This window comes from Myripristis murdjan, chromosome 8 (assembly GCF_902150065.1).
Source record: "Myripristis murdjan chromosome 8, fMyrMur1.1, whole genome shotgun sequence".
Lineage (NCBI taxonomy): Eukaryota > Metazoa > Chordata > Actinopteri > Holocentriformes > Holocentridae > Myripristis > Myripristis murdjan.
The window spans coordinates 11,136,896-11,207,363 of record NC_043987.1 but is presented as its reverse complement, the minus strand read 5'-3'; the positions used below and the strand labels follow the sequence as shown (position 1 = coordinate 11,207,363).

The window sequence follows — 70,468 nt, the reverse complement described above, 5'->3', positions numbered from 1 at the left end:
GAAGAGATGAATCAGCCCGTCATTTGCCAGAGCACCTGGGACTGTCCACAGGTCCTCAGCCAGGTGAGACTGGTAAATAGCCAGCACCAAGACAAAATCCTCCTCCCGAACCACTGTCCAGCTCTCTGGAACTGGCTGGTCCAGGCCGGGAAGCAGGGAGTCGGGAGGCCCTCTGGTGTTGCTGTTGCTCTGCGACTCAGGTCTCTTGGTGGTGATGGCGTTGTTAGAGGAGTTGGTGATGGTGTTGTGGTTGGAGTTTGTGCTGCTGCGGTTGTGCAGAGAGTTCTGATTTGGGGACGTGTTGGGAACGGGCCGACAGGGAAGAGAGGTGCAGAACGAGTGGTGCTGAGGTGTGGAGGGTGGAGGGCTGGTCTTGATGCTGTTTCGAGGAGGTTTTGGTGCCTCCTTAATAGGCAGGTATGCCAACCTGCCCTGGTACACCCTGAGGGAAGCCAGGCGCACCAGGGTGCCCATCAGAAAGCGGATTGCACCAATGTGCCGGTACTTCTCGCTTTCAATGTCGACATCGGCCACAAAGCCCCAGGCCAGGGAGAGGAAGGAGAAGACGCGCTGTTTAGATGCCAGGTGGACAGACACCAGGTCCAGAGAGACAACCAGACCTTTACACAGCATGAAGCCACAGCTCAATAGTAGCTCTTCATTCCATGCTGGAGGTGACCTGTGGGAAGGTCACACAGGACACAGTCAGAGACAGCCATAGCGTAGTATCACATTACATGACAGTGTAATGAATTACTGTAGCTGTGTAATATCACAGGGAGACAAGAATCTCCAGTCTATGAAGTGATACAATCCAAACCAATAACACTGGCTGTGCCATAATTTTTGTTGCTCTTGGTTCTTTTTTGTATATAGAAATGAGCATTTGCCGAGTAAAATATTTTAGTCAGTGGTGCAAAAGTTATGTTGGGGGTTCTGGAGGGCTTTCCAAGGGGTCCTCAGTAATGTATAAAATAAGGAAAAGACATTATGTCATTGTGTACTGCGTGAGCTAAAATTGGTGCCAAGTGTGGAAAAAACTGGTGCAGTTGACACCAAACTCACATTTGATGTATCCGTTTATGCAAATCGCCTTAGAGTAGATACTTTGAAACCAATAACAAGGACAAATAATAAACATTGCGCAGAAAACCACCGGTCTGCTTAATGTAAAGGGTATTTTGTTACACATTCAAATCTCCTCCCTATCAAAGTTCAGTCATGTTTGCAGTTTATGGTGGGGTATTCCATGACTGCCCCACTGACTTAAATTTTAGTAGCACCACAGAAAATTTGGTAAGCTGTGGCGTATAATATACCTTATCTGCCTCATTTTTTATGTTCCTTGCCACAATTCCAGTCAAATTTCACCGGAATTGAATTCACGAGAAATTATTCGGATGCAAAAAAGACTTTTAACATTATGTTTTAATCTTGCCACTTGGAATCTATTTGTAAGTGTCAGTTAAATTAATTTTTAACTGAAAACAAATCTTTTCAGAATAGGGTCATCCAGGGGGTGCGTGACTAACTCGACGGTCTGGAACATGAAAAAGTCCGGAAACCCTCGGCTTAAGTGGCTATTAAATCCCTGTTGTTTTCTTTTGCTGCCCTGTTATCATCCAACCAGCAGGGGGAGGTAATGCCTACCGACCAGGAGAGTGGGTCAACTGGTTCCACAGCTGCATCCTGGACTATAATCACTCATAATGTGCTGAGTTTCTAAACCCATTACATCATTCCTGTGAGAATTATCAGCTGCCTGAAATGACCTGCTTCCGTACAGTGAGGCAGTCAGACCTTGCTCCACTATCTCTGCTCCCTCCTGAGGAATAAGTCTACTCTGTGCCCAGTCAGCCGTTAGCATAATTACAGCCTCACACAGGAGATAAATCACCTTTTTAGTCTGTGGAAGTTTTTGCCTCCTCTATGCTTTTGTGCTATGGTCCATGCATTTAAATGACTCATTAGTGGATTGACTCACTGTGAGTAATTGTGGATGGAGGCAGCGAGGGCGTTGCCCGAGCCACCTGGTAGAATGCCCAGCGGAGTCTGGATGGCCTCTTCCCAGTCCTCTCTCTCCATCAGACCATTTATCACCTGGGCGAACATGAACAAGCACGGAAACAGAATCAGACCGTGGTCTTAAATAGAACATGTTGCCTTACAATCTGGTATCACCTGCTTGTTTCTTAGATAGACACAGCGGTCCTGGAAAGAGCACAGCACTGATGTTGCAAGGCGTGTGAGTCTCACTTCAGCCACCCATGCTAAAGATGTATACATTCATGCTACTGGAAAAAGTCCACTGATTGGCTTATGCCTGTTTTGATTTCGTCTGTCGTCATTTAAAATACTCTAAAAACTGCAGCATCCAGTGAAATCTGTGTGAAGGACACAGAGATGGCAACGAATCCCTAACCACCCAGATTTTACACACTTGACTGCCAAGGCTCTTTGACTGATTAAAATCAAATTCTTGCTTCTAAGGACAATTAAATTTTCACAGGGCTATTCTGAAAAGGGGCTATGAATAGAAACATGGGCTAGAGGGTGGGTATCATTACCATCCATGATTGACTGACTTAGATATTTTTCACCCTCTCTCTTTTTTTCGCACGGCTCATCCTGCCACCCACATATCATGCTGCTATCCTGCCTAAGGAGACTAGTCACCTCGAATAGCAGCCCATCTCCAGACATGATAACCAGGGCATCCCACTGCGACAGGTCAGCCTTCCTCACCAGCTCCCGTGCATGGTTCTGGTGCTCTGGAGGGGACAGGGACACAAGTGAGAGGTGCAAGCAGCTGATAACAGGAGGAAAAATGGGAGGGAGGATAGTGACAAAGCGATGAAAGGGATCTAAAACACAAAGGTGAAAACAGAAAATTATGATAAAGCACAAACAAAACAAAACAAGGGCAGAGAAAGAGAGACGAGCCCTCTTTATCACCAACCTCCCGGGTAGGATCAGGGAGATTAGGGAGCAAAGAGATTCAATTTCCCCTTATCAGGCCAGACATATCACATTAGCCCGTCCAGTGGCTACTCAACAGCTCCAAGGCAGCTTAGGAAGCCAAACATCTGCGGCCGAATTACGTCTGCATGTGTGTGTGTGTGTGTGTGTGTGTGTGTGTGCACGTGTAAGCACTGACACTCTATACATGTGCGTGCATGTGTGCATGTGTTGGTTAATGCGCTGGCTGACGACGGGGCTATTTGCTCAGCCTAGTTTTATTGGCAGTGTCCTTGAGTGTCTGCTGGGGGGGCTCTGTGGGCTCGTCCCACCAGCACAGTTTCCAGCTCTGCCAGCTGAGACTCCCCAGTGTGAGAGAGAGAGAGGAGAGAGAGAGAGAGAGAGCAAAGAACGTATTGATTGTTGATGCCTTGCAGTAACAAGGGCAATAGTTTTCCACCTCGCCTGAGGTACATATCAAATAAAATAAAACAACAGTGGAAACTCTAAATGCCTCCCTCTCCTGCCCCTGACTTAGCTCAACCTCTACCTGTCCCCTAGCTCCCAGTGTTGTTGTTGTTTGGTATGTACCAGGGAGGCTGAGGGCAGAGTGATGCAGTGCTGTGCTGTCAGATGGAGGCGGAGAGGGAGTCAGCCTCCCTCTCTGTACAGCTGACTCAGCACTTTGAGCCCTAGTGGGGCTCGGCCTGATGCTGTGCTTCCCAGCCATTTCCTTATTCATGGGGTCACTGCCTAAACACAAACTCACACACGCCAAGCTAAGCTGCACTTCTGGGCGGCCGAGACGAGGACAACTTATGGTTTTCGTGTCATGCCTCCTTTATGTTCAGTGACAGTCAATTCCGCTCTTCACTGAGCTGCACAGACGCCGGCTGATCTTACAGCTCTGCTGAGGGCTGGCAATACATAAAAACACACTTAGAACTCTTGGGGTGAATTTAATTCACTTCAAACGCAGCTGTTTCCTACTACAGCAGTGTGACAGTTTACCCTCCTGTTCATTTCATTGTGTTACATACTCATAATGATAAACTTTCAAAGCTCATACAGCATGTAAAACACACGCTGACACGTACGGCACTGCTGTCTGTAGTTGTACTTAGGCTTAGGCTCTGTGACATGCTCATCACAGCGCTGTATACTGGGTAAATGGAGGCAGGGAGGCGAGCTGGTGCTGGTTAATCCACTCAGACGGTCTCTTCTGCCTGGTTACCACAGACAGCCACTCAGGCCCTCTGTGACCCATATTCTCCCTCGTCCTTTCTGCTCCGCTTCACTCCTCTGCCGGCTGGGCCGACGCAACCACGCCGAGCATCAGTAATTACACCGTCTTTTTTCATCACCACCCAGCTGCTAACCTTCCTTAAGTCCCAAGGGCCGGCACAAAGAGCCTGCGCATCAGCACTCCTCCTCAAACAAACACACGTGCGCACACAGGCACACACACATGCATACAGAGAGGGAATGAGAGATTTGCTCTTCTCGTCCCTCCTCTCCACTCTCATATTCTGTGTTACTTTGTTGCTTCACAGATTCAGACAGTGCCAAACAACTGCGCTGTGCCTTGCTGACGCTGGCAGAGACAACTATTGTACCTGTCAAACTCTTGTTCCTGTCAAACAGGGGGGTGGGGAGTGGTGGGAGAGGGAGTTGGGGGGCATCACTGGTGAATCTATTTCAGATCTTTTGGCATTAAAGCCTCTCTCTGTTCTCTGGCGGGTCCTCAATATTCAGACAGAGGTGTCCCGGAGTTCAGAGTCTCTGCTGACAGCAAGCAGCAGATGACACTGTGTGGGCTCCCAAAAAGCCATCAGCAACTCATGCACAGCGCGTACCGGCTGGAGTGACAAGTGATGAGATGTGCATGAGTGTGTATTGGTGTGCGTGCACTCGAGTGTTTCTATGCGTATGCCTGCACATATATTTTTTGAGCTTGCGCTGTGCCTGTTGCTGTCATATTCCTGTTGACACAAATAATGCATAAGAACTGCAGAGTGGTGTAGATGGTGCTGTGTTTAAAAGTTTTGAGTGTGAGACAGAGTGTGTGTGCGTCTGTGCTTATCTGTGCAGATACACACGTCAGTTTGTGTGACATGCAGGGTCACATAAACTGTTGGTTAAACTACCTCGTCATATATGTCATATATGCCCCTGTACCAAATAAATGTTGTCGTGTGTTTGTAGCAGAAATGTTTTTATAATAGGAGGAAATGCTACAACACTGCAAACCTCGACAAGGCAAGACTGCTGTTAGTGAGATTGATATGGAGGTTTTTTTTTGTTTCTTTATTGTGCAAACAGATAGAAAAGGTTTGCAATCCAAAAATTATATCTGAGAGCAAAACTATTAACAATGCAATCAAGAAATGGTTTATTGTAACTAAAATAAATTAAAATGCAAGTCAAAGACTTTTGCTTGCGGATCCAAGAGTTTTGTTTGTGAATTGAAAAGAATTGTTTGTGAATCCAAACGTTTTGCTTGCGGTTGATCTTAATTTTGTGGGTGAGACCTACACTGAAAGAGGTAAGACACATCTCTACTGGCCGGTCTTGACAGCTTGGCAACACTCACAGTTATGATGTAATGTAATGTTATGATGTGGACAGGAGCGTGGATCAGAACAGCTACTATAGCCCGCTATTAAACTGTAATTGTTGATGTTGCCAACAAAACTGTGGGTTTGCCAAGAAAATAGTTGGATTCCTAAATAAAACTTTTGGATTTGCAAAGAAAACCTTTGGATTCCCAATTTATTTTCCTTGCAATAAACCATTTTTGACTGCGGCGTTTATTGTTTTGCTATCAAATCCAATTTGATCGTAAACCTACTCTGTGTGATTGCATAATAAAGAAACAAAACACACTTGACACCACAGAATTGACAGGTAAAAACTGACAGCTATGTGTTTGGCTCAGCTAATTGCCTGGCATGACTGTTGCAGAGCAGAATATTGTTTCTCTGTGGCACTAATTTCCCTCAGAGCAAAGTGTATGACGGATGGCTGTATACAATCTGACAGTGACCCTAAATTTGAAATGCAAACAATAATAACATGTGAGTGAGAACATTAGATAAGGAGATGCTGCCCTTTCAAAGAGATAGGGCTCTTGTGTTATTGGCCATCTCTTTTTACAAAAAAGTCTCTGATCATATATGAACCTAACATAGACTATATAGCCCCCGTCTGGATGTAGTGATATATATGTAGCCCATATATGTATATATGAACTTACATGTGTAACATATATATGTGCATAGATGAAAACATCATATTATTTGTATATACACTCAACTGCTCAACATGCAGTGGTGGACAGAGGTGGCTGATGACTCAAAAAAAAAAAAAAAAAAAAAAGAGGGACGACACATGTATTTGTAATATATATTAGAGATGTACAGTATGTCCATATAGGAAAATGTACCAGATGTGAGGTATTTACATAGGACATACATATGGATTTAATAAGGACATATTATATATATGCCATATATTAATATACCCTATTTGTATATATGATATGTCCATATGCATGAATTATAAGTCTGTGTGTGTGTGTGTGTGTTAAGGGGGTGACTGACCTGTGATGACCAGTGTGTAGGGGACAGCAGCCTCCGTGAGCATGCCCTGTACGTGGCCAGTGAAGAGCTGGAGCGCCTGGCCACGCCCACTGTGAGGGTTCACCAGCACCATGACCCTGCAAGGCCGACGCACCTCCGTGTACACCACACCTGAGAGTGAGCGAGAGAGAGAGAGAGAGAGAGAGAGAGAGAGAGAAGCGCAAGTAGAGACAGGATTAAAAATGAAGAGAAAAGAAAAGGGCTGCCTTTCAAAAACTCTCAGCAGTCTCAGACACTCTGTTTACAGCAAAGACAGGAGCATCAAACTCTGTTATTTTGCCTCTCAAATATTTGTTACATATTATAGCGCTAAGACTTTCAGATGTTTCACAGAGGTTGGATGGAGTGCCTCAGGCTCTCTGTGACAACACGGAACACTAATGCCAGAGGCTGTCACGCCATTCAGACAGGTAACACTTCATAGTAACATAATATGCTTCTTTATTCACAGAATGAAGATGACTCTGACCCAGTCATAGGAAGTCAGAAATTACTGACTGTTATAATATTTTTCCCATAAGGAACTTTTCCTGTTGCTTCTGTCTTTTAAGGACGTCCAGATTGCAATAACCACCACTCTGATGATCTGTCATGTCTTGCTCAAGGGCACTTTTCCCACAGATGATTCTTGCCAGCCTGGGGACTTGAAGGAGTCTTTCAACCTTCAAGGCCACCTGGCTGTCAAATTTCTGCCTTGGGTGTCCTCGGAAATGTTTACAAAGACACCAACCTGAGAGAACCCCTCCCTTCTGAAGGTGGATTTAGTAGCAGATGCCCTTGTCTTCTATCTAGCGGACACAGAAGCACCAGAGACCGTATCAAATGAATCACAGAAGACAAAATAAATAAATCTCTTTTTTCGGCTAAAAAGATGTCAAGTCACACCAGCTTGGTTTGGCTGAAGGTAGTGCTGATTTTCTACACTCTTAACAAGTGGGTATGACAGCTGGGTATTCCACCGCATTTTGCATATAATGTGTTGTTATCTAGAGAGATGCATTGAAAAATTAATCTAAGAAAAGGAGGGGGTGGGGATGGGGTCTGCTTAAAACCTGCTTTCCAGCTTCGAGGCAATCATCCCAGTGCAAATATTTGCCACAGCAGAAGAACATCGCCTCATGCCAGCGGGATGAGCTGCTTGCTTTGTCTCACAAAGCCTGTATCTGCTTCAGCCTGCTTTCTGAGTGGTCCTCCTCTCCTTGACATTTCAAAACCTCAGATTCTGCTGCTATGACCTAAAATGACACTGCTGCTGTCACTGCTTCCCTCTTGTTCGCTTGGCTCATGATCCGGACCGGTGGAGGGACCAAAATATCTCAGAGAAAGAGGTGTGAACCCATCAGGAAGAGCGAGGAGAGAGTGTGAAAACACACAGGCACATGGCAAACTCTCTTTCCCTCTATTCATACACATTGGGTTACTATTGTTGTTTATTTGGGACAGAGTACAATGTGGCTTTCAGACACAAAAGGCCCTCTCTACAATTCCAGAATATGAGCGACAACAGTGGAAGCCGGCTTTTGTCAATAGAAGAGCTTTAGAGTCTGGTTTTGCACTCAAGGGTGGACAAATGGGCTCAATAAATTGTCCTGGATGAGCTGAGCTGAAAAACACACCCTTATTAAAGCCACTGAAGCCCTTGAAGAGGTCAAACACAAAGCCGAAATCCCCCTTCTGCAAAAACAAAGACAAAACAACATATGACTTTGGCAACTTTGGACTTGGAAATAAAATTCAGCAATGGCTCGAACACAGAAGCAAATATTGTGGTGTTGCATTGAAGAAATGTCCTGTGCTGCTTCTGTACTCCTCTGAACGGTTGCAAGGAAGGCAATTAAAAAGGAATGTAGACAACTTGCCATGCAAGATAGTTTACTCATTAGCTGAGTGATATGCACTAGCTACTTGAGGTGGGGAACTTGCTGTTGGCATGATTTCAGGTAAAGTAATGCAACGTAATCTAACATCTTATCCGTCAGAATGAGTATAGAAATTGAACTGAGTAGAATTGGCTTTGCATGGTGTTTCCAGAGAACCTACATTGAGTAGCCCTTTTAGAGCAGAATTTTAGACTCTAACCATAACCTGACCCTAACTTTAACCAAACTCAGACCCTAAATAATTCTTAAACTAGACTGAGACCAACTTAACCCCTTAACCATTTCGAAATAAGATTACAATAACACACTCTCAACATAACCTGACCCTAACCTTAACCTGGTGCAGTGAGCATGAGGGAGAACAGCTCCTTCGTATTCATTCCACTAATAATAAATTACTAATAATACTAATAATTACTAAATAACTAACCATCACCACAGGCCCTGTCCTCCTAACAACCCCATTGTAACTACCGACAATACATGCAGCTTGTCTGACAGGACTTTGGGCCATTATTTGCTGCAGCAGGTAAAGACTAAGGGGATGAGGTGATTCCATAAAGCTGAACCAAGGCTGACAGCTCCTGCTACCTGGTCCCGGGCATCAGGGGCTGCCACATGGTTTCACGTTAACTCCGAACCAGTGTCAAGGCGTGTTGTTCTTCAGGGTTGTGGCAGATAAGTCACGGATGTGGACCTGTGCCTTCTCTCTTGAAAACTCACCTCGCAAACCGCCCATACTATTGAAATTGTAGGTGAAGGGGTAGGTGAGAGATATGGAGTGTGATCTAAGCGTTGTAATAAATCATCTATTTCTTTCCGACCATTTAATAAATTTGTCGAATTTGGTGATTCTTTATTCATGATTTCTTGTTTAGTTTATCACAGGAAATGACTTTTACACGATGCTAGTGCAGTGCCCGTTCAAAACGTGTCTGTTCGGAACGGGTGGATTGCTTTGCATCTGGTGTTGCTGCTTGCAGGCTTCTGGAGAACCACTCAACCAAACAACTTCACACTCAAAGCTGAATTTCCATTGGGTCCTCAGCAATACAGCCGCCAAGTGTGAAGCTGATTGGATGAACAGTTGTCGAGATAATCAAAGGACAGACAGCCAGAGTGTGCCTGTGTGTGTGTATGTGTGTGTGTGTGTGTGTGTGTGTGTGTGTGTGTGTGTGTGTGTGTGTGCACGTGTACACTCAACACTGCACTTCCTTGGGTGCTCAGCAATACACCCGCCAAGTGTGAAGTCAATCGGATGAATGGTTATCGAGAAAATCGAAGGACAGACACACACTCATACAGAGATTCCTCCAACAATCGTGCATCCATGTCATGTTTTAAGAAAATTTTTATGTGTAAGATAATTTTTATGTCTTTCAGGCTGTCTATCAGGATGTTTATGTTTTGCATGAAAGGACTGCAAGCACAGAGAATTTGTTTCCATCATAATTTGCATGTTAAAAATACTGACAGGCCATAATTCAAAGTATCTCTAAACCTCTCAGACAGGCTTCTTTTAATGGCGGCAGTTAAAGTTGTTTAAACTGGGCTATAAAAATTCCAAATGATAAGGCAGCGCAGTGTTACTTTGAACCTCTGATGGTCTGATGCCCGCTCCCTGAGCCACTGTTTTCTAACGCCCTGCCTCCGAGTTATGTTTCTGACAACAACCTCTTCAAGTGGATATTGCTCTAGGGGCGCGATGTGTGTGTGTGTGTGTGTTTAAGTGTGTGACTGAGAAACAACGAGTGTGAAATCTGTCTGTATTTTTTGATGTGAAGTTGATACCTATGGGCAGACGTAGCTCTGTGCCATAGTGAAAAGCTGTTTGACAAGCAAACTCTGAACTCCTCTGTGTGCATTTCACAGTTACAAGTAGGTGAACAGCCAAAGGCAGAGAGGTGACAGCCAGACTCAAAGTGATGATGCGATGGCGCCAACAAGCTCATGAGAAAATCTATGAGGCAAAAAAAAAAAAAAAAAAAAAAAAAGAGTTCCTCTACTATCCAGGTGACAGCATGCTTATTACTATGCAGATTTCTAAATATAGTTTCACCAACAAGTAGCCGATCTTACAGCACAGATTTGTTTACCATTTAAGGAAACTCTTCCAAAAATGTACACAAGTGAAGATGTCTTCCAGTGAAAGCTGTCTTGTCTCAGGTGCACTGGGGTGTAACTACGTGTCAAAAGTGATTCAGACTGGACTGAGATATTTGCAAACAAGCTGGATTCCAAGGTCGAGCTGGGGACGGGAGCATGGGCAGGAGGGGGTTCAGAGGGGTAGAGTAAACACCGCAGCCCCCTTGGCCTCAGGAGGCCCTGACAGCCCATCACGGCACTGTGTCACAGAGCAGGAGACGAGGGGTCCGGAGGGACCCAGACGAGAGGCCTGGTGGGGTGAGAGGTCAGCTGGCTGTGGCTGTGCTCAGCTCTTGTCTCCTTCCCTGGTGGAAAAGCAGCAGCGGTGACTTTAGCCCAGCCGCAGGGAGGAGAGATCACACACTGACAGATACAAGCCTGCCCTGCGGCTGCTGGAAAACACAGCCGTTTATGTGTGAATGGGACAGACCACAGCTCGTTTTTAGCTTTTACTCTTTCATCCCTACTTCTCCCAAGCTTATATCGAACCTCTCTACACACACACACACACACACGCACACACACACACACGCATGCACACATACACACACACAATGCACAACCTACACAAGAATCACATTTAGCCCTGAAACAGCTTCCAGGATCTTACAAATCTGAAGGGGTATTTGGGGTCAGCTACAGGAGGACCATGAAATGATTCAGATGATTTTACAAATCGTTAAATACAGCCTGTGTGTGAATGTAAAATCTATATTTGGCCCCCATATGAGCTGCTGGAAGAGCAGAAAAGGCTACAGCCAGGAGGGAATACAAAAGTCTTACACTCATGCTGGGACCAGTCAAAGCAAGTAACCATCATCTCATTCCCTCGCATGCAGTCTTATTGTGGTGCGTCTATGCATGGGATATAGGAGACCATTAACTTGTGCAGGACTGTATTATAGTGTATTGACTTCATTATTTATGGCTCAATCACTTCAAGGACCTTGCTCTGGGAATAAAAACCCAGTTCGACAATGGATACTATAGATTCCACAACACAAACCCAAATTACAATTAGAACAAATTAGAATTCGGTTTAGAGTAAATTAGAAATATAACCTCGCCATAAACACCTTCAAAGGGGCTTACTCCAGCATAGCTGCACCTATTGAATTTCATGTTTACTCATTTTTCACTTTGGTTAAAACTACGTGACAGCGATAGCTTTCTCACTAAATACAAATCTTGCAGTGCAACTGCACTTTTAATCCAACCTTTCCATCTGCAATGCCAGATGAGATGACATGTAATTAACTTTGGGGTAAATACACTATGAGAGATTAGTGAATCACTCTGACTTTCATAAACCCTCTACAACAAGGCTTTATCAAAGCAACAGCACATTCCACTGCGTCTAACATTATTCATTTAAAACACACACTATATTCTGTTAAATACTGTATTATTGGCTGTCCCAGATCTGGGATGCTAAAACAACCTTATAAATTAATAATGTCATTGCATCATCACTGAGGCACTGTATTACAAAGAGGGAGTAAAACAATCTGGAGTGAGGGACTGAGCAACAAAGTCTCTGTTTGCATTTCAATGGCGTATCGCTTGCGGCTATTGATGGCTGATTCATTTATATGTGTGAAGTGACATTTAAACACATCCATCTCCGGAGTCTTTTCACGAGTCAAGTGAGTTGGCAGTGAGATGGGCTGCCCAGTTACCTCTCAGGTTACCATCTGCCTGCCTGGCATAGGGTGGCAACTGAAACTCCTGCTGCCCCGGGAGCAGAGAGAAGCTGGATGTTCATCGCACAAAGAGCCCAGTCTTACTCTCTCTTTCCCTTTGCAACCTGGGGGCGACCTCATTCCTCATCCCACTACTAACACTTGACTCCATCCTGGGCAACCAACATTCCAAATTAGTCACTGCCAAGTCAAATATCCTTTTCCTCCTCTGAACTGCGCTGGCTGCCTGGGGGTGCTTGCCTGTGGGCACAGAGCTCTGTTTTATATTTTAAACCAATAAACACATGTGTATTACAAGATAGTACCGACTCAGTATGAGTAGGTTTAGCAGAGCTGCCTTTGATGCAAAGAGAGGCACTTCATCATCTGTACCCAAAGGATGAACAGAGAGTCACTTTGTTAGTTTGGGAGTAATGAAGGCAAACAACTTCTCATCAAGTGTCCTCATTTCCCCCCAAGTGAGTGATAGGGGTAATTAGCCAGATAAGCACCATCCATATTCATCTAAATAACCGACTTGTATAACAGCACGGAGAAGAGAGAGGTTGATGAGATAGGAAGATGGTTACTTTGCTTAAAGGAGAGCAGCAATTCAAACAAAGGGAGACATGATGAGACCTAATTAGATACAGCAGCGGCAGCAGCACAAGATGATAAACAAGTTTTGTTTTGTTTTGATGTGAAATTCCACCCATCAACAATAGATTCACTGTGGGAGTTTACCGAGCAGAAATAATAAGGAGGACCAGGCAGCTACCCTCTGTTGTCAGCAGATCAGATTAAAAAACCCCTTTTGTGAATACGCATAAACAAGCAGGATCAAGTGTCTGTTGTGGCACAAAATGACACTTTGTCGTGTCACTAGCAGCCAAATGGATCGTACAAATTGGTGAGTACATGGAGAACATGAGCCAGGTGTAATTGCTGCCAGGGGAAAAAAGTGGGAGGTGGCACTCCTTTCACAGCAGGTAGAGCCAGTTCCTTTGGGCAGGTGGAATGTCACAGTGCATTCCTCCTTCTCTCACATTACCAAGAGCACAAAATGATTTTGTTGTGGGGGGAGGTAAAACTGAGGTATGGTTGAGTGGGCTTTAACAGACACTGAGAAGTTATTTACCTGTTACTTGCATTTCAATCATGTGCCCTTCAAAAGAATTAGTTGCTATCAAATAAAACTAGACAAACCGTATGAATGACCACCAGGCAAATTTCTAGAATATCCAACCTGGGACTTAAAACATGATTGTGGTGCTCAGTAGAGGCAGCAATTTTCTGACCCTATTGTACTTCAGTAGCATTTGTTGTATTCTTTACACTCCTGTACAACCCAATATAATTCCTATGACATTCCTTTGGAGATTTAGACCTAGTTTGTTGGAAATTGTGGTATTGCTGTGGGAATACTGTGTTATTCTCTTTCCACAAGGGAGGTTACCATAGGTTCCCAAATTAAAGTCACGCAGAGCACATAGGTTAATAAATGAATTTCTCTGATGATGGTGACTGATGATTTGACCAGTGTTTCCTGTAGTGCTCACCATCTCGCCGCGGTATCTGCTGCACGGAGGCATCTCTGATGGCATGAGCCCATCTCTCAGCCTCCTGGAGGTTGGCGACCGGGTCCTGGACCAGTGCGACCCGAAAGCACTGCTCCACTCTCTGACGGGCCACGCCGGAGCTCATCCACCGCCTCTTGAACGGGTAGAAATAGGCTGAAAAGTAAGCGCCGATGTCCGTGCTGTCCCGGCCCCTGTACGCCCGGCAGCCGATACAGTCAGTCAAGTTAAAAACCACCTTAGTCCGTCCAGGTGACGAGGAGATCTTCTGGATGGCCAGGGCGCTCTCCGTCAGGCTAACCGAGTACCTGACCCTGTCGTTCAGCGTATCAGTGAACTCTCCGTACAGCACACCCACGACCCCATTTCGCTGACGGGACGGGTCCGGTTCAGAGGCATCTTCTTTCTCCATGCCGGACGGAGAGGACGACGCGTCCCGCGGGCCGGTGTGCGGATGGCGGTGCGGTGCGGACTCTGCGGCTGCCTGTCCGACTGCTGTGGGACCCCGAGTCCAGCACAGCAGCTTTCCTAGTTTAGAGTCTCTCCCTAGTGACTGAGAGGGGAATGGCACAGGGATGGGCTGCTCCAACCTGGATGCGAGCGCATCACTCCATCACTTGTGGTGGCCTGCACACCTCAGTGTAAGGAAGCCCCCAGCTTGGACAGTGAAAAAAACAAACAAACAAAAAAAAAAAAAAAACATGGTGTTATTTAGTGAAATCAACTCATCTCTAACCATCAACACAACACATAGCTCAGTTCAGTTTGCAAATACAAGCCGCCATAATGAGGTTATGTCACGCCACTGAAATGAGTGGAAAGAACATCTTACCAAGCATTATGAATTTTAATAAGAAACATTGTTGGATAATTAACATACCCCCAGCATATATTACATTGCAGTTACCCCTCAGAAACCCTCTGTTCTCTTTAATGATAGGAATTTTGCTGTATAGCAGAGGTGCCTGAACATTTTTGAAGTGTACAATCTTCTCTGATCCGCCAGTAAGCTTATGCTGGCCAAACTATTAGCTTATTTTAGATTAAAAAAATAAAATAAAATAATTGATAGGTTAGATGCTCTTACCCTGCCCTACCCTTCAAGGCCACAAGAAAAGGCTTGTGGCACTGACTGCAAAATGGGATAGGCCTATTATTTGGAATAAAATAAAATAAAATAAAATAAAATAAAATAAAAGACACCGTCGAAATTAATCATGGGCTGAAACCAAAACTCACTAGTGACAATCAGTGGATATTATTTTACAATTAATTTAGAAAATGTAATCATCTGTGTTTTTATTGAGCATTGACCATCATACAGCAGTTGATGTAAAAATGGGCATAAAGTTTCAGAATGAATTCCCGCTCGAGTCACATAACACTGCATTCTGAGAGTTAATAGCGACGTGATTGTACTTTCTGATACTTTTTTTTTTTTTTTTTTTAAATATATATATATATTTTTTTTATATAAAATTATTTTATATATTTTTTTATATAATATATATATATATACATATATATAAGCCAGGCCTATTCTCCATCAATCGTATGGTATAATTTTTGACATGGACAATAGTAATTGGTTATATTAAGTATTGTTGAAATATTTATATATAGTGTTCTCATAGTTTTTGTAACTTATCATTAAAATCATCAACATTGTAGTTCGTTGTCTTAACAACACTACAGGTGATGATGATGACGACGATGATGAAGATGATGATGATAATAGCAGTTCGTGAATCTTTATCACCGCGATATAAAGGCAAATGCATTATTAAAGCCAGAGATGATAAATTGATAATGAGTTGAACTTTTTCTCACACCCTGTGCGTGCCACTACTCGGGGTTCCATCATTGGTGAAGAATTAATCACATGGGACGTGACGTTTACACTGTATAAAAACCTCATCGCGCGAGATTTACGCTCCTGTTGGCGAGCTTGCTGAAAGCGGAGGGAGTTAGAAGAAGGTTGTGAACATTTTTAAAGCATTTGTGCCGGCAACAGTTAGTTTTCATATTCCATAATGACGTTGTGTCGAAACATGAACTTGAATGCAGATCGTCCGCCATGAAAGAAGACTGCTGATGTGAGTATTACTGCACGAGAGGGTGCTTAGGTCTCTGGAGCTAACTGGCTAGCTGTTAGCCTGCGAGCTTGATTTCAAACAGACACGTGCAAGAAGTGATATTGGACAGAAGTAGCCGTCCTGCTTCACAAGTTACACGACATGACTGATAAACTATATCACCTTATTATTTGGCATTTCCGTAAGTTATATTCAGTTGTAGTTTAAATCTCTGAACAGTAATGTTATAAATGTCGCGACAGAGGAGCGCGGCCTCTTCAACCCCACAGCTCACATGGACGCTTGTCCTGACTTTTGGGTAACCTTACAGACCCCAAAGTAATCCAGCTGTTGTCCCATTTCACAGAAAACCTGGACCAACGTGGGGTGAACAAGGCTATCCTGCCTGCGATGAGATCATGTAACAGCAATGATTTGATGTCCAAGGTAAAGTTTATTGGAAACCCATTATTATGGCTTACGTTTGACGCCCTGCAATGCAGTGATGAATTTTGTTATCCCTGTCTGAATCTCAAATGTGGAAACTGATGGTATCTGATGACTTGCTGCACACAGATAGGTGACGTGACATAACGAAGAGCTTTTATTAATACTTTCATATCATCACACAGGTTGCCGAAGCTTCATTTCCGCTTTCACTGCGCAAGCCTGCGAAGAGGTGTCGTGTTAAAGGTATGTATGAAAGAGTTTGTTTTAATCATGGTTGCTGTGGATTCAGTGACGAAATTGCTTTATAGGAAGTGCCGTCTGATGCGATAACTGACGATGGCAAAAGCTGTTCTGAGAAATGCCACAATATCTGTGATACAGGCCGGAGTAATCGTGCATAAATGACCTCACTGTAGTTCACTCTTTCTCTACAGGTGTGACACAGTTGCCTGCACATCTGAGATGGCCGATGGGTCCTGAAGTGGGGAAAAAAAGCAGGTAAATGCTTCACAAGTCAAATTTGAGAAATGATTTTGAGCAGTCAAGCTGGTGATGATAAAAGTTATCCCTGTCTGAACATGTCTGTGGAGTCATGGTAACCTGAGGCTTGATGTGAGACACTGGACCAGAATGAGATTGATGGAGAACGTGGAAGTTTGGGTTATAGTAGCTGTAAAATCTTAATGTGTTTTTTTAATTTACAGGTTGAATTAAAGAAGAGGCAGATGCATCACCACCTTGTGCTCAGTGAAGTTACCGGACAAGATTAATGGATCACTCCTTGCAAATGGAATATTTTAACCTTGACTGTGAATGTTAATCAGTCTGGTCTCCTGGTCAAATAAAACCATGACTAATTCATGACCCTTTTGTATTCATGTAAGAGCCAAGAAAGATTGCTGTAAAGTGTTTAATAAACTTTAAAGCATGATATATCAAATTCAAGTGTCGTGGCACATTCAAGTATTCAAAAGGTGAAAAGTAACAAAACCCTGTCCTCTTCATCCCTCCCTGTCATCATTCTCCTTGTTCTGCCTGTTGAGGCGGCTGTGTAGCTGCTGCTTGTCTAGGCTCATGCCCCCCTAGTGCCTCTGTCATATCATCTGCAAGCATTTTTTTTTTTTATTAAAACAATTTAATTTGCTCACTGGGTTGGCACCTATTGGGCACCTGTGTGGCCAGGAAGGGGTTTCCCTCACTGTGGTCCTTCAAGATTTCTTCCCTTTTTTTTTTTTTTTTTTTCCCCTGTTATGATCGTCCTGTTTGTTATAAACTTGGGCATGTGAAGTCCTTGGGGATTATCAGTGATGTTGGGCTTTAAACTTGAACAAAGGCTACTACATCTTGTTCAATCTGTGTGGAAACTGTAAGATGATTTCTTCAATGTATCTAGGAAGAACTGCTCATCCTGGAGGTAGTCCCGGTCCTGTGAAGAAATCATGGCATGAAATGTAAGATTTTGAATGAAGTCAGTCAAGTTATTAAATTAAGTAGTTATACTGTGATTCTAGAGCTAAGGCTTTTGTCATCCACACAAAACGTCTTCTCAGTCACCTTCTCTGCCGTGTGCTTGAGCCGAGCCAGCCTGGCCTGGAGCTCGATGGACTGAGGGCTGGCGACTGAAGTCAGGGGAGTAATATTCAAAGTAGATGTCAGCTCAGCGTTTGGCAACATTGAACTATAGTCTGGAAATAAAAATGGCAAACAATAGTTTAATTGTTTGCACATAAAAACAGTTTCCTGTTAAATACATCACATTCGGAAAAAGCTTTCAGGTACCTCACCTGTAAAAACTGGTGGCATCATTTGTGGTAAATGGGTGATGGGAAGGCCCTGTCTCAGCCTCTCCATTTCCCTACGTAGAGCAGTCATCCTCATCCGCTCCTGTTAGCAAAACTGTGTTTAGATCCATGCTGTGTGAATATTCTTGGTAGAAGCCTAATCCATAGGTTACAGTTGCCCATCATGTTGGCACACACACCTGAAGGAGCTGCTGTTCCTGCTGCCTCAGCCTCTCAGTTTGGGAATGGATACTTGTGAGCCTTGCCTTGTGTTCAGTCTCTATATGTGTTGCCCTCTGCAATGCCTGCTCTCCTTCCTCATACTTGTCGGTAGCCAGCTATAAAGAAATGACAAAATTCCTATTACGCTCTGTTAACATGTAGCACAACACCGTAGCATAATGATGTGTAGAAAGGTTAGTATTTTGTTAATGTACAACTCCATAATCAATGTACGGCTAATGTACCTTGCTGAAGGTCTCCACTTCCTGGGCTCGTGTCTTCAGTCGTACAGCTGTGATGCTTAGCCTTTCTTTCTCCCGGCCAAGTTCCTCTCTTTGTCTCTCCAGGGCCTCCCTGTCTTGTAGCACAGCCGCCTCCTTCTGTTTTAGCTCTCCAGCACGTAGCTTCAGGTCTGCTTGTTCCTACAACAGAGAAACCAGGACGCAAAAGCAATTAAGTGTATTTTTTATGATTAGGAAGATTTGAGGCAGGGGTCAGCAAATCTTTTGACCTGTGGCCCTTACTTTAGCTATTTTTTAAGTGTCAGGTGTTGTGATGAAGTTCTTGGTGTTTTCATTATCCTTATACATTAAAGGTAATATGCCTACAAAATATGCCAAACTGAGTCAAAATCAACCAAAATAAGTCCCTTTCAAAGCAGCTCTCTCCGCTCACCTGTGCCAGGCTGATGATGGAGCCCTCCCTCTGGGCATCCCTCTCCAGAGCCTTGCTGGCCTCCCGTTCAGCTCTTTCCTGCCTCTGCTTCTCCTGGGTGTGAAACTGGGCCCACTCAGCCGCCAGCTTCCTCCTCTCCTCAGTGCAGTGCTGCATCACCGACTGCTGCTCCTCCAGCAAGGCAGTCTGACCAAAACAGCAGGGAAGAGCCATGCATGGGTGTAGAGTTATGAAAACTGGGAGAAACACATTAAGCTGGGGGGTCTGGAGGTCCTCCCTCAAGAAATTTTGAGCGTCAAAACACTTCATTCCCTGCATTCTGGTGAATTTTTATGCACCAATTTGTTCCTTTTCTGCATCATTTTAACTCAGGCATTATGTATTGCTTTCAAATATTTATTCTCCTGTAGCTTGGCTTCATTCAGCATTATTCCTGTTGAGTGAACCCACATATAGGCATGGTTTACTCTTCTGTCCTCTTTTGTGTCTTTTGTTTGGGGAAGTACATGTTGATGTGCTACCTACTCACATCAATTATAACTTAATTCATTTTAATTAATTTATAAACGCCTGGCTTTTAATAGCTCATAAGTGTTTCAGCAAGATCTCTGCTCATGTTCAAAACTTTCTGAACATTCAAAACATATGTTATGGAAGGTGACTGATAACAAGAATACAACACATGCCTATAGTGGATCAAAATATTGACCGAGCAAGTTTTTATGGCCAGGTGAATGATCTTAAGATTATTTAGCAAACTTTCTAGTAATTTCACAACCATGGTAATCCTGACTGTACTATATTAACTCTCACCCATTTGTTTGTCTGTGCCTCTCTCTCTCTCTCCCTCTCTCTACCTCAATGACTGGTACTTCCTGTAAGAAGTTCACATTTTAGCAAAACACCATTATTCATGGAAACTACAACTAAATATTAAGGAAGACGTATCCCATATCCAACCCCAAGAAACCTACACCAATGGAGGCATGGCAGCAAGGGAAGGCTCTGTCCTGTTCGCTGTGCTGGTGCAGATACCTGGGGAAGTAAGAAAGCCTGTAGACCTTACCTTGGCTCTTTCCAGCTCTTCCCTTTCCATGTTGATATGCATGGTGAGGGAGCGCTTCTCCTCCTCCAGGCCCCTCTGGATAGACTCTGCCTTGGCCTGCTCTGCTGTCACCTTCCAACGCTCCTGGGACATTAAACACAGAAAAAATGAGATATATTTACTCCAACTGGGAAATAACCAGTGTGAATAGTTAAAGCTATGTCTGCATGGGCACAGCTATGTTATACCATACCAGAATTTCAAGGCAAACATGTATAAGCTTAAAAAAGGATATTCTGTGCAATTTATTTGAAGCATTAACAACCATCCAAGGCCTCCTTTGTTTTCACTTTAAAAAGCCTGTCCATTTACAATTAACTGCAGTGTAGGTGTTAATAAATGTGTCATGGAAGCAATACACAGTATGTGGACTTAACTGTTTCAATTTACTTCAGTTTTCTTTGTGTAGCAGCTGTGAGGTCTGGGATGTGTGTGTGTTTCTGTATTTATGTCCCCTTATAGATTTTCACCCCCTGACCTTCTCAAGCTGTCTCTGCTGCTCGGCAAGCTGAGTGTTCATCCGAGCAATGACTTCTTTAAGCTGAGCTCTTTCCTCTGCCATGGCTCTCTGCTGCTGGCCCAGACGCTCCTGCAGCACTGAAACACACGTGATGCAAAAATGTGCTTAGAGAACCACATAGAGGCAAAGCATATCTTCTCTGATCCTATTTTTATGTCTAGCTCAAAAGTGTATATACAGTGAGTATGTGTGTGTGTGTCTGTGTGTGTGCGTGTAGGTGTATTAGCTACTTCGGAGCTGTTCATCTCTCTGCCGTGCGCCCTGTTCCAGGCCCTGTGCCGTGTGTTCATGGGTGCTCTCCACCCGAGAGGAGAGATCTCCCAGCCGGACAGAGAACTGCTCCATCTGCTCAATCACCACTGTAAGAGACCTGCAGGAAAACAGTACACCTGTTTGTAGAGAATGCAATAAATTCAGAGACCTACACCAAGGTGGTTTTGGCCAATGTTGAAAATCTGTTTCCACCACCACCACCATGACCGAAGGGAGGCTGCATGGCTTCAGCTATCAGAAGCCATAAATGAGCCCACCTGATCTGTAGGAGAGGAGTGGCATATGCCAACCCCAAGCCTATTTTAAAAATATAAAAAATTGTAAAGGCATTATCATAAAACTGATTTGGGCTTAATCTCCCTTATCTTTCTGAGGTCCTCCATCCACTCCATTTTGATAATTTGAACGTTAAAACACTTCCAACAGTTTAGCATGAACCACTGATCAAACTTTAAAGTGTTGGAGCAACCCAACAATTGATCTGGGCTTTAAGTAAAAACTAAACTGAGATTTTAAAGAAGGCTTTAATTTAAATTCAATTTTAATTCAGTTTTAAATTAGGTACAAACAAATGTACAACAACGATGACCTTTCTTCACTATACTGAAAAAGATACTAGCAATACACCTTGCATTTTGTTGTTGTAGAATTTCCCTTAAATAAACAAAGATTTAATCTAGTTTAAGGATTAATCCCTTAAAAGATAATACCAGTACATTTTTTTTAAAAATTTTTACACAGTTTTCATACGTTGATGCAGACTCACTAATAGTAAAATCTGACATATAACAGAATGATGCAGTCCTGCAGTAACTTGGTCTTGACAAATACTGAGTCTCCACTGATGTATGAAAATTGCTGGAACTTATTTACAACTGTTTAATGCTTTATATAGTGTTCACAACCTAAATAATAACCTAATTAGAAACTTTTGATGAACCATTTATCAGGGTAGTCTTATTGCAAGTACCAGAATATCTGTTTACATATAGCATGCATTACCAAATGATTAGGGGAATGTAACATAGACGCAGACAGCAGTAAATGGGCTGTATCTGTGAATGATGTTGGTATTGTCCTTTAATGATTTCTAACCTGGTCTGAGATGTTGCACTTGTGACTGCATCTATCTCCTCATCCTTTAGCCTCTTCAACCTCTGGACCTGGTCCTCATGGTCCTTCTTCATTTCCAAGATAGATTTCCTGAAGGACAAAGTAGGACAAATATGGAAAAAAACGTGAAATAATGACATCACTTATTTATGTAATGTATGCATATGTTCTCCAGCATAAACTGCATTATATAACAGCAAGACTCAGACACATTATCAGACATGTTCTAGCTGATGTTCAGGCCAACTCATGTTGTACCCAAGGAACAAATATTGATTTTATTTATTTTCCCTATCTTTTATTCTTATGTGTGAATACTTCGAAGACATTTTTAAGTGAGTACACAGGTTGGTAACCCCAGTTCTGTTAAGAGTGCTCATTACTTATTGCTTTATTATTGTACCCATACTAAAAGTAACGCCTTGTTGGGTTCTAGTGTATGAAAATGAACTATGGGAAAGATTGGTTCCCTTGCTGTACCTCTGCAGGTCTCTGAGTCTCTCCACCTCACGGTCTCTGTCCTGCTGGCTTTGGGCAAGTCTGCGCTGATGCTGAGCCTGCAGTTCTGAGCGCTCCTGGTCAGCCAGCCGGGTAACTGTGGCCAGGCGCTCCATTAGGTCCTCGCACTCCTGCTGTGCCCGTGCTTCCCTCTGGGCTGCGGATTCCTCGAGCAGCTTCACACGTGCCCTGGAAGTGCAAGGAAATATTTATATGTCAAGTATAAATACACATAAGCTGCTTTAAGTGCAGGAAATATGCATAATATATTTTAGACATGTACACAAGTGCTGCAGATATCTAGTGAACACACACACACACACACACACACACACACACGAATTTCAGGAACACTGATTAAAACCTACTTGTGTGTGTTCTCCAGGAGTTCCACATCCTGCTTATGCCGTTGCTGAACATTTTCCAACAACATCTGGCTTTGGTCTCGCTCCAGCTGCAGGGTTCTTATCTGAACAAAAACATGCAGGAGTGTTAGACAAGACATTCAGGTAACAAGGGAAGGAGAGTTTGGACAGCAGGGTGATTATTTTTTTGATTATTAGACAAAAATAAAGGTTTAAAATGTAAATAATGAAATCACCACTACGATTGTTAGCTCTTGCATTGGTATGTATATGTCTTTATTCATTCCTACAAATAATAGGCAGTAATAGTAGCATTGTCCTCATCATGGTCCCAATGGCTTCCACATACCTGTCCTTCCAGCTGGATGATGCGAGCCTGTAGAGCTTGATGTTCTCCAGACTGTTGCTCTTTCACTCTCAGTGGATGCAGAGACCCTGCATCCACAACACCAGCTAGACTCAGCAGCTGAGACTGCATCATCTTCAGGGGAAGAGTAGCCAAATCACAAATAAACAATGATGAATATGCTCTTTTTTTTAGTAAATGAACTACTAAACAGATGCGCTTCTTGCCTGCTGTTGTAGTAACAGTTGTTGCACACTGTCTGCTGAAAGTGTCATCTGTTGAGAAAATGGTCTTAGAAACATCAAAAAATCATAAACATGAATAAAGACATCCTCAATTTTGGCAAAGCTAGAATACCTGTTGTTGGACAGCAGTGGCTGTATTCTGCATTTGGCTTTGTTGAGGTATTGCTGAAAAGAAAAAGACCATGGTTGATCATTGGGACTCTATCAACACTGCCACTGTGAAATGACATCATTAGAGGAACATGCTACTTTATCTAATCTAGCTATCTAATGGTCTCCAATATCATGTTTCCCTAAGATTACCTACACCATGTAGAGCTGGGCAGTGTAGCTGCCTTTGGGTTGGATAATTGCTGCCACTGCAGGGGCTCAGCAGCCTGACTGGGCCATCCTTGTGCCCTGGAGTCCTGATGGGGTGTGAAGTGGTGGGGTTGGGACTGAGACTGAGGCTGAGGTTGGGGGTGGCTTACGCGAGAAGCTGGGGCTGATAAGGGACCAGTAATTTCAGGAGGGGAGTTTGAGGGATGAAACAAAGCAAAAGTTTGTTCATGGTTGATCTTTGCGGGGAAAGTGGCTGGTGAAGGGGACATTACAGTGGGTAAGAAAGTGTCTGGATGTGGGGTGAGAGTATGCTGGATGACAAGCGATGGAGGCTGTGGTGGAGATGAGAGGTTTGCGGGAATGGTCTCTGTACAAAAGGAAGAGTTGATTCAGCAGAATGTTGGTTGCTGGTTTCCTAATTTTACCAGAGCACTGAGCCAGCTACTGTAGATGTGCACGCTTTCAATAAGAGTTTGTGAGCACACAACATGTTGCCTGATTTGTTTAATTCAACAAAATGACAGATTCTGTTGACAGGCCTGGATCTTGTCTCTGATCTGTTACATAATGTATGGCTCTAGGACAGTGTGACTAATAAAACTGATCAAATCTAAGGAAGATTGCTAGAGATGCAGAGTGCTTTGGGCTGGACTTAAATGGCAAAGGAAACCATGATTATGTAAAAAAACATCATTTTTCTAGAACAAACGTTACATAGAAATGTGGCCTAAATGAGACAAAATTAATCTCCACTGTGCTGAAAGAGTAGTCACTTTGATAGATTACTTTGTGCTGATCAGTGATTACCTTGTTTGGATGTCTCATCTCTCACTGGGGTAGAGTGAGCGGTGTGGCTGGGCTGTCTACAAGACACAACAAGAGTGAACAATAGCAAGAGTCAGGTATTTATATGAATTTCACATAACTACAGTGTATGGACTGACATGAGAAATATCCTACCTGGGTTCCTTGATGGACGTTGATGTGTCCTCTCTGCTCCTGGGAGCTGATGAAGAGACCTGTTTGCTGCAAAACAGAGCAGATAATCAATCAATACTGGGAAACATGAGTGGGTTATTTGTTCTGTTACTTCTGTGGTTGTGTGTGTCTTCCACAGTACCTAACAACTGACTCCAAGTTCATCTCCTCTCCTAGGCCCAAAGAGTCTTCTTGCTTGGCCCTTCTTGCCTCTGAGTTTGATGCTACTAGACCTTTCTTCCTGCTCAGCACTCCAGTTAGCCAGTCATCCTCTTCCTCATCCTTCTTTTGGCTTTTGGGTACTTCTGGCATTGGCACTTTGTTTTCTGGGGCTAAGGTCTCTCCTTCTGTGTTTATAGCAGATGTGGCACCGCTACCAGTCAGAGAGGGCCCTCTTTCCTCTACAGCAGAGGAGGGAGTCTTTGGAGTCTTTTGCTCCTTGGTTTCATCTTCTAGATAATTATACTCATCGTTTGTCTTGAGACCAAGCCAGTCAGCTGAGCTGCGGGGGCGCGTGGAGGTGGGGGTGGTGGGAGTGGCAGGAATGGCAGATTTTGGTTTCTTTTCTGGAGAAGAGGCACTGACATCCTCCTTGGAAAACCTAGGAGAACCTTATTTATTATAATCTTTCTCTATCAAAGATATACTGTCAGCATGCAGTTCTCTGGAGCAAAAACCTACTGTAAAATGTTCAGGTTTGACTTTACACACACCTGACAGACTGCCTACGTGACTGGCGTCCTTCCGGAGTGGATGACAATGTAGGCTGATAGGAACCAAATGTAAGGTCATCTTCTAGTAAGGGTTCTAACATAAGGCAAAAAAAACAAAAATGAGCTTTGATCTATCCATTCTTACAAAGGATGCTTGTTCAGATCTATGCTAGATTAAAAGCAACATATTTTTTGTTACCCTTAGTAGTAGAGGTCTTCTCTTGTTGCTGCTTTTGAAGTGGAGGCTGGTCTTTCCTTTCCCCTGTAGGTGGTCGCTCCAGATGACGAGGGGATGTCCCGCGCTCCAAAATCTCATCCAACTTGGTACGAGTTTTCTGTGGAGGCTCACGACTAAGGAGGGAGAGGAAAGGAGGGAGGTAACCTTTAGGATCGATTTCTTGATTTATATAAAAACCTTGAGAAAAAGTCACAAAACCTTTTTTTCCCCAAATGTGTATACAACTCCAATAAAAGCAAGCAAAACCACAGCCACCTATTGGCACCGGGCTCACATTGCCGAGGTCACTGTAGCCACCTAATGGCACAAGATCTAACTATTAGTGATTGCTGACCATTACACTGTACTCTGTTATCTGCTACCTTGTATGTCGTTCACAGAACTTACACATTTGTGCCAGGACTGCAATCTTTACATAGAGAATGAGATATTAAGATTTTATGTTTCCACATTTAATAGTAATGTAATTCTGTACTAATGGAGTGTGTCTTATATTTTCAACTCACCTGAAAATACATCTATCAAGTCCATCACTGTATGTGACCAACTACAATTTTGAATGCGCAATGAGTGCCTACCACATGAAAATGAAAATTAAGGTGGAAAAACAGGCAGCTCTGGTAGGAAAGAAAGACAAAGACCTATTTTTGTGTCTCACTCTTTCCTTCCTAGCAACAAGCAATGTGGGATAGAACAGACAGATTAAACGTTGAAGAGGAAAATCCTGCTTCTCAGTCTGAAAGTCAAAATGTCAATTCCCTAAAAGTGCATAATCTTTTTGGTTTTAAATCAAATGAGATGCAATAAAACGAAATATAAAATCAAGACAATTAATCATGAGCTTAATATTCAGCAAAATAATTTTCATTATCATATTTGCCATATTGACTGGAGCCTTCATTTGAGCAAACCCACATTATGAGATTACAATGTATAGATCAGAGGTGTTACCTTTCTCTGCCGAGGCTGAGCACACTCTCCTTTTTTTTAGTACTGTAATTTTCAGTGTCAAATGTCATTAGGTCATCATCATCGTCAAATGTAAGCTCGTCCTGTTTCTTTGGTGTTGTAACTGGTGAAGAAAGAATACACACACATTACACGGTGTGTTTTATCAAATAGGGATATTAAAACTTAAGAATTATGGAAAAATAAATCAAAGCTCACCCTTTTCCCTCTTGATTATAGGGGATACTGCAGGAGATAATACTGATTTTTCAAGTTTAGCTTTATGTGTGCTAGGTTCAGGTTCTGCCTTGGTTTCCTTTAGACTCAAGTCATCAAGCAGGTCAGCCAAGGGGTCGACTAGATTGAATAATAAAAACAAAAAACAAAACAAAACAAAACAAACAAACAAACAAAAAAAACAGAATAATAAAATATCACATACATATTATATGATTAACGGGTGGCAGTTTTACAAAAAGAAATTTAATTTAATATTCCTATTGCAGTTCCTTAAAACAGAATTAGCACAACTCATTTAACACAATGCACTAAAATGTAGGTGTCATAACATCATAAAAGTTAAGTGCATGAATAGTAAATATTGACACAAGGGATAGAGAATCATTACAGTATTGTGAAAAATGTTACAGCAATACTAGGGTGTGCTGATTTTTGTTTTACAGGTATAGTGGATATCAGCAGTGTCCAATATGAACATATAACATACTTAAATTTATACTTAAAATACTTAAAATATACAATACAATTATGTCCAAATAAATTTAATTCTATTTTAATTATTGACTTTGACTAAGCATATGTCTTTATACAAAGCAAAAAATTTGTTGAATAGGTATTTTAGGAGTTGGGAAGCAACTGAAGAACAGGGCACTTTACAAGATTAGCTGAATTAATCAAACCCAATTTTTGACCTAATAAACCATCATAAGTATAGTGGCAAATCACGCCTCAAGTGGTACAAATTTGTGTGGACTACTCAACTGGGGGCTTTTGTCACATACACCTATCCTAAGTAAACTATACACAGAGACAATAATAATCTACTGTTACAGTTGACACTGATTGATATTATCCAACTAAAATCTAAAGGCCAAACTGAGACATGAATCTGTGTCAAGGTACCTTTAGTGTAAGGTGTTTGGCCTCCACCTCCACCACCATCATCATCATCTGAATTAATTCAGCAATTTGAGAGAACAATAATACACAGTTATCTGTAAAGTGTGTACAGCTTTCTTAATGGGACGGCTTGGTTGATGCTGTTGTGACTGATCAAGGCCAGTCACAGGGTCAGATGGGTATGGGAGGTTTACTCACCAGAGAGGGTGGGCTTCTTGTAGGAACGTATTGTGGATGAAGGGGCAGAGCTTGGCTTCTTCCACTCCGAGGTGGGCTCATCTGAATAAAGAGGTTAAACACAGCTCTCTCTCTCATCACTGTTATTAATGGAAACATCAAAGCCAGTAATGATATAAAACTAATAGTGAGAAAGTAATTTATGGAGAAACACCCTGCACCAAATTACCTGTTCCCTCTGGTTTATTAGCTGAGAGCTTTGTTTGTGTGGGGGCTGAGCTAGGCTTTTTCTTTGATGCAAACAGGTCAGCGTCCATATCATCCATGTCCTGCACAAGGATGAACACAAACACACACTGTCAGTGAACATGTACAAAAACCAGTAAAGGAAAACTCAGTCTCTTAGGCTACAGTCACACAGCAGTTTAAAGTGACCCTATTCTGATTTTTTCCTAAGATCTCATCTTTTTGCCTTAACTGTTCACATTCATCTTTGTATGTGACCTGTATCTGACATCAGTGTGAACAGATCTGTACCATGACCTCACATTTGCTGCTGAACAACAGAAAATGTCATTTGCACAACAGTCCATCATCACAGTCAATAAAATAGTGGTGCAGGGTTTCATTTCTTGACTTGTTTACTGTGGTAACAGTGATGTGGTGGCAGTCCATCAGCTGCCCAGGTCAAGGGCAAGAAGACAAAAAAGGACTTTGTTAAAGCATCTTCCCATATATTTGTTAAATTAGCAACCTCCTGTCTCCCTGTTGTTGCTGTGTTTTGTGCACCAATGCAGACACTGAATAAATGTTTGTCAGTGGAAGAAAATCCAAATCAATTCTGATGTGATTTCACATAGCCGTCACATCAGCAGGAATCAGATATGTATCTGATTTAGGACACCATATGAAAGTGGCCCAAATCAGAATTAAAAGTGTCAGATTCAATGTGCTAAGAAAAAAAAAATCAAATCTAGGCTACTTTCTACTGGCTGTTTGAATGTAGTGTTTGTTTTTCCACGATTTACCTTCAGGCTCTTTAGTATATCAATGGGATCTGCCTCGGAGATGTCAGATTCCTTGGAAAGAGACAAAAATAACAGAAAAACAACACAAAAAATTGGCCAAAAAAAGAGAACCACTGCATATTTTGTGTGCAAACAAAAAAAATAGCATATTTAACACAAGGAATGTAACACATTCATCTTAATGGGCCTATGCCAATTGCCCATGTGACTCTCAGATGTGAGTTCTCAGATAGCTAACTCACCTCAACATCCCCACCGTCCCCCTTTGCTGCCTCAGCTAACATACTGTACAAGTCATCATCATCAGCAGAGGAGCTGGAGAGGAAAAGAAATATTCTTAGAAAATGGGAAGACTGACAATATAAAGGCGATAGTATGCTACTCTTGAGTTTATTGGCTTCTGACCTCTTTGACTTACCGATTGCCTGATCCACCGCGAGCTGGTTTCTTCCTTACTAGGTATTGTGGGCAAATCAATGAAAGAAAATACCACTATGTTGGAAACTGATAATACAGGGATCAGGAAAATTCATGTGTCAATAACTGGCCAGATTGTCATAACTGTGCTCGCTTACAATCAAATAAGTCTTTATCTTCATATGAACCTGGGGAAAAAAATGATAAAGTGATTAAATTCAAGTGGATTATCAACTGAGGTAAAATGATCTCCTCTCTGTTTATTGTAGTATGGAGAATCAAATCAATCTTGCAGAACTTACTCTTGAACAGCTTGCTCTTCGGCTTTGATGCCTGTAAATAATGGTAACAAATAGTGACCGGAATAGATCAGTATGAATCATGGATCCCGCAAATCAACTGTAACCATCCCATAGAAACAGAATGATTTCATCCAAAATTGAATCATGTTATGGCTAACGCTACTTCTATGACATGATTCACTTACTATTAACAGTGGGTACATTTCACTGCATGGTGTGTTTGTTCCATTTAGTTACAAGTGATTCAAACCATGCATTCACTTGCTTCTTACTAAAGTAGTCCAAGAATACTACAAAAATGGCAAAATACAACAACATTATGATGTAAGAGCTGGCTAAAATGATACAGGGTTAATGACTGTACTCATTGTTAGTCAAAGTGTCTACATCTCACATCCCTCTGTCCAAGTGTGTAGGCCTAAACAATCTAACTACTGTGTCAGCATAAAGAAACCCAAGAAGCTCATGAGAAGTTATGAAGGGTGGGGACCGCTGCATGTGTCCATTCAATTTCTATGATGCGTATGAAAAACATTTTTGTGTTGGCTCAAGTCTGACACGCCATACCGCATCTTAAATATGAAAGCAAATCACAGCAGGCATCATGACACGCATCCACATGTTTGCTTTGGCTCACGTCTGACATACTCACCATGCCGAATCAGCTGCTGGACTCTCAAACGGGAGAGCAAATCATAACAAGCGTCACTATTGGCAACCAAACGGGCGGGCGTCTGTGTTCAGGACTCCGTTAAGAACATGATTACAGTTTACAAACGAGGTTATCCGCTGGGTTGTTTCATATTTACTGTGAGAAAGTGGTGTTACAGCACGACGTCTGACGTTAACCTTTTAAAATCTTAACGTTAGCCAGTTAACGTAAAAGTCAGTTAGCTACACCACCGTTAACATTACATTTGGCTGACCGTTAGCCGTTAACCCTAACTTTACTTTGCGTCTATCCTGCTTACGTACTAGCGATAATTGTAAGTAACTCAAAGTAATGAACTGGAAATGTGCAACAAAAATGTGCAACTTTGGGGCTAAACGTTTGCTAACATGAATTAACCGACACTCAATCCACTCCTTTATAAGTCTGTGCCGATTCATTCGCGGCGACCTCAGCGTGTACTTCCTGTTTACAGTCCATGGTGCATTGTGGGTAATGTAGTTCTAGTATACCCTCTGGCTTAAACGTTTGGAAAGGATTGCTTTGTTCTGGGATATATGCTGTGTGAATATCAGAGTTGCTTGTGTTGGACTGCGTTTGACAAACAGCGCATCATAGTTTCCTCACATATGTGTATCTAAAAATGTGATTTCATATTCACCACCAGATGGCATCTGAGCAAAGCCAATTTAGTTAGCTACAACAAAAGACTTACTCAAGTATTTAGGCCTACCCATTGTATGTTTAATTAAGTTAACAGTAGGTTGGCACTTCAGTTATAGGATAGGCTTACAACCCTGTGGCCAGCACACTGGTCCAAGCCAGGCTCATAAAACCATTTGTTATGAAGCCACAGCTCAGCTCACTGTTTCTTCTTTTCTTTATTCTTTAACCACTCTATCACCACACAGAGAGCTGGGATTAGACAGGCCTCTCAACAACATCACTTAACATTTTTTTTATGCTTTTAAGCCTTTGTCAGATTGCCCAGAGAGGTATTTGTTCCATTTTTAATCACAGAGAACAGGGAATCAATGGCAACTTTATTACATTATTTTTCTTTGTATTGTTGAATTGATTTGGTGATGATGTGGGGTTCTCTTTGTGTCAAAGCATAACATATTTTCATGTGCTGGGCAAACAATGATTCTTCTGTCAAGTTAACTATCTGCAGCTAGAATTTACTCCCACAGTTACATGGACAGACCATAAACACATCAACAGTTTAACTATATGAGTTAAATAAAGTGTAAACCTATAATGAGGCTTATTATAATAAGCATGTTGAGATAAAGTCACCTGTATCTCGTGTCTCAGTCTGTCAGGGTGGAGGAAAGAGTGGCATGATGAATGACGGTTTTCGAGTCATTATCCACATTGAGGACTTCTCAGAACACTCTCATAACCTTAACAAACACAGCTCATAAATTGAGGCCAAAGAACAAAACTTTTGCAAATGACCTGACTGCTATGACCGTATTTGTTTTCTGGTTCTGAGAAGATCTCAACTCCATTTCGACTGTCAGCTAACTGGGCATTTGAACTGCCAGCATCACAGAGATGAAACTATTAGTGACTGGAAGATAAAGACGGCTGGGAGTACAGAGCAATCACAGAGACTGTACATAACTAAATAGGAATCATTAACAGGACTGACCTGTTCAAACCACATTTATTTCATCATTTATTTCATCGTTAGTGAGGAGAGGCCACAAATGGAGTACATTCTTCACTGATGTAATCATAAAAATAACTTGTACATTAAATATGTAACAAATCATCAGGGAATCAAAACCAGATGCTCTCTATTATTTGTGTGTGCAACAGGACCAATGATCATTATCACTTTTGTAGTATACAATGGTGCTGTTTCAATACTTTATTTAGTCTACAGGCAAGGCATTGTGTAAATTAATTGAAAACAATTCAGAGGTTTAAGTAATCCACATAGTGCCGGTCACATACATTGCTTGCTTTTATGCCACATTTCAGGATCAATAATGAATCAGGTCACTTGAAAAATATGAGATTAAAGAGCTAACTGCCTACTTTTTGGGATGCAACTGTATAAAAATCTGTTCTTTGAAAACTTTCTGTTCCCTGATAGCAGTAATTATATTTAGTAAAAAAAAAAAAAAGGACTATTAAAGGTGATTGTGACTTTATATTGAGGCACAGAACACTTTTCTTAATTTTAAATCGTGATAATGTATCAGATTTTGAAGTGACAATCTAAATGGTTCAGACATCAAACATCAAAAAGGGAATGCAGCTCTTCTGAACTGTTTCAGGTTCCATTCTCCCATTTGGAGTTCACTCAACCTCCGAGGACACCTCTTGGGGATGCTTTCTGCTGTTGCAATGTTATCTGCAGAACAGATAAGGGAAGCTTTGATCAAAGCGGGCCTTTTTTGTGGGTGCTATCCCACTCTCATAGTTCGTGGTGGCATCCTGAGTCCAGGAAACAGAGCTGTCAGGTGCAGAAGTATCACATCAATGGGAGGAAACAGAAAATTACAGGAAATCTATCTTGAAGGATGTCTGGGTTGGAAACGCAGATTGTTTTCCTGGCACAGATCGCTGGAAAAATAAACAAATAGGAACCTAATGAAGTTTTGCTGGCTTTTAATGTCGATTAACCAATAAACAATTTACCATTTTTTGATTTATACTTGGTTTATACTGGATAGAATGCAGCTCACAAGATGCGTACCTTCTGAGATGATGGGCCCCGGCGGTCTTGGTTCATGTCTACAGGAGAGAGAGAGCAGGGGGAAGTGCATGCTAACATGCAAAGACATGAATCATTTAAAGAAATAATCTGTTATGAAGGAATAAATCAGCCTGGCTCATGTGAGCAGACCTGCCTCCTGCAAAACAATTCTACAAACAAGTGAAAGGTCACACCTTGAAAGCCATTACCCGCATGCAGAATACTACACACATGGTCAGTTTGTTTATCGCCCCATATTAATGCCCTTTACGGCTCCATTAAACACTGTGATTGTGGGGAGGTAATGTATTTATAATAACCTTTGAAAGAGCCGATGGATTGTTTTTCTGCCTCTAAATCATTTAGTATTAGCAGTGTCGCAGGGAGTACTTAAAAGCTAAATGTGGGGCAGGCATCTTAGCGCTTTATGCATCGCTGCCTCTGGAACATGCTCCACTGCTCCACTTTCTCCCCTTGTCTGGATCCCCTTATGCCCCATCCGTCTGTCTGGTCTGTCTGTCTCCATTTCTGAAATTCTCAGTTTTGCTGCATCAGAGAAGGGCACTATCCATACCAGACTTAGGCTTTTCATAATATTAACTAAATTTAGGGTTTGTGCAAGTATTCCTTCTCAGAAATGGCTTATTCTACTTGGATAAAGTTCCAAGTTTTGAGTATATACTTCAAAGTACACTATTGGCATTTTGTAAATGGTGTCTCAAGTGGAAGTGAAGGACTTAAGGGCGAGAATTCACAGCCCTCAATCCAAGTCTATCACCATTTTGTTCATTTAAAATAGAAATAGATGCACAGGGATTAGATGGTTGGTGTTTTAGTACCATACAGTGCTCTCTCTGCTGTCATTTTTTGGTGTCTTCTGCTTCATTGCTTCTCATGTAGGGCATCTCTTTTTCACAAGCCTCTTTTTGCCTGTGACACATAGGATAAAAAACACAATCATTAACATTTAATGGGATACCCCTAACATCACAGCAGCTTATTTCTTGAGCAACAATAACAAACAGGTGTTTGGAGGCTCTGCTTGATAATTTTTTATGATATTTAGTCTCCAGTCATTCTTGGTTTCCATTTAAACCCTCAGGGGAGCAGTGGGTGTTACCGACCCATGGAAACGGGGGTCCAGCTATCAGACCTAGACAAATTCTTCCATTCTCCTCTGAAGAAGTATTTTCTGTAAATTTCTTCTTGATAGTGTGAGCTAGCTGTTGCCAGGCTCTCTGGTGCTGTGGCCACATGGCATTGTTTGACATTGCCGTGTGAGTGGTTGAGCCGGGCTGGGTGCTGAGGAGACTGCACTTAACAAGCAGCCCTGGACTCAAGAGCTCAGATGCTTTCTCCTCCATACACCTCTCCATTACAAACTGCAGTACACTGTTGTTATGCACCACTTAATCCACACACTGTTGAGGCAAACCCTACAATAATCACAAAGGTGATTTCAAATCAGCGATGCAGATAAGTCTCTCCCTGCCTCTCTGTCTCTCTCACAAATATACAGCAGCAAAAACACACTCACATAGACTGTGTCTATGTGTGTGTTCATCACTGGGTGTGTGGCTGGAATTGTTTCAAGATAAGCAGCTGATGCTTTGCTCACAAACCTCAAGCGGCTCAGTGAAAACTAATATTTGTCTTTCTTTTAAAGCACACAGTTCCCTCAGCTGGGCAAGTCTAAATAACTAGTTAGATCAAACAAAAACTAAGCATCACAAAAAAATATTTTAGCTTTATCACTCAAGAGGCAAGGTCAATTTCTTTTTCAGCCAGTGTCATTTATCATTGTTTTTCATCTTGGTTCACAGTTACTACTCACGGTTTGATTCTGTTAGAGAACCTCTGTCGCAGAATGAGAGCGATGGTGGTGAGGACCATCATAGTGGTGCACATGGTCCTGTCCCAAAGATCCCTGAAATTGGGACTGCTGATGGCCAGAGCACAGAGACCTCTCCTCTCCCATTGAATGTATTGATTGGGGAGGGCAGAGTTCGTGGTGTAACGATCTGACTATTCCTGTCTCTCGTCTCCACTGTCAAGACTGAAGAGATTAACACAGAGGATTAGCTGGGATCAAGGAGGGGTTAGATCTCGCTGGCAGGCCTAGGAGGTAAACAGAACACGCTGTGTGTTTCTATTCTAAAGCAACTCTCAGCCTGAACCGTGCAGCCCACACAGGTTATAGCAAGCCAAATTAACCTGTATTTTGTCATTTTTGTTAAGCAACATGCTGCAGCATGTTGGTAAGAGGGCCTTTTAAGTCCACTTTGGAGTGGCACACTGGCATCCTTTCAAGAGCTAGTTTACAGTGATGTTGTTGTGCAATGCTGTGCTTTGATACTATCTCTTAGGTTACATTTTAGGAGGAGGGTGGATTCCTTTCTAAGGCACATAAATTATTAATTTTTACTTATGCACCATATTATTAAGCAAGGCGAGGCAAGAGTTCATCATGGGGTAAAGTATCTCCAATAATCAAGGTCATGGAAGGGTCAATGTTATTAGCAAAGTTCCTGTGTTCCTGCTTTATTTAACCATCTGGACAAAGCTCCCTTCATTTCTTTATGAATGTAATGGAAAATCACTGCTCTGATTTATGATTCGGTTGGAAAAGTTGGAGTCTCATTTAAAATAAATAAACCATAAAAAAAAAACATAACACTAAAATAAGAATAAGAAAAGGATGAGTATCAAGTTTTTAAAAAGACCTCTCATGAATAAAGGTAAGAATTAAGTTGAAAAACAGAAAATAACTATAACACAATTTTTTTTTAAAAAAATTGCATATGATGTAATGTACATATTACATATGATGTAATATGTACATCATATGTAATCATAGGCCAAGGAAGACATTTTGAAATATTTTTGAAACATGTCTGATTGGAAAATACTCAGGATTCAACAGATGCGTCAAGCAGATCAAACCATCAGAAACCAAAAAACTGGCTCTTGCACTCTGAAAGGATGCAAAATTCTTTAATGTCTTGTTTTATGGTCAAGTGCAAACAAACAAATGACAGACGCTTTGTCAGTGTACAAAAATGAAATGCAGGAGTCAGCTTTACATACAATTAAGTTTACAAGTTTACATTTTGCTGTACATTTAACATTGCATATAAATGGCTTTTGGCCTGATGTTTACAGTCCAGATGTTACAGATTTTGATATTGACTGTATTTACTCGCTTATATATTGTGACTGCCATCTATAGTGTTCCCATAATATTTAATAAAAAAGGATTCAGAGGCCATTGTTAGCAGAACTGGGGTACAAATACTGTTTTCCGGCAGCTGAGCCACCTACACTGACTCAGACTGAGAATAAGTGAGCAGTTGGCAGGGAGAGGGAAGGAAAAGTCTGTCTGTTAACACATTTGTAAGGTGAAATGCTGAGGAATCAAACTAAGGCAGATATAAATTGAGTCGGATTGAAAAACACAGCCTATCACAGGGTTTTAATTTAGTTTTTTCCCCTCAAAAATACTGTTTAATACAGATACAAAGGTGAGTTATAAAGAAAAACATGTACACAACGAACTGTTTATAATGTAAAAAAAAAAATCTCTGTATACAATGATTCCTTCACAATAATCCTTATCATTCCATCATTCACGTCTGTGTGGTGACGTGAGCTGACAGTTCCCGGCAGATGAGAACCATTCCAGGTAAAATAAAACATCAGCAAATCATCACACAACATGTAGAAAGAATGACATTTATATGGCAGTCTCAAGATCTACACATTCTGTAGAAGGCACAACCTAGATAAATGTGACCTCTTGTCCAGTAGTGGGATTTATAATATTTGCATTTTCTTTGGATTTGTCCATGTCCTTCATTGGTCTTAGAAGGATCCAAAAACAAGGAGACAGTAACACATTAGGCTTTAACTTTTTGTTAGGTTAGTCGGTCCATCCTTGGCATAATATTTTACAGTTTTCTCCTGTAAGTTAGTGCAGACACACACGCAAATGCACACACAGACACTTGGGTTAAAAACAATCCATCATCAGTGGCTAGCTATCCACGTGGGCACAGGACAGGTTCTTAACGTTTACATAAGAGCATATGGGCCCATCTAGCACATCAGCTCTGGAAAGATACAGTCTTCAATGGTCAGTATAGTCAAATGATCCCTCTGTTACAAGGCCAAGGCCTAAAAAGTAAAGGCAAAGGCAAATTTATTTATTTAGCACAACATCATACAAATCAATGTAGATCAAAGTGCTTTACAAAAAGAATCAAAAGGAAAATGCATTCAGAAGTGCAATCTTGCAAGGGCATTTGTAATTTTGAGAACAAGGATAATTAGCATGCAGAACAAAATAGGAAAGTCTTCAACTTCCTCTTAAAAGCTTGCTTTGACTTGTTTTGCTTTGACTCTTGGAATAGAAAGAATGCCAGCCTCAGATGACCTGGGAGTGCTGATGAGTATGTATGGTAATAGAGAATCTTGGATGTATTTTGGCCCCGAGCCATTTAATGCTTTATAAACAAAGAACAGGATTTTATAATCTGTTCTGTGGGTTAAGAGCAACCAGTGTAGTGATCTGAGGTTTGGAGTAATATTTCTAGAGATCGACCTTAGATATATAATTATTTAATTTGGCAATATTTTTCAGGTGATAATAGCCTGATTTAGTTATTAAATTAATGTGAGATTCAAAGTTCAAATCAGAGTCAATAATGCTGAGATTTTGGACTTTCAAGTCCTTGGGACCAAATACAATAATCTCAGTTTTGTTATTAACTGTAAAATATTCACACACATCCAATGCAATATAAGAGAGGGTGTAGTGATGCGTAATTACCTTGGGAGAGGGTTACATAAATCCGTGTTTCATCTGAATAGGAGTGATAGCTGAAGTTGTGTTTTTAAATAATATTGGCTAGTGGTAATATATAAAAATTGAATAAAAGAGGACCTAAAATAGAACCTTGAGGAACACCTTATACCACACCTACTGTATGCGGAAAGATGCAAAGCCGCCACTTGAAACAAAATATTTCCTGTTTTGGAGGAAAGATTTAAAGCACTTCAAGACTGTGTCAGACAACCCAATCTAATTTTCTTGTCTACCTAAGAGTATTTTATGGTCAATAGTATCAAAATCAGAACTGAGATCTAATAGTAGGCTCCAAGAATCAAGACCCATATCAGCATTTAGGTTAATATTTAAAATCTTGATATGCGCTGTCTCAGTACTGCGGTAAGGACAAAAACCAGACTGAAAGCAGTCAAGGAGGCCACAGGAAGCCAACGAATTCAGTAATTCAAGAATTCACTAATCTGTGGATAAACAAAGTAGCAGTCTCTGAGTGTTCATCGTGCTTAGTTCTTGTCCATTTAGACCCAGATTAAAAACTTCAGCCGGTTGAGCTTGACAGTTTAGACCAGCCAACTTCCTCATAGACAGCTTTGATATTCCAGCAGACTACAGCCAGGAGTTTGGTCCACGCTGCGGCCACCTCTGGAGTCACATCCTCAGGGAACTCCTCCCCTAGGACTTCCAGTATTACACCACTCAGGATCTATAGGCAAGAGATTTTTATTTTAAGTTTTATCATAATTATCATGGCACTGCAAAGTGTTTTGCTGTTTCTCTTAAAGCTACATAAAGCAATATTTCATGCATTTAATTTTTTTTTTTTTTTGGCAATTCTGTTCCACCTGACAGTGACAGCAGAGAGAGACAGGAAAAGCAGAGGAGAGAGAGAGGATGACACACAGCAAAAAGCCCACGTTGAATTCAAGCCCAGGATCCTGCAGCAAGGACTCAGCCTGGACACGCAACAAATGCTCCACCAGGTGAGCCACCAGGGGGCCCAGTTACATGCATTTTTTACAGTAACACTACCGACTGCAATATGAGAGTGGGCCTGTTCCATAAACAATGTCAGATAGGGTTGTAATTGCAGAAACTGTGATAGTGCCTATTGTTGAGGATGAGTTATCATTTTTGGAATCAGATGTGCAGCATGGTGTACATGTCTAAAGTCACCAGAATCTTCCGACCATTGTTGTATTTTATTATATTATGTACCCATATTATATTTGAGAACTACAAAGAGGCAGAATTCACTTAAGATGGGGCATATTACATCCAAAAATTGAATCATCTTTGAGCTACATACAAATATTGCAGTGGTTCCCTAATGAGATTTTTACTCACTGTGATTAAGTACAGTGTGGACAACATTTAAAAATTCTTTACTTAACCTGTTGTTGGCCATGTTACGGTGGTGAGTTTGTGGTTTTTGTTGTTTTAGGGTGTGCACCGTTGCCAGCACTTCAGCTAGGCAGGAGGGCATGAGCCATTTCATAAGCCAAATATAAATGGTGTGGAAAACTACACTGGCAAGAATAAAGGAACGAGCCCAGTCATCACTGTTCATCTTCTTTCCATTATACAATTTACAGCCTCTTTTTATTTCCCGATTTTAGCTCTGTATTGATCTTAGCTAGATAGGATCCACTGGAGGTACCTCTCTGTCTCTCTCTGTCTCTCTGTCTCTCTGTCTCTCTCTCTCTCTCTCTTTCTCTGTGCCGAAGTAAGGCTTAAGTTTGGGTTAGGTTAAGATTAAGGTTATGTGCACAAATCTTGCGAGATTTTCACAAAAGTCACCTCTGGTAGATCTAATCTAGCACCAACCCTCTTGACCGGCCCCTGATTGTCCCAAATGAGCTCCTCATTTGCCCTCCATTTCACCTGCTTGCTGCTTCATCTCAAAGTGTCTCTGAAATCACACATTCTGCAGATAAACACATCCAAATTTCAGATCAGTTGTGCAAATGCCTCTGTTGCTGCTAGAAGGCTTCACACGAGGCTTTATATAGCTGCTGGACGGACTCCTGATGTTTTGAGTCCAATCACAAGGACAACAAATACTTTGTTCAAAAACCAGCAGGCTGTATTATGTAAAGTGTTTTGTTACATAGTAGCTCAAATGGCAGAGGAATAGTGGTTTATAGTTGGCTTTTCCATGCCCATCCCATTCACTTTGATTCTAAAAGCATCAGAGTCTTCTTTATATGTTCATTGACTTGAACCTGGAAGCAGGACTGACTCTGTTTTTAAATGGAGTTTGAGCTGTCAACATCCTCTAATAGTCAGATATTGCTTAGTGCAGCTTCAAAACAAGCTATGCCAGTGTGGTCCTAAGAAAAACAAGATTTGAAAACTGAATTTGAGACAAAATGACTGGTTCCAATGAAGATTTGCAGTGTAGCCTAACTGAGGAGGAAGAATAGCTGCATTACTTTCTAGTTTTTGGAGATAATGTCTGTTTATGTGTGTGTTGCTTCTTCTTTCCTCTGTCACTTTCCTGTACCTTGAAGTAAACAGGCTCCACCTTGTGTCTGAGTGCATGAGCCTTGCCCACCAGCTTCAGCACTGAGGCCACCTTGTCTGAGTTGTCAAGGCTCTCCACCAGCGTATTGATGGCATTCATGATCCTGTGAGCATGGTTCCTGAGCTGCGTGCTCCTCTCCAGCTTCTCGGGCTCCTCGATGTGCCGGAACTGGCTGAAGTACTGCTTGGATGAGGGGAAGTTCACAAACAGCCTGCGGAGGAGGAGAGTAAGTGGGAGATGTGAGTGTGAGCAGCTGCTACAGCGCTCCACTAATCTCATCGCCCTTCAGCCTCCACCAGCTCGATCCCACAAACCCAGGTGCATTTCTTGAGCTGTCCAGATATCATGAGTAAACATATGCACTGACATGGAAATGCGGCATATTTTCCCATCTAATGTTTAACTATCCATCAAGGTACAGGGCAGTGTGTATTTTTTACTCACCGTAGCATTACAGCATATATTTGAAAATAGTTTTTCGGTGCTGGTGCCTTTAAAGCAACGGATGAAAACGAAATGCAGCTACTGGGATATAATCACACTAAGCAGGTCAAAAATACTCTTGACTATTTAACTGCAATAGCCATTACATAAATGATGTGTGTGCATGTAAACGTATGCATTTTCATGAACATGATGATTAAATCAGTGCATCCTGTCATTTCACAGTTCTATTCTCTATGTATGCTTTGGTTACTGAAGCACTACAATGGCAAGAGCAGACATGTGAATCACTGTTTTTTTTTTATTTTTTATTTTAATATCAAAACGATAATTCATCATCATATAAATTGTATATGTTTTGATGTGATATGACAAATACGGAGTTATAAGTGCTTCCACTATTTACTCTTAAGAAATCATCAGAAATCGTCAACATGTTATGCGCCAAAATAAGTCTGGCAGTATATTCAGGAGTCTCAGATAAATTCTTCCCTAACAGCAATAATTTTGAGAAAATGTTTCCGCTGAAGGTTGATTTGGCTCTGATAGTGCATGCAAGGAATTCTGTTTCATAACTGTTTCAACTTTGGCATTAATGTACACAGATCATATCAGTTTGGTACTACTAATCCCACTGTCGGGATGTTGCTGGGCCCTTGCTGAGCAACATTGTTATCTGATGGAGTATTTCAGTGTTCAAGTCCTAAATCAAGTAAGTTGAAAAATAATTTCCACACTGCATTCTTTTGTAAATTGGTCCTTCAGTTGCAGGATTTCTACAAATGTTTTTTTTTTTTTTTGTGACTGACAGGACAGAATTGTTATTACATTATTATAATATATTATTATTATCAAGGATTTGCAGTGGTAGGAGGCTGATAATGTTGCTCTCTGCATCCATCCATGCTAGCCATATGCACTTAAGATGCTGAGGGTACAGAAGGTGTTTTTCAGTAAAAGTCTCAACTAAGTGGTCTATGTTATATTAATAGATTCATGACTCAGCAAAAAATGCATGCCATATTTTGTGCAATGTAGCCTAAATCAGGCCTGTCACCATATGTGGTGCCTGCATGTGGAGCCTGTTGGCTCAGGTGTGATTTCAATGACTGAATGACAGATAGGCTGGTGCTGTGCTGTGCTGCCTTTCACACCACAAAAAGAGCCCGTCCATCTTAAATCCTGTGCCGTATGATTGTCTGACAAATGGTGCAATGTGCTAGTTACAGAGAAATTAAATGTCACTCCCTGCCCGGGCTGCTAAGACTGCAGCTGAGGCCTTCCTGCTACTATATGTTTAGGGCTGCAATTATTATTACATTCACTGTCAAGACACCTACAAATATATGTTAACTGCAGCTTGCATGGTTATACTACTATATTACTTGTGATGCACAGTGTGCTATTTCAAGGAACAGTCAATTTAAAGATTTTCAAAGATTTTTTGTTTGATTTTTTCCTTGTTTGATACCCAGGGATACTATAGATAATCAGCACATAGGAACCCAATAGCTCAACCTCCTATCACAGACTGGGGACAGAGCCAATGCAGCTGGCTGTCTAACCCTGATGCTCCATCTCTTGCTTTACTCACACAAAAGGGATGCCAGTATATTTACATTAGATCTTTAAACATCTGAAATGGGAGGATGCTATAGCTGGTAGTGGTCTTATTCTTTTAGGTTTTGCTGGAGGGTCTATGCAAGTGCCAATGCAATGACTTTCTTGTCTTGAGCAAAGCATTCCTAGTTTCATAGCAAATTAATGAGGAACCATGGTGTTTAATCTTTCACTCTTGTAATTGCATGACCCGTGGTTGCATATAAATAGCCTCATTAGTATTTTATGTGGTAATTGGACTCTTAATCTTTCCTTATCTATTCTTTTTGACTAGCTCAAGAACTCAATTCAGAGAAAGTTTCCAGTTTCAGAGACAGTGACATGATTAGCTGCTTTGGCTGTTATCTTTTACTATTAAGAAAGTTGGTTTGAAGAGTTTAAGTTAAAATTGGAATTCGTATTAGCATTAATGCCCTGACAGAATGATAGGATTTATTCTGAGAGTCAAAAAAGGGGTATGTCATCGGCCCTGCCTATCGATTGACCTTCATTCCTCAGATTCTTGAGGGTCTTAGTGTCTTTGTGAAGGAATGTGAATGTAGAAAACAACATGAAATTCATCCTCAGACCATTTAGATCTAACATGTTTGATAGTGTCAGGACTTCTTGGCCTGAGTTCACAGTCACAAAAAATTAAACCATGATGTTCAGCATGCTCCATTGACTTTTTTTTTTCTTCTCACTGATAATGAGAAGCAAGTATATTTGCTTTCATGCTGGTAACCTTGCCTCCATATTTCACCTCCTACAATCATTAAGGAGAACCTATAGAAGTACTGACTAGGTGAAAGGGCATACTGTGTCATGTAGTGAACCTCCACAACTTTAAAGGCCTTTCTCATGACACTAATTGTGCAACTGTGTTTTGCAACTTGTTCACTGGTTTCAACATATATGACTGTGTGAAGGAGAGGAATAGTGAATTAGTCCGATTGAGGAACTTCCTACATCTGTCTAATCAACTTTACAATCACTAAGTAGCTCTTGTAAATTCCTTTGAGACATGCTCTTGATCAGGGGCTATCATTAATTAACCTGACCTTAGGAATAGTGAATTCAATGACAGAAGGAGTCATGAAACTATCCTGAATTAGGATTCAGTGTTCACCATAATTTGATGAGATGGATGCTCAAATAAATGACAAAAGGTATTTAGTAGGAATTCCAAAATCGCTATTCCCATTTGATCCTAATAAGGCCAGAATGGAGACAAAGTTTATTGGCTTTGGCAAGAGAAATTTCTGTTACTGTCTATGGGCATACAAAATATAACCTGCCCTATGAGGGAGGGAGCACTTTCAGAGCCAAAGATATCTGTATGCAGCGAGATGGATTATAATGTTTATCCTTTGCCTCCATTATTGGATAAGTGGGAGGTTGAAAAGGGGGAGAGGTGAGAATATGTCATGCAAAAGATAAGAATACTGATGTGTATTTGGATAGAGTACACACATAAAATCAAGGAGATTGTTAAAGTTTAATGTGTTGATTATATTCTGAGGTAGGATGATCCCAGGACAAGGCCCTTCTGTATTTCAAAGATTTAAATAGATTTTTTTTTGCTTTGTTTTGTTTTTATAGTTTACCGAGAAAAGGAGAAAAAATAACATGAGTAGGCATATAGGTTGTCCCAGGTGCAATCACCCTATTGAGGGGAAAAGAAACAAATGTAAATTTCCTCCTAGTAGACTGACTGAAATTGCACAGATGCCAAAAAAAGATGAGCAGATGTGATGCAGACAGTTTTGTGTGTGCTCAAAAAGTGCAAATGCAAGAGCCAACTGCATGCAAAAGATCACACAAATGTGATGAATGGTGATAAATATCAAATTAGATCAAATAAAATTCCCTCCCACGTTAAAATATATCAGTTATTTCCTTGCCACTTTTGTAGCATATGTCCTTGTTTCTGGGATATAAATATGTAGTGTGGTATGTCTTGCTTCCTGACTTTACCACCAGCATTTGTTGAAATTTCACATTCAAAACAGAACAGTAAAATCAAAGCGAGAAATACCTGATGAGTATGGCCACTCCAACATCATCGCAATTTTGGTAGACTTTGGCCCAGGTGTCCTGGATCATTACCTTCTCCCTGTCAGTCAGGGGGCTGGGGCGCTCCAGGCGGTCCACCTCTCCCTCTCCCTGCATGCTCTCCATCTAGGAACACAGTTGTGCAGAGCTGAACGCGTGCAGAAGGCTGGGGTGATAAGAGCCACCCCCCTCAAAAAATGACCCCCACTCTGTATTTCTGGCTTTTTTTTTGGGCTTTGTCTCTTCCTTGCAGAGAGAGAGAAAAAGAGATCTCTCACTCTCTGTTTCCCCTTCTTTCCCAGTGAGAAGCTCTCCTCTCCACCAGAGTCTCCGCTGAGTGAGAGTGTGAGTGACGAACAGACTGTAAAACATGAGTAAAAAGCACACAGTGAGCGAGGAGGAGCCTCTGTACTCGCTCTCTTTTACACTTGCCCTTTTCTCTCTCTCTCTTTCTCTCACTTCCTCTACCTACTTCACTTTAATAGATGTGATGAAAAGATGATGAGATAGGAACTAAAACAAAAATCTCAGTCAAATGCGAAGAGATATGAAATGTGAGAGCATGAATGCAATTTAAAATTATTAGATAAAAATAAGATAAAATAGGGCATACTGAGAATCACCTGTATCACCTTTTTTTTATATTTAAGGGTATATTTTATTTCTTCTTAAATCTTCAAGCGCTTTGCCCTGTGTTTGAAAGTATTTGCTATACAAATACACTTGCTTTGCCCTGTAATGTTATATTTAGTTCCAAAAAACACCTGCCAATGTGAATGCAAAAACAATGTGCTAACTGTAAGCCCTTGAGGTCGACATAGGTGGTGCATGGGCTTTTATTTGTTTTGGTTGGTTCTGTGCTATCTACTGTATATAGCCAGGTACCGATCATATCAGCTTGTTTTCATTCCATTCCTCACAGTTCTATTTTTCTAGCATGAGCACACACCCGTGGGTCTCGCTTCCCTTTTTCATACACATACATTTCACAGCTGTTTGCCATGGCATTGTGTTATCTGAGAGAAGTCATATCTTGCAGGCTGTGCAGGCTGCTTTATAAGAAAGTGCTTGCATGTTGTCACAGCTGAAGGTTTATCTCCTTAGCCCCTTTTCCCAATTAATGCATTTGTTGGTGGGCCAAGCAAGAAGAATAACCACAGTGAAAAGACATCGTCTATCATAATTAAGCAAGATTCTGAATGAAGTGACATTTATAGCCTTGTTTAGGAGGAGCAATCCAAGTTAACAGTATTAGACATGGACAAAGTCCGTCAGAGCATGGCATTTATAATCAGGATGGTGATGAAATAAATAAATGGTATATGCATGCGACTTTTTTTGCTGGGAGTGCTGTTGCCAGAGTTCTGGTACATGGACTCAAATGCAAATGGACAGACACCACCTGGGAGGCAGGATGAAGAATATTGCACTTTATTGATGGCAAAGCCAGAAAAACAAAGCAAGCAGGTGGGCAGGGAACAGGCAAGGCAGAGTCCAAATTTAGGCTGTGGTCCAGTGACAAGCGGGAAAACAGGTACAGGCTGGATCCAAATTCAGGCTGTAATCACATAATAGATAGCAGGCAGACAGGTAGAGACAGGTGGGTTGCGTGGAAAGAGAAGAGAAGAGAAACAAGACAATCAGGAAGAGAAACTTGGGTAAAGGATGTATTGCTAAAGGTGATTAGTGGAACAAGGGAAACTGGTGAATGGGTAGGACTGGCAAGAGTGACTGGCCTCATTTCTTGCCCCACCTGTATTCCTGGCAAAAACTGTCAAGACCTAAATTTAACAAGCACTAACCTAATGCTTAAATTTAACCATCTGGTTTGGTGGGCCAATTAAAGCACCTCTGCCAGGAATATGGCAGACAAAAACTGTGCAAAACACATGGGCAGAGTGGCAGAATCCTGTGGACTATCTCAATTAGACTTCTGACAGAACCATAACCCACAGAGGAAGCCTGTGCTCACTCAATAAATCCAGGAATATTACACTTAGTTCTACTGCCTATCTCATTCTCTGCCAGGGACACACACAGAGATCAGGGCTCATGTAGCTTACCAGTGCATATAGGTTTATCAGTGCCAAGCTTATCAGTATCAATGTGGTTACTGAAGATCAGTAAGTTTATTGGACATGGGATGGTCACAAGGACTCGGTCAGTGATTGTAGATCTGCTTTGCAACATTGCCGCACCCATAGGGAGGAATTCACATTACAGTCTACATGAGTTATGTTGCACCTTTAACCACTCCACCCCAAAAATGATGAATAACTCTCTTATGCTACAAGCAAGACACAATAACCTGTAAAACTGACACAGATGTAAAGGAATAATAATGACATCTAGTGGATAGTTAGAGTAATAGGCCTACTAGATTCATTTGCCCTCTGTGTATGCATAACACACCCACAAAAATGGCAAGATTGAAAGACAGAAATGAATTATGGGGAGCTAAAAAAAAAAAAAACTGGGTCAGGGTTAGGGTTAGGGTTAAAGTCATTGTAAAATCATTTGTAGGCTACATATAAACGACATTCTCTGTGCCAAAACATTTGCTATTGCTTCCATGGCAATGCTCATTATTTTACAGTGAGTTTCAATGAACTTCATGCTAAAACACCGTCAATGTCATCAGCAAAAAAAAAAAAAAAAAAAAAAAAACATGTACTGGCATCAGTTGGGTGTCTACTTCCTATACAGCCCAATCTGTGTGGTGCATGGGAGTGATGGGAGAGGCTGGCAAAACCACTGTCCTCACAGTTTTACCAGTGGGCTATATAAAATTACAGCAAAATGTAACTGAGCAGTGGGCTGGCATAAGGATACAGTGGCTTGGGAGCTGTGAGCCACTCTGACATCTGAACATTGGCTGTGGCTGAAACTGAACACCTGTACAGGTGTAATGGATGGAAGTTTTAACAACTCACCTAAAGGCTATTTTGAATAATAAAACAGGGACAGTGCAGATGACATCAAAATGCTAGCAAGATATTAGCCCTAACCTATTGACCTTTGCAAAAAACAAATACCATGTGCTTTGCAAAATGTTTGGTGGCAGCACTAGCCTGTTGTCACAGCCTCCCAGAGAGGCTGGAGAGCGATGCATCTCTTATTTTTTTCATTGGTAATTTTTTCTCTCCTTTGGAGGGGCACGTCATGGTGTTTTCTCACTCAAAAGGGCATCTCAGAGGGCACCTTCTGAGTTTTCTTCATCAGGAAGACACCTGGGGGACCTCACATTTCTCCCATTGTCCATTGTCAGGGCTCCTGTCCTGTAGCAGCACATCACATTTTCTCCACTGGAGGCTCATCCACTAAGAAACTTCCACATCCTCACACATGTAGGGATAGCCTTTACAGCACTGCAGCCCATTTTATCCACTGGAGGGGCATTTCTCCATCAGAGGAGCACCTCATTATTTCTTCTTCTTCTTCTTCTTCTTCTTCTTCTTCTTCTTCTTCTTCTTCTTCTTCTTCTTGTTAGTTGCATGAAGGGGCACCTTAGAGGGCATTCAATCTTTTTTCCCATGTGAAGACAATGGGGTACTGTATTGTTTTTGATCTCTAGAGGGCACTCTTGTGATGCTTTTTCAACCATCGGGACACTGGGAGGTGGGGGGGTCTGAGTCTGCCAGTGGACAGAACTTTAGGGGAAAAAAACACTACTGCTAAGTTACAGTAGCTTGGTAAAAAATTCTCATTTCCCTTGCACAGCTCCCTTAATAGGTCTCTTGTTTTTAGCCCTGATTTGGCATTTGTGTACCTTTCTGGCATTTGTGTACCTTTGTCTTTGTGCTCACTTCAGCAGATGAAATTTGGGGTGTTGTGGGGCAAGGCATGACTATTTCATCTTCATGACCACTCTGTTGTATTTGGAAGGGGAAAAAACAGCCTTATTGCTTTATTGATAATATGTTTTTAAAAATAGAGCATGAGCACCATTTTAAAGAGTATATTTCCAAAATCCTATACATCCATATTTGTGGAAACAAACACATATACCTCACAGCAAATGTAATTTCTCTAAAGTCTGGAACTTTCAGGCTATAACAAAACAGTTTGCGTACGTCCTTTTAAAAGTATCACTATTTGCTTCAGTACAGCAAAATCCATCACTTCCTAAGGGCAGGTGTCACTGTTTTCCCTACATCTCATCTTGGAGCAAACGTTGCTCCAATGAGATGCTTTGTGTTGCTGTCTTGTCCATCTGTGGGATCAACTTCTCCTCTGGCTCTTAAAGTGCTTTTGGAGCTAGATTTTACTTTTACTTAAGTAGATCTTTTTGGTGGTACATCTTCTGCAACTTAAGTAAAATATTAGTTGAATGACATTGCCTCCAGTTGAGCAGCAAATTCTTGTGGTTTTTCCTCCAGACTGACTATTCTTTCTGTTGTTGAAGGTGATCTTAGAAGTGCTTCATTGTCTGTCACCTGCTTCCTATTTAATGACAGGTTGTCTTCCCTCTGTGAAGAACTGGTAGTGCAACGTGACTGAGCTCCAGAGGCTGTCTCTCTGCTGAGATGCCGAGGCAAAGCTGGGATGACTATCCTTGTCCTTTTTGAAGATGGGCCTAGCACTATGTCATCGTTTGCCTCATGCTTTCTCTTTCTTGACAGCTTCCTCCTTCAGGGGAATGTTGAAGTGGTGGACGATGTGGAAACTTTGGCTTGTTGAGGTTGATGCCACTGACACTGCTGCTGATGGCACGATTTGACCTTGATCTGTGTAACTTTGATCTCACTGTTGGTTTACACTGCCGGGAGTCTGCTTTTCAATTCCTACCCTGGATAAGGAGCCGACAGGTGGTCCCACAGGTTGGTTTTCCTCCAGGGAGACATCTCCCTGAGGCTGATATCATTGGAGGGCTGTGTTGCCAGGAATGTGTGGCCTATTCATACCATAACCTTCTTGTTGAACCTGCAGGAGCTGCTACCTGAGCTACCTGAGGCTGCTGTCTCTGGACGGCTTCAGTTCAGCTGATTCATATGATCTCTAGGCATCATCATTTCTCATGAATGAAGCTCTTCTACTATCACCTGTTTCCACGAGAAGGTTTTTTTTTTGTCTTCTGCCTGTATAATTTATTTGTACAATAAAAGAGAGTTAAACAGAGGAAAAAAGAGGTTCAAAATGCTTGATCGTCACGTGATTCGTGTAGCCTTCATCTAGTTCCGGGAAGTTCTTGGCGGCCAATTTATACCATATAGACAGAACTGCGATTTTTGATAATTAGAAGTCAACAGATGCATTGATTTACAGTATTTTTCAATATATCGGCGTGTTATATGTGTGTATACATTTAAAAAAATAAATGGGCCGTGTTGACATGTTTTAGGTCAAGATAACATTATGGATTATGGCAACATAATATTAATGCCATAACATGCCATTAATGCCATAACATAAAGCCATAACATTATGGCAGCTAGCCTGGCCTCTTCACACCAACCTGCTCTTCCTGGACGGCACCCCAGCACACCAGCAGGGGTAGCAGCTCAGCAGCTGAATGCCCTCTCCATCGCTTTGCTCCTGGGTGGCAGCGCAGCAAGAGCAGCGGCGGCCTCCCCAGTGCAGCCACGCCTACAGCCGGTGACTCAGCAGCTGGATGCCCACAACAGCAGGTTGGTGTGAAGGGGCCAGGCTAGCTGCCGAGCAAGCCAGGTGAGCTGCTGTAATGGCTGTATTAGCTGCTGTGAAGGCCCGGTTAGCAAAATGGTGGCCCGGAGATTTGAGATATTGCACTGCCTGCACAAACAGTCCTTTTTATACCCTATTTATAAAGTTCAGATGACTTGGGTTTGTCTGTAGAGACCCTATTGACGTTGGCGAGATTGCCCCAATCTGTTTTGTTTTTTTTTTTAACTACAAATCATAAAGTCACACCTCATCTTTATTCAAGAGTGCAACAGAAACTTGGTGTCTGCAGTGGTATCAGCAGTGCTCCCGAGAAGCAGCGTGAGACTGAAGCCTCGCCACACAAACAGTGGATGTGGAGCAGCAGAGGGAGATCCTGGTGCAGTGAAGGTCTGAACAGCTGCAAGAGGTGTGTTGGCAAGCTCAAGTGTCAGCTTACAGGTAGACAGAGCACAGGCTGCTCAGGTCCTGACCTGATTTAATGACTACATAATAATATGGTGAAGATCCAACTATGCATAAGGAATGATAAAATAAGAAACATGATAGAATAGAGACCAGTGAAACATAGTAGAAGAGGGATTAAAGTGGATTAAAACACAAATAATAACAAAATTGAAAAAATAAATAAATAAATAAATTATGATAATAAAATAAACTAGACTTTACTAAAGTTTCTGAAGAAACTTTAAATGTGCTTGCCACTGTTGCCGACCACATGGCCATGTGGTAAACCGCCAGCCCTATGCTGTTTGTAGGTTGTATTTGTTTTTTAGTCATTTTGCTAAACTGTTGTCCTTGTGACGGCAAGGAGAGACAGCTGGCAGGAGAGAATAGACCCTGTTGGGACACTCATGGGCTAGCTTCCCATGGATGTAGTTTCTCATGCTTGCAGCATGCTGGAGACACCCACCTTAGCTACGACAAGACGACAAAAGAGAATACTCCCAGAGTCTGCGAGAGCAGGGGTGAAAGAAGACTTGCTGGCTGACAACATGGTAACGACCGGACTGGAAATGACTACAAGTAATCAAAGCACAGCGCGAGAGAGCACCACAACATGTGTCACAGTTACTACAGTAACAACAGGCCACAAACTGCAGATATGTCCCTGTGGCTGGAGGAAAATTACATCTTACCATGGGTTGAGGATTCACCAGGGAAAGAAAAGGTGCTTGAATGAAGGGGGACAGAGGCCTCGCATTGATTACCTTCTTCGGAGGGGATCAAATCAGGCTACGTTTACACGTAGTCGGGTATTTTGAGAAATGAATATTTCCCTCCCTCTGTTTTCCAAAATAACATCATGCACACGGCATCGTTTTCAAAAAAGTTTTTGTTTACATCAACCCGCATAAATACGCCGTCGAGCGCCATCATAACAACCCCAAGCCTATGGGCAGCGGTGTAGGAAGAAGGAGAAAGCCATGCAAGCCAATCAGAAGCCAAACCAGACAGCAGTCGGCTCAGGTCGGACCCATAACCGGCGATACTGGCGGTGCCACGGACTGGCTCTTTGTGTTGGAGGGGGGGAGACTGACCTCAGAGCCCTCATTCATCTCTGCTCCTCGATATAAAAAAGTAGCTGTATTTGCAAATGCAAACATATGGAAAGTGTCTGCACCAACAGAAATGCGACTGCTACTGTGAATGCATCCATGATCATCACCATCATAGACATAATATACGCATATCATGTCTGTGATCACCATAGCCAAATGTAAACATTGCGCGCACTTTTGGCGCATAATGTGACGTCGGATGCCTGAAACTCTGTATTTCTCCGTTTTTCTCAGTTTACATGCAAATGCGAAACAGGAGTTTTCCCAAATCTCCATTTTGGCCGGAGTTTTTAGAAAGAAGGCAAATTCGCCGTTTGCGTGTAAATGAAGGGCACAAACGAAGGGAAATGTCTCCGTTTTTAAAAATACCCGTGTATGTGTAAATGTAGCATGGAAGGGCGCAAGGGAGTAATTTTGTCTAGAGCGCCAACACAGGTCAAGCCGGCACTGCTACAAAGATCCCTTCATGTTCCTAAAGGCTCTTTTTACCATGGAAAAAAGTGGAGCTCTGAAAACTACTAAGGAGGACCTGGAGCAGCACCTCAAAACAACTCACTCTGGCCAAAACCCCCTGAACACCTGGCTATCCCATCGGACATCCCACCAATTGACCCACCAGAACTTCAACTTGAGACTGGCCCTCCGACCTGGAAGGAGGTAGAAAACACAGTCCGCCGGGCAAGAACAGCATCAGCCCCTGGGCCAAATGGTGTCCCATATAAGGTGTACAAGAACGCACCAGATGTCCTAAGGTTTCTCTGGAGGCTCATGAGAATAGCGTGGAAGAAGAAGACCATTGCGCAGAGAATGACAGAGTACCTGAAAATAAATCAGTACATTGATACATCTGTATAGAAGGCAGGAATATCAGGCTTTTCTGGATGTCTCGAGCACTCCAGTATGATCTGGCATCAGATCCAAATGGCAAAGCTGGAGAAAAGGGACCTCCATGTAGTCTTTTTGGATCTTGCCAATGCCTTTGGCTCAGTGCCTCATGGCGCCAATCCCATTTCTTATTTTCACCCCTACCCCTACCCCTACCCCTCTTTTTCGAGTGCCACTTGCCCCTTGCAACAAAGTTACAAGGGGTAAATCCCCCGGGGTACATCCCCGGAAATGTCATCATCCCCGGAAATGTCATCATTAGTCATCAGTGACGTTGTAAATAGACGCGACAATTTTTTTTTTGCCGGTAAATCTCAATCTCAGAATGACGTCTTCAGCTGTGGTAATCTCTCTTGCGTGGGCTATTGGCATCTTTTTGCGGTTGTCAATAGCGAATCGGAAGAATGTAAGGAGATGTCTCCGCTGCGTGTCATGCCGCTGATAAGAACGCCCCTCAGCCGTTGTAAAACCACTGTAACCCACGGCTTCTCAGGGCTTACTGTTTAATTCAACGCCTGGGAGCGCTGGTGAATCAGCTTGAGGTATGAATGATAGACCGTAAACAAGTTTTGATGCAGTTAGCCCAACGTTAGCCACACAACAAGCTAGCCAGCTGGTGTAGTGGTGTAATGTCAAACAAACAATCGCTGACTTTATTGATTTTTGTGTTAATTGTGTGAAAAGTGTGGGAGATTTCTCGTAGCACTCGCTTTGGAGTGTGCCTCTGAAAAAACTCCGTTTGGAGGGCTATATAGACCTAGCACTCCACCCTTCCCCTCCGCCTCAACAAGAGCTGGGACATCCCTACCCCTATGTGTGAATACGCAAAATGGAGGGGTAGGGGCAAGTGGTAGGGTTAAGGGGTGAATTGGGATTGGCCCATGGTCTCCTGTGGTCTGCCCTCAGCTTCTTTCACATTCCGAATGACATCACAACCCTGGTTAAATCCAACTTCCAAGACCTTCAGTTTTGCTTCTCAACCCCTGAGTTCACTACCTCTTGGCAACACCTGGAAATAGGCATTATGGCAGGGTGCACCATCTCTTCCTTGATATTCACCATGGCAATGGAGGTCATTATTCGAGCTTCGAAATGGGTTGTAGGTGGACAGCGAACTGGAGCCTGTTTGCGCCTTCCTCCTCTCAGAGCTTACATGGATGACATTACAACTCTGACCACCACCGTCCCATGCACCAAAAGACTGCTCAGAAAGCTAGAGGAGAACATCAGTTGGGCCTGTAAGAAGAACAAACCATCCAAGTCAAGCTGCCCCTCACCAGTCTCACGGAGGAGTTCAAATGTGCGAAAACACGACTCCAAATGACACTGAACGAATCCAAAGACTTGGTGGTGAAGAAGAATGCATCAATCTTGGCAACCGGGCGCAAATAGAGACCAGCAACAGCAGTGGAGGAGGCAACATCAGCCCTCAGACATGCTGACATTGTGGGGCATGTTCAGCAAGGAAGAGGAGGCCTTGGACTTACACCTAGCCATCCAACTTGGGCTAAGGCCTCTGCCCCACAGCGGAGGAAGATGGTGGTGGAGGAAGTACGCCATCAGGAGGAGGCCCTGAGGTGGGCCAAGGTGGTGTCCCTTGGCAAACAGGGGCAGTGGACACGATGGGAAGGTGAGGAGAGGAGGAAGTTCAGCTGGAAGGACTTATGGGAAATGGAGGCAAGTTGCCTCAGCTTTTTGATCAGAGCTACATATGATGTCCTTCCGACACCAACCAGTCTCCAGCAGTGGGTTGGTGAAGACCCGGAGTGTGCCCTTTGTGCCATGCCAGCTTCCCTCAGGCACATTCTCACAGGGTGCAAAACCAGCCTCACCCAAGGGCATTATACTTGGCATCACAACCAAGTATTAAAGACCATTGCATCCTCCCTGGAGGGCAAGCGCACTACCATCAATTCACAACCCCGCTGGTTTCCAACCCCCCATGGACAACTGTGTTTGTCCGTGTGGGGGCTAAAGTAAGCAGGAGCAGCTCCACACCATCGGAGAGAGGCCAGCTTTGCTTAGCTCGTGACTGGAAACTGCTAGCGGATGTTGGACGGCAGCTTGTGTTCCCTTCAGAGATGGCCATCACCAGTTTAAGACCTGATTTGGTGCTCTGGTCCCCCTCCCTAAAGAAGGTTTACATCATTGAGCTCACCGTGCCTTGGGAAGACGCAGTGGATGAGGCAAATGAGCAGAAACACCTGCGTTATGCCGAACTAGCTGCTGAAGCTCAACATCGTGGCTGGAACACAGAAATCTGCCCAGTGGAGGTCGGGTGCAGAGGTTTTGTGGCAACATCTACCACCAAACTCTTGAGGGACCTGGGATTCAGGGACCAGAGCCAGCGTTCAGCCATCAAAGCTGCATCAGAAGCAGCAGAAAAAAGCAGCCAAAGGCTCTGGCTGAAAAGGAAGGATCCTTGCTGGGCTCCAAAAGGCCAAGTCTGAAAGGCAATTTTTCCTGCTAATTGGGCATGGGATGCAAGCTCAGGTTTGATCACCCTGGAGCTGGCTGCCTTCGGTGAGGGTGTATAGTTTTTAAAGGCCGAAACACCCCATGATCTGAAGGAATACTACTGAAGATGCATCCCAAAATTTCAAACACAATCCTAGTCGATGTTGATGTTTAGTGTTCACCAATGAACTTTGCATGTGCTTGCACAAAGGATGTTAACATCTCGTCCCGTGTTTTGGAATCTGCTGTTAGGGGACTGGCAGGCATTTACTGTGGTTCCAGGAAGTTGTTATCGTTACCCTAATTTTGAAACTATCACGAGTGAAAATGTGCAGTGTGTTCATTTCATGATCGTAAGGAGAAATTTAAGTTGAAAGATGCATAATTTTAAAAATAAAAACTAAAAAACTGCATAATGCATAATATAGAACTTCAACAATCCAATATTCAAAATGCAGTTAGAGAGAGTATTTACACCAAATAAAAAGAAACATTTGATAAGCACATTACATGGAATTTTACTTGATTTATTAGTGAAAGATGAACCTTTGTAAAAATATGTACAGTACATGGAATGAAGATCCATGTACTGTAAATGGGAGCAAGTTTGATAACATCACCTCAGACAGATGAAGCGTCTCAGTCGAGGACACTCACTTATAAATACGCTTTACTTCTGTGAGAAAGTAACAGGGATTTGTGAAGAAACTGAGAGGTGGGTATCAAGGACACGTGGCTGGAAATCTCAATATGGATGTACGTTAGGGAAAATTGGGAAGAACATGGCTGGCATCCATAGTAGTTGAAAAACTCCCTTTTGAATTAACAAAGTTGTTTTTTTCTTATGTTGTATTTATAAAGCTTCCATTGGGCATTCACATGTATTTGGAGGCATGTGTGCATACACGTGCGTATGTAAATATACATACAGTACAGGCCAAAAGTTTGGACACACCTTCTCATTCAATGCGTTTTCTTTATTTTCATGACTATTTACACTGTAGATTCTAACTGAAGGAATCACAACTATGAATGAACACATGTGGAGTTATGTACTTAAAAAAAGGTGAAATAACTGAAAACATGTTTTATATTCTAGTTTCTTCAAAATAGCCACCCTTTGCTCTGATTACTGCTTTGCACACTCTTGGCATTCTCTCGATGAGCTTCAAGAGGTAGTCACCTGAAATGGTTTTCCAACAGTCTTGAAGGAGTTCCCAGAGGTGTTTAGCACATGTTGGCCTCTTTGCCTTCACTCTGTGGTCCAGCTCACCCCAAACCATCTGGATTGGGTTCAGGTCCGGTGACTGTGGAGGCCAGGTCATCTGCCGCAGCACTCCATCACTCTCCTTCTTGGTCAAATAGCCCTTACACAGCCTGGAGGTGTGTTTGGGGTGATTGTCCTGTTGAAAAATAAATGATCGTCCAACTAAACGCAAACCGGATGGGATGGCATGTCGCTGCAGGATACTGTGGTAGCCATGCTGGTTCAGTGTGCCTTCAATTTTGAATAAATCCCCAACAGTGTCATCAGCAAAACACCCCCACATCCCCACAGCTCCTCCTCCATGCTTCACAGTGGGAACCAGGCATGTGGAATCCATCCGTTCACCTTTTCTGCGTCTCACAAAGACACGGCGGTTGGAACCAAAGATCTCAAATTTGGACTCATCAGACCAAAGCACAGATTTCCACTGGTCTAATGTCCATTCCTTGTGTTTCTTGGCCCAAACAAATCTCTTCTGCTTGTTGCCTCTCCTTAGCAGCGGTTTCCTAGCAGCTATTTGACCATGAAGACCTGATTGGCGCAGTCTCCTCTTAACAGTTGTTGTAGAGATGGGTCTGCTGCTAGAACTCTGTGTGGCATTTATCTGGTCTCTGATCTGAGCTGCTGTTAACTTGCGATTTCTGAGGCTGGTGACTTGGATGAACTTGTCCTCAGAAGCAGAGGTGACTCTTGGTCTTCCTTTCCTGGGTCGGTCCTCATGTGTGCCAGTTTCGTTGTAGTGCTTGATGGTTTTTGCAACTCCACTTGGGGACACATTTAAAGTTTTTGCAATTTTCCGGACTGACTGACCTTCATTTCTTAAAGTAATGATGGCCACTCGTTTTTCTTTAGTTAGCTGATTGGTTCTTGCCATAATATGAATTTTAACAGCTGTCCAATAGGGCTGTCGGCTGTGTAGTAACCTGACTTCTGCACAACACAACTGATGGTCCCAACCCCATTGATAAAGCAAGAAATTCCACTAATTAACCCTGATAAGGCACACCTGTGAAGTGAAAACCATTTCAGGTGACTACCTCTTGAAGCTCATCGAGAGAATGCCAAGAGTGTGCAAAGCAGTAATCAGAGCAAAGGGTGGCTATTTTGAAGAAACTAGAATATAAAACATGTTTTCAGTTATTTCACCTTTTTTTGTTAAGTACATAACTCCACATGTGTTCATTCATAGTTTTGATTCCTTCAGTGAGACTCTACAATGTAAATAGTCATGAAAATAAAGAAAACGCATTGAATGAGAAGGTGTGTCCAAACTTTTGGCCTGTACTGTATAAGTTTATTTGGCTAAGCTTCTCCACTCATTTAGGGGTGTTAAAAGTGTGAATATGTTGTATATAAAAAAAATTAAGAATAAAAAGACTAATATCCACAAATAAGACACTCTTTGTGTTCCATTTAAGTTTGACCACTACAGGACTGTAGTTCCAGATGGTAACGTGGTAGGAGTGGGTAAAGTGAGCCCCAAACACGATAAACTAAAATAAACCTGATATTTAAAGACCACTTTATCATGTTATGATAAGCATCTCACCAGCATCTCACCAACAGCTATTAATTCTGAGATTGTGGATGATGCAGCGCTGATCAACAGACTGCATGAGGACTGGAAAAATGGAGCTAACCCCAAGCTGAAATACCATTTGGATTGCAGAACCGAGCTGTACCATCGTTCGAGAAGTATATCCATTGCGAATCCTACAGTTTTTTTTTTTTTTTTTTAGATTTATGATTCAGTGAATCTTGTTGCCACTTTTTGTGAATTTGGTTGAATTTTGTGAAGTTTTTATTCATGTCACAACTTAAATTGGATTGAAATGATTTATTGAAAGAACTGATTGACAGAAAGTGGCAACAATATTCACTGAATGATAAAAACATTAGTAATATTGTTCTCACTATTTTCGCCCAGGCCCTCTTTGATTGGCTCTCCAGACGTTTCCCCGAGGATTTGGCCGTGGATAAATTGTGAGGTGTTAGTAGACAGCTATAGGAACACATGGTAAAAAAATGGTACTGGTAAGAATTTTTTGCAGATTGGCAACAAAAAGCCTAACTTTCCCTAGGTATTAGTTGTCCCTTAACGGCTCCGATGTAAACGGATGAGCGTTGCCATGGAAACAACCTGAGCGGAAATCGCAATGCCCGTGGAGGGGAATGCGGAAACGTACATGACGTCTGCTGTGTGCACCACGCTGTGCCACTAGTAATCCGCGTTATTGTCAATAGAGTGTAATCCGGGGTCGCCGTAGGTGTGCGCATAGCCCGCTCCGTAGTTTGTTAGCTCGCTCTTTGTTTAGCGGGTGTTACAATTTTAATGCAACAGTCATTTTCAGCATCGCGTACAGCCTTTTGCTACCTGAAGAGTTTGTTGTTTAGCTAAGTAGTGGCTAACGTGACAGCGCAGGGACATAGCTGATGTAGCAAGCTAGCGTACCGTAGCTAACACGTATGCTAGCTGTACTGGCCGACGAACACGTCCGTCCGTCGAGAGACAAGCTGCTCCTGTCAAACTGCGTCCACTTTGCATTAGCGACAAACATCCAGGAGTGCCGCAATGAATGTCGCCAAAAGTGGCTACCGTGTCTTCTCTGCAAACTCTTCCGTAGCCTCCACGGAATTAGCCAAGAAGATAACAGAGTAACGTTGCATATATATATGTATATATATTTTCCCAGTTGCCGTTAGTGTCATTATAAACTGTCAGCTAACGTCAAGGCACTGCATTTATGTCTGTTGTTGCTAAAACTAATTAGTGCAATGTTAACATCACGGGCAGGGTTGTGGCAAATAAAATGCTTGTTTGTTTGTTTGTTTGTTTTGGTGCTGCTAGCTAGCAGTCATCTGCACCTAACTGCTAACCATAGTTGTCATAGCTATTTACAGGTTGAGCATTTAACTTGCCAGCAGTTTTAATTTCACTTTTGTTCTGACCTTCATGTGAGGATGAAGAATTTGCTGATTAATGTTTGCCAAGTAATATGACAGTGTATCATGAGTGAGCAGGAGTAGCTCACTGAATCAGTGACATTGAGCACAGGGGAGTGCATGAGCCACAGCAGGACTTTACGTGGCAGGCAGGCCTGCTCATGTGAGAGTCCCTCTGTTAGTGAATGGCTGACTTGCTAAATGTACCCTGGTTGGTTTTCATGTGACTCACTGCAGTTGGCAGAAGCATGTAATCACTACATCTCAGTATAATACCCAGTTGCAAGTTGCAAAATCACAGCTTTCTCATTTGCATAACTCCTTAAAATTGTTTCTATTTTCTTCCTCAGGCGACTGGGAGTTGAATTGGGGAAGTCTGTAGTCTATCAGGAATCCAACAGAGGTGAGGAGACCTGATTTTCTCTTTTTCCTGGTTGGGAAAGTAAGAGGCCCAGGGATTGGTAATCATTACCTCAGGACCCAGGGAGTGTTATCCTGACTGCCGTGAATGTGTCAATGAATTTCACTGATCACGCTGAAGTCTCTTGCTGTATTTTTTTAGTCCTGTCTCATATCTGGTCTTCCAAAAATGTTTTGGCTAGTACACCTGGTGTCTCTTGCAAGGGCCAAATGACCACTGGTGGGTTTGTTTATCTTCACTCTATACAACCATGTGGAACTTTTTGAATAGTATTGTTCCTAGTTTATTATCATTTGGAGGACTTTGTGTGGATGTATTCTTGGCTCACAGGGGTGTTGATTGTTGATTTTTGGTATTTGTATGCTAAACAAAAATTGGTACTGTCCATGGGTTAGTTAAAATCATCAATCTCCTGGTAATGCTAATGCTATGTGGAGGGGTCTTGTCAGAACAGTTTACCTACCAAGCACAGTAAACAAGACAGCATATGAACATTCTAAATCCTAAAAAAATCAAATAGATTATTATAACTGTTATAAAAATTAATAGCTGCTTATAAATTAATAATTGTGCAGTTGTAGCTATTTAAATATTATGTGTATGTGTTATTGTGTTGAAAGCACATATTTAATTGATTTTTGGATTAAACTGTTGGAGATTACCTGTTTGTGTTGTGTTGTGTTGGATAGCAGCACTCATCGTGAGTAATGTTGTAATGAAAGCCTTACAGTGAAATAATTGCTTAAATTTCCAACACAATCAGTTGTCACAGTGGCATAAACTAGGAACATAGGGCGTAAGTTACAAATAATTAGTATTTGCTTTAAAGTGACACAAAGCAAAATTAACCGATCATTTCCATTTCCTCCTTATGACAGAGACTAGAGTGGATGTAAAAGAGTCTGTTCGAGGCCAAACTATCTTCATCATCCAGACTATACCACGGTGAGTAAACAAAGGCCTAGTGGTTGATTTATTAACCTGATAACCACCCTGCAAGAATGACGTTTCTTTCCTGTCATAACTGAAATCTGTGTGTTGTTGAGTCAGTGATGTGCCACATGATCAGCTCACTATTCTTTCTGTAACAACCCAGAGATGTCAACACAGCCATCATGGAGCTGCTGGTTATGGCCTATGCCCTCAAGACGTCATGTGCAAAGAACATTATCGGAGTCATCCCTTACTTCCCCTACAGCAAGCAGTGCAAGATGAGAAAGAGAGGCTCCATTGTGTGCAAGTTGTTAGCTTCAATGTTAGCTAAAGCAGGTAAAGACAAAACGTGTTTGCCTAAGGCAACATTTGTTTTCATCGTGATGCTGAGTCGTTGTGTGGAGTGATTAAATGTATCCACAGAGTTTCAGACTGACAGAAAATTTAGACAAAATATTGATACCGCGTTCCTCCTTTATTTTGAGGTTGACAGTCTTCTCATCTGTCTTTTACTCCAAAGGGTTAACACACATCATCACCATGGACCTGCATCAGAAGGAGATCCAGGGCTTCTTCAGTTTTCCAGTGGACAACTTGCGTGCCTCACCTTTCCTGCTTCAGTACATCCAAGAAGAGGTGATAATCTCATTCTAATAGCCACTTACTGTTATGAAGTGCAGGTGTTGGAAAGCACACACGTTCATACTTACACTACAAACAGTGTCAATGAATCAGTCTGACACAAGTATTGAAATCTGTTTTCTTTTATTGTGCCAGATCCCTGACTACAGAAATGCCATCATTGTAGCAAAGTCTCCTTCAGCCGCCAAAAGGTAAACAAAAACACAGGTATCACGAGTCCTCATCTTCATGTGAACATGGTTATGATGAAATAAGATACGACAACACTGAAGCTGTCTCCTCTCAGTAGCATATAGTAGGATACAACCTGCAGCACCATGTTTGAGGTAGAATGTATGAATCAAAAGCAAGAAGGCAATAAATGGATTACAGCTTTTTCAGGAGTATAAGAAGTAAAGAAAAAAATAATTACACCAAAAACATGAAACTATTAAGATATCAATACATATGTGGTATATAACAAATGAGTGGCATGTGAAAATGTGAAGAAAACAAATTGGTTGACTTGCTGTATGTTGTCCTCACTACAGTGTAGGAACTGCAGCTATACAACTAGCTAAAGTCTTCCCTGCAAATGATTGACTTGAGTCGTAGTGAGCTTTCGTTGCTGTTTACTGTGGCTCTTTTATATCATCTTACCGGAGAGAGTGAAAACTGTAACAAAACAAAATACAAAAATCATAATTTTACTCTGCAACATGTGCTTTCTTCAATGTAAATACATATAAATGAAATATTTTTTAATACAAACTAATCAAATGCTTTTCTATGTAAATATATATTTTTAACAATAACTTATATATACAACAATGAAATTATTTACTTACGACATTTCCTCTGTGGCGTTTACAGTGTGGATTACTTTTAAGGAACACAGAAACACTGATGACTGATTTAGCTAGTTTCTTCAAACTAAGTTAAGTGAGAACATGTAACTTCCTCAGTAAAGTAAACACATTTCAAAATAAAGGTATTTCAAAAATAAAAGCATGTTCAAATCTATGCCATAAGGGCAACACATGTTGCATATACAAACGTGCAGATATGTAAGTCACATTGACTTTAAGTCATGTACAAAAGGCCATACAAAAAATGCAAAAATGTGTGGAGGTGTATTTATGAAGTCTTTCTGAAAAAGATGATGATAGGGAAAGGCAGTCTTCCTCATTTGACTTTACTTGTTTTCATGTTTTTTCATAGAGCTCAGTCCTATGCTGAGCGGTTGCGTCTGGGTCTGGCTGTGATGCACGGAGAGGCCCAGTGTTCAGAGTCCGACATGGCTGATGGACGACAGTCCCCACCCTGTGTACGCAACGCCACGGGACACACGGGACTGGAGCTTCCTTGTAAGACCACCTGTAGATCCCAGTAGAGCTCAGTTGATGTTCATTCAGGTTTTGTGAACAGATTGGTAGGTCTTGTGGACAATTAATGCTACCAACTGATATGCGTTTTAGCCATTTTGATACAATATCCTTGCCTGTTGTGTATCCAACTAAATTATCCCTGGCCATTAGTTCAGTTCCTCCTCATGTGGCAAACATAATCAAATCCAACAAAGAATTTGCTTTGGTGTTGTTTTTAATCATCTCAGTTACATTTCAGTGCATTCCTGATATTAATTCACCTGATAAACTAATATGGGTCTGATGTTTGTGCTAACCTGTTCAGGGTGGTCATTCTCACTTCCAGCATCCATCATTATGAAAATGATTTTGTGTAACTGCATGTTTTAATTCCACAGACACACAGTCTCTGTTGATGCTGCATCTTTAGTTCCAGAGGCTGCAACTCCTAACTTACAAAGAGTAAAGTAGAAAACAAAATAGAATCATATTTCTTGCCTGCGACTAGGTACATGTTTAGATTAAGAAAAAAAAAAAATATATATATATCTATATATTTGCATAAGAAATACTAATGTGACTGTGGCATACAGATTTCAACACATTTATCCCGTCCATTCTTGGTAAGGCCATTTTAGTGGTTCAGTCTGAAACATGATCAGATTCTTGTGTCATTGGCAAATGATTCCAAAATGTATTTGCGTCCAGTATTTGCTTTACCCATATTTGTTAATATAAGTATTTGTATCCTTACTTGTGTTGCTACCATTGACTCAAAAAATCCTCATTTGAAATAACTCGACTATTATTTGTACCAATCTCACAGATTGCCTCAACTATAATGGGACTGTTATTTTCAATTAATAATTAGTCCTAGACATCGGCGTAATACTGGTTCATCATTTCTTTTCAACAAGATTGAGAGGATTTTCCAAGTCTTGGTGTCATGTCTTTGTCATGTCAAGTGTTTGTGCATTTGTGTTAACATGGTGTTTATTTGTTGGTAATAGCAGGCAAACAACAAGCTCCGTTCCCTGGCATAGAGCTCCCAAGTACGACCATAAACTTAATTTTACCTATGACCATGAAATGATTCCTCTTTAAATAATGGTTCCTCAGTTCTTGCATGTATTGACCAAGGGTTTTTGATGCATCTTGTGGACAAACATCTGGATTTAAGAGTAGGAAGCAGAGAAATGCACTAAATACATTCTTACATTTTAACTATTTCCTTGTTAAAACTGTAACATACTAATCTCATGTAGTCAAATTAACTATATTCCATACTAAACATTATTAACATTGTATGGTATGGTGAAAATGACGACTCCAGACATCTAGTTCTACAAGATGACCAAAAACCCTGTCAGGTTTTTTTTTCTTTTGTTTTGGAATCCATAAATTGAACTAGAACCACCCCATAAATGTTTTTATTTTTATTATTATTTTTCTCCTGGACTCATCTTGCCAATCAACACATCATGCACTCATATTGAACCTGCTCTTAAAAAAAACCCTGATTAACATTTGGTCTTCATGGTTGCATGTTATGATAACAATTAAGCATGCTTTTGAAACCTAATGGCTAACTTTAGGAAGAGGAAATGGTTAATCAGACCGCTAATATTCTTGGTATGAGGTGAATGGTTGGTAGGTTTATGCGTTGAATGCACACAGCCCAACAGTAGAGTAGTTATGCTTGTATTTGCCACCTCTCCTCACTGATAATAGAATGCTTTGCTTAGTTATAAAACAGTAATGGTTAGTGCAGTATTGCAAATTAATTCCAGTACTTGAGGTTTTGGGCACGCAATGCAAACCTGTTGTTGAAATTTGCCAAGGAAATCCTTCAGGCTTTTCAAATTTGTCACAGGTTAAGATTGATTCAGATTCAAGTCATCTAAAATGAGTTTGAAGCTATCTGACCACACATGTTTCAGGTAGCTTGTAGCAACATAAAAGACAAACAGTGAGGACAACGTTCTTGAGACGTGTGTGTGCTGCTAACAACATGGCTTTGGCTATTTTCGGCTGATGGTGGTCCAAGTCTAAATGTGACACTGCCAAGTTCTCTGATGCCGTGGGACTCACGGTATTCAGCAAAGTGTTCGGCAAGGCATGCTCCTCCTCTACTCTCTGCTTCTCTACCCATTTCCTTCCCAGTTGGCTTAGCTGGCTGATTGTTTACCAGCTGATTGTGTCCTTATTAATTCCTCCCTTAAGTGACTACGTTTATATGCGCACCAGTACTTACAGTGCGGCTATCATCTAAATGAAGCAATATAATTAAAACTTAAAAGCTAAACCTTTAATTACGCTCCTTTAAGCTAAATAACAGTGCAGTGTTAATCCTCTGTTAATATGGCAAATAGACTGATTTTACATGCATTATTGGGGGGTTGTGTTGACTTGCAAATACCACTTTGACTTGGCCTTCATCTTCATCGTTCTGAGGTATGCTATTCATGACGGTCTCTGTAACATCCAGTTTTCACGTTTCACGAGTCTCATCAATGGATAACAAGCAGGAAAGTTACATGGTTGCAACAGAAATACCATGGGACCATTATGACTGCAGTTGCTGTCAGTGTGACTGTTTGAAGCCTGGTATTAGATGGGGTTGATTTAGTAGATATGCGAGGATCAAGTATTAACAGCTGGATCGACAAATGAAGCTGAAAAATTGGCTTCTGTATATATCCATTGATTAGCGTACAAGATTTAATTTAATACAATTACTGTGTGCATGTAAAAGTAGTCACTGACAGCAGTAATGTTCAGCTGAGGACAGACCTAGAACATTGGCAAGTGTGTATGAAGGAAACTTCATCGGTCCTTGTCAGCTACTGTTGTCTTCTCTTTATGGGTGTGAAACAAAATCGCTGGTGCAGGCTGATGCCATATCCCTGGCACAGCCTCGGGCAGAGATTGTGGTGTTAAGGCAATTCTGCATTGCCCCCGATTGGGTATCCTGGGCAGAAAATGCTGTCGTTTAATTTTGCATGGCATGCGCTGGAGTAAGTTTGGCATTTCAGTTTAATTTCCTAGGGGTAGGTGGGGTAGAATGGGGGGAAGAATGTTTTAATCAATATTAATTCTGGCTTTTGATTGCCATAAATCAGATGTCTTGATGATTTACTTTGTCCTGTAATTTTGAAGTGCAGTTTTGCCAAAAGTACATTTTTTTTCAACCCATCTTACCCAATCTACTGAGATTTTTTTTTTTTATTAGTAGTTCAGTTCTATTGTGCATGTTGTCTCAAAATGCTCTCACAGGTAACTTGTTCTGTTTTCCCCTCTAGTAATGATGGCCAAAGAGAAACCTCCCATCACTGTAGTAGGAGACGTGGGAGGAAGGATTGCCATCATTGTGGTAAGATCCTGCTGAGATGCCGTTTGAATGCCTGGCACTTTGGAGTTTACCGTTATAATTCCACCCGAACTTACAGCTGCTCCACCATAACTCAGTAATTCCCCTTTTCTAGTTCTTATTTTCAGCTTTTCTAAGAATTGCAGGTGATTTTCATTGGATGTTGTAAATTCATTCACCTGCTGCCTTTGTGAATTTCACATCACTTATGATACTGAAAACAAAACACAGTGAATTTCAGTATTATGTATCATAATCATGTAACCTCAAGACTATGACTCAAAAAGGAGACCAGCATAGACTCCAAACAGAGTTCAAATGCAAAAAGTAAATACTTATTATAAAAAAAACATACCTCTAACATAAAAATGAGAATACACAGAGTCTGGCCAAACTAGTAACATGAAAAATGACCGGGAGCACCTAACGTAAAACAAAAGTTGTACAACAGGACTACCGGCATTAAGTTCCCTTTACAACAGATGGAGAGGAACAGCTAGACAAAAGATCAAAAAAGAAACACCAACTGATGAGAGATACTTGGAGAGAGAAATGCTCCCAGAACTGTGTTATTGTTACCTACACCGGGGTGTGTGCTGTTTTCTGCCTGTCTTTCTCCAGGATGACATCATAGACGATGTGGAGGACTTTGTCGCAGCTGCAGAGATCCTGAAAGAGAGGGGAGCCTATAAGATTTACATCATGGCAACACATGGCTTACTGTCTGCTGACGCCCCACGCCTCATCGAGGAGTCTGCCATTGACGAGGTCAGCACCGTGTTTGAATGGCTTGAACCGGTTATTTTCATAATATGCTAAATCACTCAGATCAGTGTTGAGTCAGAATGAAAACCTGCATGCTCCCTGGGCCTCGACATATGATTGAAAACCACTGGCCCAAGTTTCTCTCTGTCAAAACGGTTCTTTGGGTCATTTTCCCTTCCTTCTAGTAATATCTATGAGGAAGCAAAAGGAAAATGTGACAAGGAAAAAAAAGAGGGCCATTCTGAAAGGCAGCCAAAATGCTCATTCATTACCTGTTATTCGTTCATTACCATCACAACATTGGGGAAGTAGGAAGTTCAGTTTTAAGTTCTACAGTGACCTTTTGATTAGAACCAGGAAAGGAACATTATATGCCACAGTTACATTGCAGTAAATTCAGTTCTTTTAGAGCTAAACAGTTAAACACAGAAAACTTCTTCAGTGCTTAACACAACTAATACAAGTTTAGTTTAAATATATATTATCATTTTATTATATTGTTTAATATGTTGATCGGTCATGTTTACTTTAAAGCTTTAATGTGGCACTTATATATTAATATTTGTAATATTCTATCTTGCCACATAGTTTTTGCTTGATTTAGCTGTCCAGGTTTTTCAGATCAGAGCCCTAAAGTCAGAGCCGACTTGGTCTGCATGACACTCACTGAATCATTTCAGACATCCTGAGATTTTCAAACATGTTCACATTTTGTCAGCTCAAACTCTGCCATGCTTGTGTAATCTAAGACCCAGGACAGACCAAGCCTACCTCGAAGTGCAGTCAGGTCACTTTTTGTCACGTGGCTTCTCCTAGTAAAAGTTGCCCATGAACACACCAAATGCTTGTTTTGCACCTGCAAAAGAGGAAATGATTCTCCATTATAGGAGGGGTCAGTAGCTTGAAACGTAAACCGAAACCCTCAGGATTGCAGCAGGATAAAGAAAGTTCTTCCCTTTATTTTCATGCAACTGTGAATCTGTTTTGGTTTTGTAATACGTTTTGGGAGTATTTGTAATAAGAAGTCCAACTCTACCACAACTAGGTGTCTCTGGTTAGCTGGCAAATTAGCAAAATATCAACACAGCTGGATTTCTGCTGCTGATGAATAAGCAGTAAGTTCTGTCACCCATAACCAAATTAGTCTTTTAACATCTCTTCACCAAATCATGAACTACTTGAAATTACAGTAAAACCTCTTGTGTGGCCAGTTAGATAGCCAAACACAGTTGCCTCAAGCTCTACCTGGATTTTCATGCTTGGATTTTCATGGACTGACTCAGTCCAGTTTGGCACAAACAGATTGCCTAAGTTTTGGTAAGACAGCAGTGTGATCAAGATCCCTCACTCGCAAATTTAAATAAAAAAATCTTTGATTGTATGGTTTTGCATCTGTGCCGTGTGTACATCACTATGTCGAGTGGAAAAGGAGCTCTAAGAAAAATGGGCATTAACGTGAGCGGTAGATTTGTGACAGTTGTTTAGTTTGTATTCAGCCCTGGTTGATTCAGATGTAAACTGTATGTTCCTCAGGTGGTGGTGACAAACACAGTTCCCCACGAGGTGCAGAAACTACAGTGTCCCAAGATCAAGACAGTGGACGTCAGCATGATACTGGCTGAGGCCATCCGCCGCATCCACAATGGAGAGTCCATGGCCTACTTGTTCCGCAACATCACCGTGGATGACTAAAGACATGGAGGCCTGAGTCGGATCTGGTGCTGAGAGCTTTGAGGGCAGGTGTATTTTTCTCTGTTTTCATCCTCCTTTCTGTCCAGAGCTGTAAATACATGCTACATATATAAATATACATGCTCAACTAAAGGAGAGAATCAAGCCCTCAGTTAAAGAAATTTGTTCAACTTGGTACAAAAAACTGTAAAGTCTGACTTTTTCAATGCCAGAAATACATCTTGGCATTGGTTTTCAATGAAGAATATGAAATTGGAGAACATGACATGTCCCACTCATAGATTTGATGCCTTTTCATCATCCTTTGATTATATTTGATGCATTTACTCAGCATCTTTTTCCAACTTGAACAAAATATGCTGTACATGAAAATGCAAATTTGTTTTGGCATCTAATGAGGAAGCTCATTGTTAATGACTGATCCTTGAGTTTTAAAGGAGAAGCACTTAATGCTTTACCTCCAACTTTCACCCAAACTCTCGCTGGCCCTCAGGACCAGGACTGCTTAGCACTGTGACTACTTTGCATTTAGATGGAATTTGTTGTTTACCAACCACAGTACTTGGACAAGACTGGGTGAGCTCCTGATTATTGGCACCCAAACTGTTTTAATGTTTATGCACCAGTTTTTGTGTGATTTGCACCCTTTGCCACAATGGGCTTATTTGTGAGTGCATGAAGATGGTCTGGGGCAATATCATGTGTTAACAAGCATGTCTGTGTGGTACAATCTCCATCTGAGAAACTGATACAGGCTGTTTCATGTTAATATGTTGGATCCCTGTGGCCCTTGACTGAAAATATTAATTATAATACTGTGCTTATTTTAACTGGCTGAGGTCAACTGTTACCTGGCAGGTTATCTGAACGTGAATGCACACCGAATATGATTTGCATATATAGCTTGATGTTATACTACAAGTTATTGTGGTATCTGCCTTTGAGGATATGTTATCATTAGGACTTGGACAACTTTTTTTGTACCCTGTGAGTGAAATTCAAAGTGATGCTCAAGGGAAATTAGTGTACTTCTATGCTGGTTGAGCCTTATGCTCAGGGAATTATGCTTTATAAGCCAATGCACAATTATTTGTTTTTGCAAATGCTGATGTGTGCCTAGTTCACTGGTACAAATCTCTGTTTAGTGTCTTGCATTCCACACAGCACTGCTGTACGCCTTTGCTTTTCACCATTTGTTTTTTCTTTGTTTGGTTCTTTTTTTGTTTTTTTTTTTCGTAGATTTTGGATTTTTCATGATATACATTACTCACTGATGGATATTTATCGGCTAGAATTAGACGCCGGTGTTCTATTGGCACAAAGGAAGGTATTGTCTGTATCAATGCTATGCCAACTTGAATCCATGTCTCCTATTAGCATAGTGATTTCATGATGTCTCCTCTGTATTCACTCTTCTCCTGACGTGTCTGTGATGGTAGGGGGTTTATTATTTGAATGTTGACATGGACTCTGAAGCACTTGTTTATGTGAATAAAAATAAAATGTTTGGCTTTAGTGGTTTTGTCTCTCCCAAACAAGACACGACATATTGAGCTTTAGTAAATGAAGTGCACATTTTCGCAGGATTGTCAAAGAAGAATTCCTCTTAGTTGGGAAGAGTAAACTACAGTGCCTTTTCATAACAGTAGTAGGTGGTATGATTATTAAACTGAGTATCTGTATGACTTGTTCCTGAAAGTGTTATGTTAGTCCTACTTCTCACTGTGTGTTGGAGGTGAGGTTTTGTATGGTTAACAGAAGGAAGCAGAAGTTTCCATCTTTACACAGTAAACCACCATGCTACATGTCAAAACGGTCACATTTCTTTCCTCTTGACGTTTGCCTTGTGAAACCAAAGCTCAATTAGTTTAGCTGTGATGC

At 41.6% G+C, this 70,468-nt stretch overlaps 4 protein-coding genes, 2 long non-coding RNA genes and 2 other non-coding genes across 11 annotated transcripts in view; 4 read left to right on the top strand and 4 right to left on the bottom strand.

Annotated features, from left to right (window-relative positions):
* The window catches only part of sphk1 (sphingosine kinase 1), a 14,916-nt gene extending 559 nt beyond the window's left edge, over positions 1-14,357 (bottom strand). The window contains exons 1-5 of the mRNA XM_030058402.1: positions 13,866-14,357; positions 6,561-6,710; positions 2,677-2,771; positions 1,985-2,100; positions 1-679 (exon numbers count right to left, since the gene is read on the bottom strand). The exon at positions 1-679 is cut by the window's left edge and continues 559 nt beyond it. Of these exons, the coding sequence (XP_029914262.1) occupies positions 1-679; positions 1,985-2,100; positions 2,677-2,771; positions 6,561-6,710; positions 13,866-14,295 (1,470 nt within the window). The 5' untranslated portion in view covers positions 14,296-14,357. The remainder of the gene's footprint in view (positions 680-1,984; positions 2,101-2,676; positions 2,772-6,560; positions 6,711-13,865) is intronic.
* A 1,448-nt stretch (positions 14,358-15,805) lies between these two features.
* Positions 15,806-17,348, top strand: LOC115364176 (uncharacterized). Its single transcript, XR_003928642.1, has 5 exons — positions 15,806-15,979; positions 16,326-16,405; positions 16,591-16,651; positions 16,843-16,906; positions 17,113-17,348. It is a non-coding gene; the product is annotated as an uncharacterized LOC115364176 (long non-coding RNA).
* Positions 16,693-16,765, top strand: LOC115364511 (small nucleolar RNA SNORD49). Its single transcript, XR_003928688.1, has one exon. It is a non-coding gene; the product is annotated as a small nucleolar RNA SNORD49 (small nucleolar RNA).
* On the top strand, positions 16,950-17,019 carry LOC115364510 (small nucleolar RNA R38). Its single transcript, XR_003928687.1, has one exon. It is a non-coding gene; the product is annotated as a small nucleolar RNA R38 (small nucleolar RNA).
* A 122-nt stretch (positions 17,349-17,470) lies between the features above and the next one.
* Positions 17,471-30,922, bottom strand: fbf1 (Fas binding factor 1). Of its 2 annotated transcripts, XM_030058632.1 has the most exons (32): positions 30,466-30,922; positions 29,814-29,844; positions 29,670-29,699; positions 29,513-29,549; positions 29,337-29,409; positions 29,095-29,145; positions 28,296-28,395; positions 28,088-28,168; positions 27,893-27,940; positions 26,969-27,106; positions 26,753-26,873; positions 25,763-25,914; positions 25,564-25,657; positions 24,993-25,451; positions 24,833-24,898; positions 24,680-24,735; positions 23,859-24,239; positions 23,664-23,716; positions 23,534-23,581; positions 23,310-23,441; positions 22,964-23,064; positions 22,578-22,784; positions 22,080-22,187; positions 20,942-21,081; positions 20,670-20,788; positions 20,153-20,275; positions 19,087-19,272; positions 18,657-18,833; positions 18,390-18,527; positions 18,193-18,292; positions 17,963-18,093; positions 17,471-17,834 (listed from the first exon to the last, which is right to left on the bottom strand). In XM_030058632.1, exons 1-32 carry the CDS (start codon positions 30,466-30,468, stop codon positions 17,757-17,759), a joined length of 3,762 nt encoding a protein of 1,253 aa, XP_029914492.1. In that variant the 5' UTR covers positions 30,469-30,922; the 3' UTR covers positions 17,471-17,756. The 2 variants fall into 2 exon arrangements, with proteins under 2 accessions (XP_029914492.1, XP_029914493.1); XM_030058633.1 differs by lacking the exon at positions 23,859-24,239.
* A 1,430-nt stretch (positions 30,923-32,352) lies between these two features.
* LOC115363977 (uncharacterized) lies at positions 32,353-34,066 on the bottom strand. Of its 2 annotated transcripts, none has more exons than XR_003928624.1 (3): positions 34,036-34,066; positions 33,186-33,234; positions 32,353-33,063 (listed from the first exon to the last, which is right to left on the bottom strand). It is a non-coding gene; the product is annotated as an uncharacterized LOC115363977 (long non-coding RNA). The 2 variants fall into 2 exon arrangements; XR_003928625.1 differs by having other exon boundaries at positions 34,041-34,063.
* A 2,133-nt stretch (positions 34,067-36,199) lies between these two features.
* On the bottom strand, positions 36,200-44,991 carry LOC115364481 (cytoglobin-1-like). Its single transcript, XM_030059070.1, has 3 exons — positions 44,648-44,991; positions 40,546-40,777; positions 36,200-38,745 (listed from the first exon to the last, which is right to left on the bottom strand). The coding sequence occupies exons 1-3, from the start codon at positions 44,788-44,790 to the stop codon at positions 38,581-38,583; spliced, it is 540 nt and encodes a 179-aa protein (XP_029914930.1). The 5' UTR covers positions 44,791-44,991; the 3' UTR covers positions 36,200-38,580.
* Positions 44,992-58,670: 13,679 nt separating this feature from the next.
* Positions 58,671-70,102, top strand: LOC115363370 (phosphoribosyl pyrophosphate synthase-associated protein 1-like). 2 transcript variants are annotated; one of them, XM_030057541.1, is made up of 11 exons: positions 58,671-59,130; positions 59,769-59,821; positions 60,718-60,784; positions 60,936-61,108; positions 61,293-61,408; positions 61,550-61,605; positions 62,615-62,760; positions 63,771-63,812; positions 66,063-66,133; positions 66,752-66,898; positions 68,429-70,102. In XM_030057541.1, exons 1-11 carry the CDS (start codon positions 59,048-59,050, stop codon positions 68,585-68,587), a joined length of 1,113 nt encoding a protein of 370 aa, XP_029913401.1. In that variant the 5' UTR covers positions 58,671-59,047; the 3' UTR covers positions 68,588-70,102. The 2 variants fall into 2 exon arrangements, with proteins under 2 accessions (XP_029913401.1, XP_029913402.1); XM_030057542.1 differs by lacking the exon at positions 63,771-63,812.
* The last annotated feature ends 366 nt before the right edge of the window (positions 70,103-70,468 follow it).

Coding starts and splice junctions, on each gene's coding strand:
- fbf1 (XM_030058632.1), bottom strand. Junction 28,169..28,295: donor TAATAAACCAGAGGGAACAG/GTAATTTGGTGC, acceptor CTCTTTATTCAG/ATGAGCCCACCTCGGAGTGG. Junction 23,717..23,858: donor ACTGCCCAGCTCTACATGGT/GTAGGTAATCTT, acceptor TTTTCTTTTCAG/CAATACCTCAACAAAGCCAA.
- LOC115364481 (XM_030059070.1), bottom strand. CDS start 44,790: ATGGAGAGCATGCAGGGAGAGGGAGAGGTGGACCGCCTGGAGCGCCCC. Junction 40,778..44,647: donor GGAGTGGCCATACTCATCAG/GTATTTCTCGCT, acceptor CCTCCTCCGCAG/GCTGTTTGTGAACTTCCCCT. Junction 38,746..40,545: donor TGGAGCCTGTTTACTTCAAG/GTACAGGAAAGT, acceptor TCTTGCCTATAG/ATCCTGAGTGGTGTAATACT.
- LOC115363370 (XM_030057541.1), top strand. CDS start 59,048: ATGAATGTCGCCAAAAGTGGCTACCGTGTCTTCTCTGCAAACTCTTCC. Junction 59,131..59,768: donor TTAGCCAAGAAGATAACAGA/GTAACGTTGCAT, acceptor TTTCTTCCTCAG/GCGACTGGGAGTTGAATTGG. Junction 61,409..61,549: donor TTCAGTACATCCAAGAAGAG/GTGATAATCTCA, acceptor TTATTGTGCCAG/ATCCCTGACTACAGAAATGC.